We start from the raw sequence: 72089 nt of genomic DNA, 5'->3' as shown, positions 1-72089 counted from the left end.
CAAGTCGGGATGAGTCTCCGGACTTTATGGAAAATAAAAGAGGCCAAAGAAGCCCAAATAAAAAAGAGGCCAAAGAAGCCCACCAAAAAAATGAGAGAAAAAGAGAGAAGGGACAATGTTACTATCCTTTTTCCACACTTGTGCTTCAAAATAGCACCATGATCTTCATGATAGAGAGTTTATTATTTTGTCACTTTCATATACTAGTGGGAATTTTTCATTATAGAACTTGGCTTGTATATTCCAATGATGGGCTTCCTCAAAATGCCCTAGGTCTTCGTGAGCAGGCGAGTTGGATGCACACCCACTTAGTTTCTTTTTGATGAGCTTTCATACATTAATAGCTCTATTGCATCTGTTGCATGGCAATCCCTACTCCTCGTATTGACATCAATTGATGGGCATCTCCATAGCCCATTGATTAGCTGCGTCAATGTGAGACTTTCTCCTTTTTGTTTTCTCACATAATCCCTATCATCATACTCTACTCCACCCACAGTGCTATGTCCATGGCTTACGCTCATGTATTGCGTGAGGGTTGATAAGGCTGAAGCGTGTTAAAAAGTATGAACCAATTGCTTGGACAAAACCGATGTTGTGCATGATGGGAGCATTTTGTGTGACGAAAATGAAGCATGGACAAACTATATGATTTTGTAGGGATAAGCTTTCTTTGGCTATGTTATTTTGATAAGACATAAACTGCTTGGTTAGCATGCTTGAAGTATTACTATTTTTATGTCAATATAAACTTTTGTCTTGAATCTTTTGAATTTGAACATTTATGCCACAATAAAGAAAATTACATTGATAATTATGTTAGGTAGCATTCCACATTAAAAATTCTGTTTTTATCATTTACCTACTCGAGGACGAGCAGGAACTAAGCTTGGGGATGCTTGATACGTCTCCAATGTATCTATAATTTTTGATGTATTCATGCCATGTTTATAATATTTCTACATGCTTTTGGTATGATTTTGTTAGAACTAACCCAGACTGACGCTGTTTTCAGCAGAACTACCGTGGTGTTGTTTTTGTGCAGAAATAAAAGTTCCCGGAATGCGCTGAAAATCAACGTAGATTTTTTCTAGAAAATATAAAAAATACTAGAATGAAGAGTTACCAGAGAGGAGGCTCGTGAGGCCCACGAGGGTGGAGGGCACGCCCACCCCTGGGGCGTGCCCCCTGCCTCGTGGACACCCCGTGGGTCCTCCTGACTTGTTCTCAATGCCAAACCCTCCTATAAATACCCAAATCTCCAGAAGAAACCTAGATTGGGAGTTCGGCCGCCGCAAGACTCTGTAGCCACCAAAAACCAATCGGGACCCTGTTTCGGCACCCTGCCGGAGGGGGATCCCTCACCGGTGTCCATCTTCATCATCCCGGCGCTCTCCATGATGAGGAGGGAGTAGTTCACCCTTGGGGCTGAGGGTATGTACCAGTAGCTATGTGTTTGATCTCTCTCTCTCTCTCTCTCTCTCATGTTCTTGATTTGGCACGATCTTGATGTATCGCAAGCTTTGCTATTATAGTTGGATCTTATGATGTTCCTCCCCCACTACTCTCTTGTAATGGATTGAGTTTTCCCTTTGATGTTATCTTATCGGATTGAGTCTTTAAGGATTTGAGAACACTTGATGTATGTCTTGCATGTGATTATTTGTGGTGACAATGGGATATTCACGTGATCTACTTGATGTATGTTGTGGTGATCAACTTGCGGGTTCAGTGACCTTGTGAACTTATGCATAGGGGTTGGCACACGTTTTCGTCTTGACTCTCCGGTAGAAACTTTGGGGCACTCTTTGAAGTTCTTTGTGTTGGTTGAATAGATGAATTTGAGATTGTGTGATGCATATCGTATAATCATACCCACGGATACTTGAGGTGACATAGGAGTATCTAGGTGACATTAGGGTTTTAGTTGATTTGTGCTTTAAGTTGTTATTCTAGTACGAACTCTAGGATAGATCGAACGGAAATAATAGCTTCATGTTATTTTACTACGGACTCTTGAATAGATCGATCAAAAAGGATAACTTTGAGGTGGTTTCGTACCCTACAATAATCTCTTTGTTTGTTCTCCGCTATTAGTGACTTTGGAGTGACTCTTTGTTGCATGTTGAGGGATAGTTATATGATCCAGTTATGTTATTATTGTTGAGAGAACTTGCACTAGTGAAAGTATGAACCCTAGGCCTTGTTTCCTACCATTGCAATACCGTTTACGCTCACTTTTACCACTTGTTACCTTACTGTTTTTATATTTTCAGATTACAAATACTCATATCTACCATCCATATTGCACTTGTATCACCATCTCTTCGCTGAACTAGTGCACCTATACAATTTACCATTGTATTGGGTGTGTTGGGGACACAAGAGACTCTTTGTTGTTTGGTTGTAGGGTTGTTTGACAGAGACCATCTTCATCCTACACCTCCTACTGATTGATAAACCTTAGGTCGTCCACTTGAGGGAAATTTGCTACTGTCCTACAAACCTCTGCACTTGGAGGCCCAACAACGTCTACAAGGAGAAGGTTGTGTAGTAGACATCACCCCTTAATCCAGGACTCCCTCAGTAGCCCCCGAACCAGTCTTTTAATGATGATATGTCTGGCGCGCAAATTGTCTTTGGCATTGCAAGGCGGGTTCCTCCTCCGATCACTTCAAAGTACCTAACTTAAAGAGCGCTATTCGACTTTTCATTTAATGTCGCGCTCATCGGCTTCTGCACCTTCATGATTTCAGCTTCCGCGTGTCGAGCGAATACGAGAGATCGGGGCATTTTTGCACATACCACCCTAACCATGTAAGGAAGTTGTCTATTTAAAGAGAGAAGGATCCTCAGATCCAGTCCACACCAAGCGAGGAATCCTCGGAGCTTGCCAGCAGAAACCACTCCAACATGGCTAGTGCTCCTAGCTCTTCCTCCCGCCCCCATGGCCCTAAAAAAGGAGATTGGGAAAAGTGTTTCGTATCCCACAATCAGCTAGTGAAGCTGCAGCCACAGGGATTTCTTTCCCCCGCAGATCTAGTCCCCGTTTGAGTCGGATTGGCTTCCTACGACGGTCGGGCACAGGCGGAGAATTTCCCCAACCCATCCAGGGGGAACGAGTATGCTTTGTTCCCGACTTGTTGAGAGGTGTCGGATTTCCAATCCATCCATTCCTCCGAGGGCTTCTGGAGTATTGCGGCCTTCAACTGCACAATTTCACTCCTGCCTCCATCCTGCACATTGCGGGTTATGTTGCTCTTTGTGAGCTATTCCTGGGTCGCGAGGCCCGTTTTGAATTATGGAAGAAACTCTTTTTCCTCGTCCCCCGTAATCAAGAGGGATCAATATTTCAAGTGGGTGGCGGCGAGGTATGGCGCATAACCGGGATCAGATACCTGTCCGGCACGCCGAAGAAGGCATCCGAAGAGTGGCCTTCCGAATGGTTCTATATTGAGGACGTCTCCCTTCCCGACCCAGTTCGAATGGGTCTTCCGAATTTTCAAGTGCTTCATTGAAGAAACGCTATAGCTGGCGCCCCCGGAGCCTTGGGGAGGAAGATAGCACGGAAGTCCGTCAATTGGTGAGCAAGATAAAGATGCTCGCCTGGTACGAATTGTCAATAGTCGAGGTTATGGCGACATCCATAGTGCGGGGCGTCCAGCCACTCCAATACAAAGGACATCCCATGTGGCACTATAACAGAGAAGATGACGCCACCCGCTGCGGTCGGAAGGGTCCCACCCCTGTCGCTTTGGCCAAAATACTGGCCGGACTATACAAAGGGGATAAAGAGGAGTTCATCTGCATTAAGCGCAGAGATGGATTTTCCATGTACAACCCTCCCAGCTGGGCGAGTTTCCATCCCACCACTCCACTCAATTTACTCCCTGAGTCACTTTTCATAAATATTAATACGTCCATTTGTAACAGGAATGGCGGAAGATCACCAAGGAGCTCCACAGCCCTGCACCACAGCCAGAGGACCACAACTGGGCCCTTGACCACGGATTCAAAGAGGATCCAGATATATTCGTGGAGCTCGAGGATGGAGTGTTCTACCAGGCGAGCCATGACGGCACGAACGTTGCCATCTCTGCTGACTATCCCGGCCTTCTCCCTGCCTCACATGTAAGTAATCAGGAGACTTCTCCTTTGAAAGAACTTTCTCATTATGCCTCACCCACCGCACTATCTCGTGCTCCAAAGGGGAGGCGATCGGCGCGCCATGCTGCAGCTGAGGCGACTCACAAGAAAGCGGTGCCTACACCGGGCAGGCCTTCGAAGAGGAAGGCAAATAAAAACACGGCCGAGCCTTCATCAAAGAGGTATGGTTTTTTAAATATGCTCCTTGGCTGTCACTTTGAAGTGTGATGCTATCCTTTGTGTGTTATCAGGAAAAACATTCGCCGGACTATGTCCGGAGATCCTGCCGGTCATCCCTCCATGATACGTCTCCGACGTATCTATAATTTTTTATTGTTCCATGCTATTATATTACCCGTTTTGGATGTTTATGGGCTTTACTGTACACTTTTATATCATTTTTGGGACTAACCTAGTAACCGGAGGCCCAGCCCAAATTGTTATATTTTTGCCTATTTCATGTTTCGCAGAAAAGGAATATCAAACGGAATGAAACCTTCGCGAGAGATATTTTTGGAACAAACGCAATCCAGGAGACTTGGAGTGGACGTCAAGAAGCAGACAAGGCGGCCACGAGGGTCCAGGGCGCGCCCCCCACCCTCGTGGGCCCCTTGTGGCTCCCCTGACCGACTTCCTTCGCCAATATATACTTGCATACCCTGAAAACATCCAGGAGCACCACAAAACCATATTTCCACAGCCGCAACCTTCTGTACCCGTGAGATCCTATCTTGTGGCCTTTTCCGGCGCTCCGCCGGAGGGGGAATCGATCATGGAGGGCTTCTACATCAACACCATAGCCTCTCCGATGAGTTGTGAGTAGTTTACCACAGACCTTTGGGTCCATAGTTATTAGCTAGATGTCTTCTTCTCTCTCTTTGAATCTCAATACAATATTCTCCTCGATCTTCTTGGAGATCTATTCGATGTAACTCTTTTTGTGGTGTGTTTGTCGAGATCCGATGAATTGTGGGTTTATGATCAAGTTTATCTATGAGAAATATTTGAATCTCCTATGAATACTTTTATGTATGATTGGTTATATTTGCAAGTCTCTTCGAATTATCAGTTTGGTTTGGCCTACTAGATTGATCTTTCTTGCAATGGGAGAAGTGCTTAGCTTTGGGTTCAATCTTGCGGTGTCCTTTCCCAGTGACAGCATGGGCAGCAAGGCACGTATTGTATTGTTGCCATCGAGGATAAAAAGATGGGGTTTATATCATATTGCTTGAGTTTATCCCTCTACATCATGTCATCTTGCCTAATGCGTTACTCTATTCTTATGAACTTAATACTCCAGATGCACGATGGATAGCGGTTGACGTGTGGAGTAATAGTAGTAGATGCAGAATCATTTTGATCTACTTGTCGCGGACGTGATGCCTATATACATGATCATGCCTAGATATTCTCATAACTATGCACTTTTCTATCAATTGCTAGACAGTAATTTGTTCACCCACCGTAATACTTATGCAACAGTGAAATCTATGGCCCCCGGGTCTATTTTCCATGATATAAGTTTTCGATCTACTTTATTTTGCAATCTTTACTTTTCAATCTATATCATAAAAATACCAAAAATATTTATCTTATCTTATTATCTCTATCAGATCTCACTTTTGCAAGTGGCCGTGAAGGCATTGACAACCCCTTTATCGTGTTGGTTGCGAGGTTCTTGTTTGTTTGTGTAGGTATGAGGGACTTGCGTGTAGCCTCCTACTGGATTGATACCTTGGTTCTCAAAAACTGAGGGAAATACTAACGCTACTTTGCTGCATCACCCTTTCCTCTTCAAGGGAAAACCGACGTAGTGCTCAAGAGGTAGCAAGAAGGATTTATGGCGCCGTTGCCGGGGAGGTCTTCGCACAAGTCAAGACATACCAAGTACCCATCACAAACTCTTCTCCCTCGCATTACATTATTTGCCATTTGCCTCTCGTTTTCCTCTCCCCACTTCACCCTTGCCGTTTTATTTGCCCTCTCTTTTCCGTTCACCTCTTTTTCATTTGCTCCTAGTATTTGCTACCACTATGTGTGAAACTGGGGAGGTTATCGTTGATAAGGACAATAGTAATAACATGGGGAATTTTGATGCTTTTGTTGATCCTGTTGAAGAACCCACCATCTTACACACTAAAAAGTTTTGAATCGGTAGTGGTAATATTATTGGAAAAGGGGTTATTCAAGATTTATTTACTTGTGCCAGTGCTTTGCCCGCTATGGGTGGATCTATTATTCATAGTACTAGTAGTCTTGCGGATGCTATATCCTTGCTTATAGCGGAACTTGAAAGACAGTTTATGCATATGCATCCTTGCATACAAAGGATTTTCCTAGAATTTTCCAATATTGAGCATTCTTCTGTTAAGCATGCAGCTACTATATTTTTGGCACATGAGTTTAGATTTATATGAAAGAAGCTAAAGAAATTTTTGCGCATTATAGAGTGGACGGTGGTCGTCCTCCCATAGAGGCGGTCCTATTTAATCAAGAAGACATGATGCTTTTACAATCCTTAGACCCTTAGAAAAAAGGTTCCTACCGATGTTCTAGTTGATAGAATTTTTGAGCTTAATGATGACTTTGCTATTCAAAACATTGGGCTAGGATTTTCTCTTGAGCATAGGCTCGTGACTTTTTGCCAAAAGAATGCTTATAATGATGATTTGGTTGTGCAATATGAGGGGCCAAAGGAGGAACCCATACCTCCCGAGCTTGATCTTGGGGACTTTTGTCCCATTAAATTTAGCCCTTTTGATTACTTTTGCTTGCCACAAAGAAAAATTGCTGCTGAACGTAGGGAATATGAGATGAGTTTTCGTGATTTACCTTATCATTATGGCAATGCGTAGATCTATTCTTGCTTTTATGCCTAGCTAGGGGCGTTAAACGATAGCGCTTGTTGGGAGGCAACCCAATTTTATTTTTGTTCCTTGCTTTTTGCTTCTGTTTAGTAATAAATAATTCATCTAGCCTCTGTTTAGATGTGGTTTTATGTTTTAATTAGTGTTTGTGCCAAGTAGAACATATAGGATCATCTTGGCTGATAGTTAATTTCATCTTGCTTAAAAACAGAAACTTTTGCACGCACGATAATAATTTTAGTAAATCACAGAAACGTGATTTTGAGTTGATTATTTTTGAAGTAGATTAATAGACAAATTTCCTAGGACTTACTATTTTTGTAGGATTTTATAGTTCCAGAAGTATTCGAAAGTTACAGATTGCTACAAACTGTTCTGTTTTTGACAGATTCTGTTTTTCGTGTGTTGTTTGCTTATTTTGATGAATCTATGGCTAGTATCGGGGGGTATGAACCATAGAGAAGTTGGAATACAGTAGGTTTAACACCAATATAAATAAAGAATGAGTTCATTACAGTACCTTAAAGTTGTGGTTTGCTTTCTTGCACTAACGGAGCTTATGAGATTTCCTGTTGAGTTTTGTGTTGTGAAGTTTTCATGTTTTGGGTAAAGATTTGATGGATTATGGAATAAGGAGTGGCAAGAGCCTAAGCTTGGGGATGCCCAAGGCACCCCAAGGTAACTCAAGGACAACCAAAAGCCTAAGCTTGGGGATGCCCCGGAAGGCATCCCCTCTTTCGTCTTCGTCTATCGGTAACTTTACTTGGAGCTATATTTTTATTCACCACATGGTATGTGTTTTGCTTGGATTGTCTTGTATGATATGAGTCTTTGCTTTTTAGTTTACCACAATCATCATTGCTGTACACACCTTTTGGGAGAGACACACATGATTCGGAATTTATTAGAATACTCTATGTGCTTCACTTATATCTTTTGAGTTAGATAATTTTGCTCTAGTGCTTCACTTATATCTTTTTAGAGCATGGCGGTGGTTTTATTTTGTATAAATTATTGATCTATCATGCTTCACTTATATTATTTTAATAGTCTTTTAGAACAGCAAGGTATTTGCTATGGTTATAAAATTAGTCCTAATATGATGGGCATCCCAGTTGGGTATAATAAGAACTATCATAGAAAGTGCATTGAATACTATGATCAATTTGATGATTGATGATCGTTTTGAGATATGAGGATGTTAATATTAGAGTCATGCTAGTTGAGTAGTTGTGAATTTGAGAAATAATTGTGTTAAAAGTTTGTGATTCCCGTAGCATGCACGTATGGTGAACCGTTATGTGATGAAGTCGGAGCATGATTTATTTTTTGATTGTCTTCCTTATGAGTGGCGGTCGGGGACGAGAGATGGTCTTTTCCTACCAATCTATCCCCCTAGGAGCATGCGTGTAGTACTTCGTTTCGATGACTAATAGATTTTTGCAATAAGTACATGAGTTCTTTATGACTAATGTTGAGTCAAGGGATTATACGCACTCTCACCCTTCCACCATTGCTAGCCTCTCTTGTGCCGTGCAACTTTCACCGGTACCGTACACCCACCATATACCTTCCTCAAAACAGCCACCATACCTACCTATTATGGCATTTCCATAGCCATTCCGAGATATATTGCCATGCAACTTCCACCATTCCGTTTATTATGACACGCTCCATCATGGTCATATTGCTTTTGCATGATCATGTAGTTGACATCGTATTTGTGGTAAAGCTACCTTCATAATTCTTTCATACATGTCACTCTTGATTCATTGCATATCCCGGTACACCGCCGGAGCCATCCACATAGAGTCATATTTGTTCTAAGTATTGAGTTGTAAGTAAATAAAAGTGTGATGATCTTCATTATTAGAGCATTGTCCCAAGTGAGGAAAGGATAATGGAGATAATGATACCCCCACAAGTCGGGATGAGACTCCGGACTTTATGAAAATAAAAGAGGCCAAAGAAGCCCAAATAAAAAAAGAGGCCAAAGAAGCCCACCAAAATAAAAAAATGAGAGAAAAAGAGAGAAGGTACAATGTTACTATCCTTTTTCCACACTTGTGCTTCAAAGTAGCACCATGATCTTCATGATAAAGAGTCTCCTATGTTGTCACTTTCATATACTAGTGGGAATTTTTCATTATAGAACTTGGCTTGTATATTCCAATGATGGCCTTCCTCAAAATGCCCTAGGTCTTCGTGAGCAAGAAAGTTGGATGCACACCCACTTAGTTTCTTTTGATGAGCTTTCATACACTTATAGCTCTAGTGCATCCGTTGCATGGCAATCCCTACTCACTCACATTGATATCTATTGGTGGGCATCTACATAGCCCATTGATACGCCTAGTTGATGTGAGACTATCTTCTCCTTTTTTGTCTTCTCCACAACCACCATTCTATTCCACATATAGTGCTATGTCGATGGTTCACGCTCATGTATTGCGTGAAAATTGAAAAAGTTTGAGAACATAAAAAGTATGAAAACAATTGCTTGGCTTGTCATCGAGGTTGTGCATGATTTAAATATTTTTTGTGATGAAGATAGAGCATAGCAAGACTATATGATTTTGTATGGATAACTTTCTTTGGCCATGTTATTTTGAGAAGACATGATTACTTTGTTAGTATGCTTGAAGTATTATTACTCTTATGTCAATACAAACTTTTATCTTGAATCATTTTGATCTGAACATTCATGCCAGAATAAAGAAAGTGACATTGAGAAATATGATAGGTAGCATTCCACATCAAAAATTCTGTTTTTATCATTTACCTACTCGAGGACGAGCAGGAATTAAGCTTGGGGATGCTTGATACGTCTCCAAGGTATCTATAATTTTTGATTGTTCCATGCTATTATATTACCCATTTTGGATGTTTATGGGCTTTACTATACACTTTTATATCATTTTTGGGACTAACCTATTAACGGGAGGGCCAACCCAAATTGCTGTTTTTTGTGTGCCTATTTCAGTTTTTCGCAGAAAAGGAATATCAAACGGAGTCCAAACGGAATGAAACCTTCGCGAGAGATACTTTTGGAACAAACGCAATAAAGGAGACTTGGAGTGGACGTCAAGAAGCAGACGAGGCGGCCACGAGGGTCCAGGGCGCGCCCTAGGGGGGGTGTACGCCCTCCACCCTCGTGGGCCCCTCGTGGCCCCCCTGACCGACTTCCTTCGCCTATATATACTTGCATACCCTGAAAACATCCAGGAGCACCACGAAACCCTATTTCCACTACCGCAACCTTCTGTACCCGTGAGATCCCATCTTGGAGCCTTTTTTGGCATTCCGCCGGAGGGGGAACCGATCATGGAGGGCTTCTACATCAACACCATAGCCTCTCCAATGAGTTGTGAGTAGTTTACCATAGACCTTTGGGTCCATAGTTATTAGCTAGATGGCTTCTTCTCTCTCTTTGAATCTCAACTCAATGTTCTCCTTGATCTTTTAGAGATCTATTCGATGTAACTCTTTTTGCGGTGTGTTTGTCGAGATCCGACGAATTGTGGGTTTATGATCAAGTTTATCTATGAGAAATATTTGAATCTCCTTTGAATTCTTTTATGTATGATTGGTTATCTTTGCAAGTCTCTTTGAATTATCAGTTTGGTTTGGCCTACTAGATTGATCTTTCTTGCAATGGGAGAAATGCTTAGCTTTTGGTTCAATCTTGCGGTGTCCTTTCCCAGTGACGGCAAGGCATGTATTGTATTGTTGCTATCGAGGATAAAAAGATGGGGTTTATATCATATTGCTTGAGTTTATCCCTCTACATCATATCATCTTGCCTAATTCGTTACTCTGTTCTTATGAACTTAATACTCTAGATGCATGCTGGATAGCGGTCGATGTATGGAGTAATAGTAGTAGATGCAGAATCGTTTCGATCTACTTGTCGCGGATGTGATGCCTATATACATGATCATGCCTAGATATTATCATAACTATGCACTTTTCTATCAATTGCTCAACAGTAATTTGTTCACCCACCGTAATACTTATGCTATCTTGAGAGAATCCACTAGTGCAATCTATGTCCCCCGGGTCTATTTTCATCATATAAGTTTCTGATCTACTTTATTTTGCAATCTTTACTTTTCAATCTATATCATAAAAATACCAAAAATATTTATCCTATCTTATTATCTCTATCAGATCTCACTTTTGCAAGTGACCGTGAAGAGATTGACAACCCCTTTATCGCGTTGGTTGCGAGGTTCTTGTTTGTTTGTGTAGGTACGAGGGACTTGCGTGTAGCCTCCTACTGGATTGATACCTTGGTTCTCAAAAACTGAGGGAAATACTTACGCTACTTTGCAGCATCACCCTTTCCTCTTCAAGGGAAAACCAACGCAGTGCTCAAGAGGTAGCACTCCACTAGCCAGATTCTGGACCCTGTCACAAGGACTGAGGCTGATGCGGGAGTGACGCTGGATTGTCCTTCTGCAGAGGATTCAGATGATGTGTCCGTCACAAACTCTGAAGTGGAAAGTGCCATGAATCATTGGCGCCGGCGGGCCGCTCTTTGCGACCTTGGTTTTTCAGAAGAGGCTTTCAACGCCTTTAGCTCGGGTGATGCATACATCCGAGCTGCTCGAGATGGGATTACCAGAGCCACTGAACAATATTTGAAGGATATGCGGGTAAGTACACACTTGTACAATTCTAATAATTATATACAAGCAGCCCCTGAGACTTGAAGCAGTTGATGCAATTGATTTGAGGATCACTTTATATCCAAGTGCTCACAGAGAAGAACAACTTGTTGTCTCAGGAGCTGGAAAAGTGTTGGACCCAGCTAGCCACTGCTACCGCCAAACTGGAGAAATACAAGAAGGCAGCGTCTGGTAATGATACCCTCCATCGAGAAAACATAATCATATAGCAGAATTATTAATACAGGCGCATATCTTATGGTAGAGTCATCAGATCATCCGGGTGAGGTACCGGTAGTCGCACAGGCAGGAGGTCCAGAAGCTCAAAGGCAGCTGGCCGTGGGCGAACGTATACTGAAACGGGTCAGGGAGGAGAAAAACAAACTCCAGGATTTCCACACCAAGCTGGGCGAAGAGTTGAAAGATATGCTGGCCCAGCTGGCTGACTCCATGAAGGAAAATAAGAGGCTACGAGGCGGCATATTTAGTATGTGTTCAAACTTACCTCTGCGTAATTTAGCGAGGGAAGAAACTGACAGAATTATGTCTGTAGGTATGCTGACGGGCCGTCCCGAAGAGGAGGTGTCCGGATCTTCGAGCGATCTGCTACAAGAGCTGTCGCAAATGCACGAGCGAGCTCGGCAGGTGATGTGGAGTGTTGCCAAGGCCTTATGGCCATCCGACTCCCCTCCGGGAAGTATGGAGGAGCTTGTATAGCTATTTAAGGGAGCGCGGCGGTGTTTCCGATTATGGAAGATATCGGCCTACCGGGAAGGTGCACGAGAGGCCTGGGCCATGGTGAAAACATGGTACACCAAGCTTAATCCAAATCATATGGCCCGGGTCGGACCTTTAGGGTCAGATGGAAAAGAAAATCCAGTGAGTTTGGTATATGACCAGGTAGAGGTAGCTGCCAAGTGTTCCCAACAGGATTGTAAGCTAGATAGCCTGTTGGAAGGCATAGAGGAAGAAGTTTTTGAGTCCAAGTGACTATGTACTTCAATTGACAAATTTGTCCCTAGCCGGACTGGAAAAAAATTGTCATGGCAGACCTTTTCGCTTCAACCTCCCGACCCGAAGGTGCGGAGTGTTTCCGAATACCTGAGCGGCACAATAAATCGGGGTATGCGTGGAAACCAGGCGTAGGGGTCATAGTTGCTTGAACAGACAAGTGTCCAGCTAGCTGTGTTATATTGCATTTTGATCGTAAGAAACATCTTCCAGAGAGAATAGTTCCGTTAAGGGTTGCTTTCCCTGGGTCAGCATGCGTTAACGTGCATGTCTGAACTATGATTGAAAAATCACAGCATACATAACATCTGGGGGTTCATAGTGCAACGAGTAAAGAACATCTTTAGTCCACCGACCGAATATTCCCTTAAGAACGCTAGCTTTCGGCTTCACCCAGTCTGAGGTACACATCCGGATGACCCGGCAGTAACAATCACAGAGGTGCTCCCTTTATGCCCTAGCCGAACTAACGGGAATGTAGGGCATAAGCACAGGAGCCAAGCAACCCAGCTTGGGTAAAACTTAAGTCATATCGATGCATATAATGGCGAAGAAAAGGTACATATGCAGAAAAGACACGTATGTGGTGAGCTTGATGCTCGGAAAATAATAATAATGATAAGCTTCTGTACAGGAAGCCCCTAGGTATAATTGACGTACATATTTAAGAATGTATGTGTCGTAGGTGTACGGTTTAGCCACATGAGAGCTTTAAGGCTAAAAGAAAGAAAAAGGTGGAAAGAGAGGAAAAAACAAATAAATAATGAAAACAAAAGGGAGAAAGGAGACGAACGAAGAGTCCGGCGCTAGGCATAGAATCTTCAGGGTCTGGCCGCGTTCCATGGGTTCGGTTCTTGGCGATTGTCTGATGCATCACGCAGGCAGTACGCTCCTCCGGTGAGGACTTCGTCAATAATGAAGGGACCCTCCCACTTGGGCTTGAGTTTTTCCTTTTTCTTCTCTGGCAAGCGTAGAACGAGTTCGCCAACATTATAAGTCTTGGCCCGTACTTCTCTGCTTTGATATCTGCAGGCCTGTTGTTGATAAAATGTGGAACGGGCTTTTGCGACGTCGTGCTCCTCCTCTAGGGCATCTAAGCTGTCCTGCCGATCAAGCTCGGCTTCTCTCTCTTCGTACATGCACACTCGAGGTGAGTCATGAATAATGTCGCAGGGTAACACAGCCTCTGCATCGTACACCATGAAGAAAGGTGTATATTCGGTAGAGCGATTGGGCGTGGTCCGCAGCCCCCAGAGTACGGAGTCGAGCTCCTCGACCCGTGCTTGTCTGATTTTTTCCAAGACCGCACTAGTATGGGTTTAATGCCGCTCATAATAAGACCATTAGCTCATTTTACTTGACCATTTGTTTGTGGGTGATAGATGGAGGCGTAATCGAGCTTAATGCCTAGATTAGCACACCAGGCTTTCACCTCATCGGCTGTGAAATTGGAGCCACTATCGGTGATGATGTTGTGTGGAACACCATAACAGTGCACAACACCGGATATGAAGTCTATCACTGGTCCGGCTTCGGCCGTTTTAACTGGTTTGGCCTCTATCCACTTAGTGAATTTATCCATCATGACCAACAGATATTTTTTTATGGCTTCCTCCTTTAAGGGGTACGACCATATCAAGCCCCCAGACCGCGAAAGGCCAAGCGATGGGGATTGTTTGTAGAGCGGTAGGTGGCATATGGCTTTGGTTGGCGAAAAGCTGGCATCCGGCGCAATGTTGGACAAGGTCATGTGCATCTGCTCGAGCCGTCGGCCAATAGAAACTTGTACGGAAGGCCTTGCTTACAAGGGCCCGAGCCGCAGTGTGGTGACCACCAAGACCAGCATGAATTTCAGCCAAAAGCTGCCGCCCCTCTTCCTCGGAGATACATCTTTGAAGTACTCCGGTAGCGCTTTTCTTGTAGAGTTCTCTGTCGTGAACCTTGTAGGCTTTCAAGCGCCGGACAATGCAGTGTGCCGCATTCTGATCCTCAGGGAGTTCTCGCCTATTAAGGTAGTCCAAGAAGGGTTCGGTCCATGGGGCAATGACTGCCATGATAAGATGGGCCGACGGTGTTATTTCGATGGTTGAGCCCCCGATGATATCGGTGTGTTAGGAATCTAGGGTTATAGTCAGATCTGGACTGGTATTGCCGCTCTCCCCTTGCCACACCAGGGATGGCTTGAGGAGCCTTTCTAGAAAGATATTAGGTGGGACGGGGACGCGCTTAGCGCCGATGCGAGCAAGGGCATCCGTTGCTTGATTACTTTCTTGAGCCACATGATGAAACTCGAGCCCCTTGAACCGAGCAGACATTTTGAGAACGGCATTGTGGTAAGCCACCATCTTCGGATCTTTGGCATTGAAATCTCCATTTATTTGGGAAATTGCGAGGTTTGAGTCTCCGCGCACTTCTAGGCGTTGTATGCCCATGGAGACAGCCATCCGAAGACCATGCAATAAGGCCTCGTATTCGACTGCGTTGTTGGAGTCTGTGTATAATCTTTGGAGTACATACTAAACTATATCTCTAGTGGGGGATGTTAGGACAACACCCGCTCCTAGACCTGCCAGAATTTTGGAACCATTGAAGTGCATGACCCAGTTGGAATATGTGTCGTATTCTTTAGGGAGTTCGGCCTCTGTCCATTCGGCGACGAAGTCGGCTAGTACTTGGGATTTAATTGCCCGGCGCGGCCTGTATGTTATGTCGAACTAGAGGAGCTCAATGGACCACTTGGCAATCTGGCCCGTAGCATCGCGGTTGTTTATTATGTCATTTAGTGGTACTTCGGAGGCTACCGTGATTGAGCACTCTTGAAAGTAGTGTCATAGCTTCCGGGATGCCATGAAGACCGTGTATGCTATTTTTTGGTAATGAGGGTACCGGGATTTGCATGGTGTGAGGACAGGAGATACATAGTATACTGGCTTTTGAAGCGGGAATTTGTGTCCGTCCTCTTCTCGTTCGATGACGAGCACTACACTCACGACTTGGTGTGTTGCTGATATGTATAATATCATCGGTTCATCGATGTTTGGCGCGGCTAGGATTGGGTTGCTTGCTAAAAGAGCCTTTATTTCTTCCAGTCCGGTCATTGCCACATCCGTCCACTCGAAGTGTTCGGTGCGTCGGAGAAGGCGATAAAGCGGCAATGCTTTTTCTCCTAATCTGGAGATAAAGCGGCTTAAAGCTGCCACACATCTGGCTAATTTATGGACTTGTTTAACGTCTATTGGCGTAGCCAACTGTGACAAAGCTCGGATTTTAGCTGGGTTCGCCTCAATTCCTCTATTGGAAACAATGAAGCCCAGCAGTTTTCCAGCAGGAACGCCGAAAACACACTTTTCCAGATTGAGCTTGACGTCATATGTACGGAGGTTGTCGAATGTGAGACGCAGATCGTCTATTAATGACTCGACGTGCCTAGTTTTGATGACGACATCGTCTACGTACGCTTCAACTGTCTTGCCGATTGGTTTTTCCAGGCATGTTTGAATCATGCTTTGATAGGTGGCGCCGGCGTTTTTGAGTTTGAATGGCATAGTGTCGAAGCAGAACGGTCCGTATGGGGTAATGAATGTTGTTGCAGCTTGATCGGACTCCTTCATCTTGATTTGATGGTATCCGGAGTATGTGTCAAGGAAACACAGTGAGTCGTGTCTTGTGGTAGCATCGATAATCTGATCGATGCGGGGGAGGGGGAAGGGATCCTTGGGGCAGGCCTTGTTGAGGTCCTCAAAACCGACACACAGGCACCAGGATTTATCCTTCCTTGGTACCATCACCAGGTTTGCTAGCCAGTCCGGGTGTTTATTTCTTGGATGAATCCGGCTTTGAGTAACTTGGCAAGCTCCTCCCCCATAGCTTGTCGTTTGGGTTCGGAGAAGCGCCACAGTGTTTGCTTAAGTGGTTTGTATCCCTTCAGTATGTTTAGGCTGTGTTCGGCCAGCCTGCATGGGATCCCTAGCATATCAGAAGGGTGCCAGGCGAATATGTCCCAGTTTTCGCGTAGGAACACTCATAGTGCAGCGTCAACCGTTGGATCCAGCTGTGCCCCGATAGATGTTGTCTTCTTGGGGTCCGTCAGGTGGACTTGAAATCTGACTATTTCGTCAGCTGGTTTAAAGGAGGTGGATTTGGGTTGTTTGTCCAGGATCATGTCGTCCCTATCCACCGTGGAGCGTAGTGCGGTTAATTCTACGGTCGCGAGGGCTTCAGACAATGCTTCGAGGGCCAGGGCTGCAGTTTTGTTTTCGGCGTGGAGTGCTATATCCGGATCGCTGGCAAGAGTGATGATACCATTAGGCCCGGGCATCTTGATCTTCATGTACCTGTAATGAGGTATAGCTTGGAAGTGTGCGAATGCATCTCGCCCTAATAAGGCGTGATATCCACTGTTGAAAGGGGCCACTTGGAAGGTTATCTCTTTGGACCGGTAGTTCTCCGGCGTGCCAAATACCACATCGAGTGTGATTTTTCCCGCGCATCGCGCCTCCCCCCTAGGAATGATTCCTCGGAAGGTCGTGTTGCTTTGCTCAAAGCGGCTCCTATCTATTTCCATTTTATTGAGTTTCCTCATAAATGAGGTTTAGTCCGCTGCCGCCGTCCATGAGCACTTTGGTAAGCCGAAAGCCGTCCACGATCGGACTGAGGACCAAGGCGGCAGGTGCCGGGCTGTCTTGAATTTGGTTCGTCACCGGCATTAAAAGTTATGGTCGTGTCGTTCCAGGGGTTTATTGCTACGACTTGGCAGACTTCAGCGAGGCCGCGGAGTGCCCTTTTACGCCTATTGTTTCAGCAATCTTTGATCTTGTCTTTAACAAGGAGGAATCTGGCCCAAAAGTGATGGACTTTCTCCTCGGACTGCTGTCGTATGCACATGAGATCGCATTTTTCTGGGTGGGTGGGTGGAATTGAATCCGAACCCTGATCCAATTCAGGATCCGAGCTTGAGGAATTTCCAAGCTTAACATCCTGGGCTCCGGGATATCAACCGATTTTTCAGGTCTACCGTCCAGCTCTAGGCTCGAAAGACAGGGCCCATCCTTCCGTGGATGGGTATCCGGTTCTTCAAGTTTGGAAATCTGAACACAGTTCGTCCTCAGTATAGAGGACGAGTTGTTGCGTTGCTCCTCTACTACCGCTATCTGATGGGTGATCGGCGGAGATTTGATTTCTCTCTGATCGGGTTTAAGCCCAATCTGATCATTGTCTGTAGCGACCCCCAAGGCAGAGATGCAATCCAGGAGTTCGTTTAAAAACGACAAGTCCGTCGGATCCAAGCGTTTGGAGTATTCGGAGTCGACACGGAGGCAATTTTTGATGACCCGAGAAGTCATCGTCAGCTTAACGGCCGAACGAGCGGTCATGGTAAAGCCGCCCAGCCGGAGGGTTTGGTCTGAGGCCAGGGCTCCTCCCGAGGTGATATTGTCCTTGATAACAAGGCGAGCCATCAATCCTGTCTTCGACGTCACAATAGAACTCTCAATGAAAGCACCAATGTCGGTGTCAAAACTGGCGGATCTCAGGTAGGGGGTCCTGAACTGTGCGTCTAAGGCTGATGGTAACAGGAGGCGGGGGACTCGATGTTTACCCAGGTTCAGGCCCTCTCTATGGAGGTAATACCCTACTTCCTTCTTGATTGATCTTGATGAACATGAGTATTACAAGAGTTGATCTACCATGAGATCGTAATGGCTAAAACCCTAGAAGTCTAGCCTGATTGTGATTGCCTCTACGGAGTAAACCCTCCGGTTTATATAGACACTGGAGGGGGCTAGGGTTATACAAGGTCGGTTACAGAGAAATAGATCTACATATCCGAAATGCTAAGCTTGCCTTCCACGCGAAGGAGAGTCCCATCCGGACACGGGAAGAAGTCTTCTGTCTTGTATCTTCATAGCCCAACAGTCCGGTCCATGTTAATAGTCCGGTCGTCCGAGGACCCCTTAATCCAGGACTCTCTCAAATGTTGCATGATGAATTGCATCCGACATAATTATCCATCATTGATCCATTGCCTATGAGCTTTTCACATATTGATCTTTGCTTAGTTACTTTTCCGTTGCCACTGTTATGATTATTACAAAATTGCTATTGTTACTTTTGCCACAGTTATCGTTACCTCCATACTACTTTGCTACTAAATACTTTGTGCAGATATTAAGTCTTTCAGGTGTGGTTGAATTGACAACTCAGCTGCTAATACTTGAGAATATTCTTTGGCTCCCCTTGTGTCGAATCAATAAATTTGGGTTGAATACTCTACGCTCAAAAACTGTTGCGATCCCCTATACTTATGGGTTATCACTTCATATATTCTATAATGGACTAACCGATGCTTCTAGGGATTTCCTAGATAGTTGTGTTGGTTGTGTTTTCAGGGAACGAACTATTGAACAGGCTGAAGAATTATTGAATAACATATTGAAAAATGATGATGATTGGGCTCTTCCTGAACCACCGCCTAAACCTACTCCGAAGAAGAGGGGTATCTTATATCTCAGTCCCAAAGATATGCAAGAGGCAAAGAAATCTATGAAGGAAAAAGGTATTAAAGCTGAGGATGTCAAAAATTACCTCCTATTGAAGAAATACATGGGCTTGATACACCACCACCACCTAGAGGTAAATTATTTAATGAAATTCAATGACAATGACAATCCTTATAATATGCATCCTAGTCAATGCCTTTACGAGTTTGATAACTACATTAGAAAACAAGATCACTTCAATGCAAATGTTATGAAACAAATGAAATATAATTCTGATATGATTGCTCGCTTGAGTGACTTGTTATTTAGAATTACCAATGATGTTAGAGCTATAGGAAAACGTGCGTCTATGGTTCAAACTCAACTAGAACAAGTTGCTAAATCTCAAAGAGAATTGCTTGATGAAATGATCAATAATATAAATGACTTTGTTGTTAGAGTAGCAACTAGAGGAGGTAAAATGACTTAGGAATCACTTTACCCTGAGGGACACCCAAAAAGAATTGAACAAGATTCTCAAAGACTTAACACAAATGCACCTAGTCCTTCTAAAAAGAAAAAGAAAAGGAAAAATGATAGGACTTTGCATACCTCTAGTGAACCTGAAATAGAAAAACCTCCTGAAGCTAATAATGATGTTTCTATTTCTGATGCTGAAACTCAATCTAGTAATGAACACTCACCTACTGATAATGAAAAAGATAATGATGAGGTTCTTGAAGACACTAAAACAAATAATAAAGAACCAGATAATGATGTTGAAATAGAAACAACTGTTGATCTTGATAACCCACAACCCAAGATTGAAAGAAACGATAAAAGAGACTTTGTTGCTAGAAAACATTGTAAGGAAAGAGAACCATGTGTTCATACACCTATGCCCTTTCCACCTAAATAAACTAAGAAGAAAGAAGATGAAGAATTTGAACACTTTGCTGAAATGATTAGGCCAGTATTTTTGCATACCCGCTTGACTGATATCTTAAAAATTGCCCCTTATGCAAAGTACATGAAAGACATCATCACCAATAAGAGAAAAATACTGGAAGCTGAAATCTCCACCATGCTTGCTAATTATTCTTTTAAGGATGGAGTACCTAAAAACTTGAAGATCCGGGAATACCAACTATACCTTGCTCCATCAAAAGAAATTATGTGAAAACTTCTTTGTGTGATTTAGGAGCTGGTGTTAGTGTTATGCCTTTATCTTTATACAAAAGACTTGATTTGAATAAACTCACACCGACTGAAATATCTTTGCAAATGGCTGACAAATCAACTGCCATACCTATCGGTATTTGCAAGGATGTGCCCGTTGTTGTTGCAAATGTTACTCTCTTAACAGACTTTGTTATACTTGAGATGCCCGAGGATGACAATATGTCGATTATCCTTAGTAAACCCTTTTTGAATACTGCAGGGGCTGTTATTGATTGCAATAAAAGCAAGATCACTTTTCAAATCAATGGTAATGAGCATACGGTGCACTTCCTGAAGAAAGAATTCCAAATGAATGGTATTAATGTTATTGAAAATTCCCCGACAATCACTATTGGAAGTTTTCAAATACCTCTACCTACTGCCAAAAAGAAATATGAAATGCTTATTGTTGGGACATTCATATCCCCGCTGAGGTAACTTAGTGTTTTACGAAAGTTCTTTGGTTTCACGCTCTCCAAGGTGGTTGTTAATAAGACTTCTTGATCAACCTTATTAATGGATCATCTTTGAGAGGTATGAAGTTTATGAATTTAGTAGCCACTACCTTCTGTCCTTACTTTCATTTTCTATTTTTCTTAGTTCAATAAAATAAAATGCCATGTTTTATCTATTTTATGAATTTCTCGTGCAATAAAAAATGACCCAAAATAAAAGCTCTCAAAATGCCCTGAAAATTTAATATGATTTCTTCCAGAATATTTCTGAATTTTTTATGCAAAAAACATCAGAAGGGGGTGCGCCAGGTGGGCACAACCCACCTGGGCACGCCAGCAGCCCCAAGCGCATCCTGATGGGTTGTGGTCCCCACGTGGGCCCCCTCACTTATCTCTTTAGCCCATGTCACCACCTACCTCCAGAAAAAATCACCATTTCTCTCTCTCTCTCTCTCTCTCTCTCTCTATCTATCTATCTATCTATCTATCTATCTCTCATGTTCTTGCTCTCAAACCCGTGGATTTCGATCTCTTTGCTCGGAGCTCCGTTTCCAAAACTGTTTTGGGAGATTGCCACTTGGTATGTGACTCCTCCATTGGTCCAATTAGTTTTTGCTTTAGTGGTTTATATTTTGAATAATTAGCTACTCTTGGTGCTGCTGTAGATGAGCTTGGATGTTCATTTCTTAGAGTTCTAAGTAGTTTTAATGCTTGATATGGCCTCTATGCATCCTATGAGTAGTTGCTATCAATCTTACGAAGTTTTGTTGGAAAAAAATTTGCACTAAAAATTTCAGAATTTTGTTCATAGGAAATAGATGAGTTTCTTTAGGAAGTTTGCTTCCAAGAAGAGCTCCAAGGGAGTTATTGGGGAGTGATCATACAATGATCTCCGCACCCGGAGAATGGCGGAGGTACGGCCATGCGAATGGCCGCAAAACCCATTCATGGAGGGAGCCGGAATTCGTCAAGAGTTTTCACAATTTGCTGCTAATGTCGGCCTCACTGACTTCCTCGCAGCTGAGTGTGAACAGTATCATCTCCTCAAAAATTCCTTTGTGCAAAATTTTCATTTCTTAAGTAGGAATAACCCTCTTGAGGTGCAGTTTAATTTATATGTTGAAACTCGTCAGATACCACTTACTGAATTTTGAGATATATGCTTGATCCCTCGTGACAGGGATTTAAGAGAGCCTAGGCCCGCAGAGTTTGATGGTTTTTACCGCACTCTGTCAGTGGGGGACGAGAGAGGGGTATCGGGTGTCACCGCCACTCGCATGCAGTTTCCTTCAATGCATTATTTTTACTAAGTGTTTACTTGCTAGGAAGAAGGTTGGTGCACTTAGTGTCCCCGACTTTGCTGTCCTTTGCTACGCACTCTACAGCGACAACACTTATAGCTTGGGAGCTATTGTGCCAAGTCGCCTTCACATTAACAGATCCAAGGGTAAAATTCATGTCGGTATTTATGCTACTAGCTTAGCGAGTCACTTTAACATTCAGATACGCCATCATGATTATCGTATGGCCATGGTCTACTTAGATCATCGGGCTATGGTACATCATCACTTTATTGATGGCGAGAACACTACTATGGATGTTCATTATAACCTAGTCTTTAGTGAAATTACTCATGATGTTATTCCATTGCCTGCACCTGCTTTGTTTGACTCTATTGCCAAGGGCGGATACAGGATCAAGCCTGAGGATATTGTCGCCTACCGGAACAACCAGGTTGCGACTGAGGAGGCGCGTCAGGAGTGGGACGCTCAGGTGCCCACTCCACAACACTTCAACGTGGGATCCCAGGGTTACTATGAGTGGTCATTACCAAGTTTGGCCAAAAGCCTAAGCTTGGGGGAATACGTATTTCGATTGACATTACATTCATTGTTCACACATTTCATTCCAGTTGTCAGTGTCCACACTTTTCGATTGTGCTATCCATGCTAGATTTATTTTCTCGCTTTCTTCTTGTGTGTTTAAAAAACTTTGAGAAAATCTGCTTCTTTTCGGTTTTTTCTTTCTAGTTTAATCAGTTGTAATATTAATAGAAAACCCAAAAATATTTCTCGATTCTTCTTCTTGCTGATTTGGAGCTTTCCCGTGGAAATAGTTTTTCTCCTTTTTTTCCTTCTTTAATTTGCTTTCTTCTAGAAAAACTAAAAACTCCAAAAATATTTCAGTGTGTTTCTCTGAATTTCTTTTCTGTTTACTGAGTCATACCAAGGAGAAGACCACGATGAAATTTTTGAGTGGCTCTCATATGCATTATTGTTGATCTAACAAAGAGCCCAAATTACCTTGCTTCTCCTTTGAAAAAAATGTTTGCAGATTCCAGCTTAGTCCATGGCACTCTTGCACTAATATTATTTTCAAATAATTCGGTCGTGCAAGTGAAAGGCAATAATGACAACATTTGATGAACTGGTGGTGGCAGAGAGAAACGGGTATGAACTCAACTTGTTCTTTTTTTATAAATATGTTTAACCTAGTATCCATGGTTCAACCTATTATGATCAAACATGTTTGCAATGACAATTAGATATTATAGTTTCTCATGCCATGCTAAAGTAGCTAGGAGTGGATAATGATTTATCTTGGGTGTCAACATTGCATTAAAATGATTGTGATGTAGTATGATGATATGGTATCCTCCTCTGGATGTTTGAGTGGCTTGACTTGGCACATGTTCATGCATGTAGTTGAATCAAAACCAACATAGCCTCTATGATATTTATGTTCATGGTGTTCATATCCTACTCATGCTAGTATCCAATGTTACTTATGCATAATGCATGCTCATGACCAATTTTGCTCTCTAGCTGGCCGCTTCTCAACCTATTTGCTAGCATTCGCCAATACTAAGTAGGAATACTGCTTGTGCATCAAAATCCAAAAACCCAAGTTATTCCAGATGAGTCCACCATACCTACCTATATGCAGTATTACCCTGCCATTCTAAGTAAATTTGCATGTGCCACCTCTAAAAACTTCAAATAAATATCCTTTTTTGTGTGCCTAGATTGTTCATGGAGCGACAGGAAGTAGTTAGTATATTCCATGCTAAGCGGGTTATTCTCATGATGAGTGTTTATTCACTTGTCCTTGCACGAGAGGGGCGGTAATAGGGATTCCCAGTCCCGAATTCAAATTGCAAATAATTAAACAAAACTCCCCAGGACTGATGTTGGTATGGATGGTACACGTGGATTCGGTTAGCCGTGGAGTGTGTTTGTTGGTGGAGGAGGAGTAAACCTTTACTTTTATCGCTTGGGAACCGCCACTAATGTAAGATATCGATAACTAATGGTCGTGAAGTAAATAAGAAGGGTGCATTTCTCAAAATTTCATTTACCTCTATCTTAAAAATATGAGCTCTGGCACCGCTGCTAATCACTGCTTCCCTCTGCGAAGGGACTATCTATTTACTTTTATGTTGTGTCATCACCTTCTCAAATAAGCGCCAGATCCTGAGAGGACTATTGGCATCCTCATGCATTGTATGTAGCCAATGTTGGGTGCATCATGACTGGATCTTTTCTACCATGATTTACAATGTTTAGTCGTTGCTTGAACTTTGGAGGTGCTCTGCATTTCTGTTTCGCGGTCTCAGAAAGGGCTAGTGAGATACCACTATTGTCATATTATATCATGGTTTTTTGACAGAGTGTTGTCATTTGAGATATTTTATTATTGCTCGCTAGTTGATTATGTCATTGATATGAGTTAATATAATTTTTAAGAGTTATTGTCGACATGGTTAATCATGATCTTGGCTGAAAACCTGGGTGCTACTTAAGCTTATTTATGTAAACAAGAGCAAAAGAGTTTTTTAAAGTTTTTCTTTTTCACTTTCGGTTTATCAACTGAATTGCTTGAGGACAAGCAAAGGTTTAAGATTGGGGGAGTTGATACGTCTCCGTCGTATCTCCTTTTCCTAACGCTTTTCTTCTTGTTTTGGACTCTAATTTGCATGATTTGAATGAAACTAACCCGGACTAACGTTGTTTTCAGTAGAACTACCATGGTGTTGTTTTTGTGCAGAAATAAAAGTTCTCGGATTGGAACGAAACTTTGTGAGGACTTTTTACATAATAAAAGAGAATTACTGGAGCCAAGAACCACCAGAGGGGGGCCCCTGGGTGAGCACATCCCACTAGGGCGCCCCCCTCATGTGCACCCAGGTGGGTTGTGCCCACCTAGTGGCCCTGCTGACCCTGAATCCAACTCCATAAATACCTATTTTTTCTTGAAAAAACAAGGAGAAAGTATTATCGCATTTTGCGAGATGGAGCCACCGCCACCTCCTCTTCTTCATCGGGAGGCCAGATCTGGAGTCCGTTTGGGGCTCCAGAGAGGGGGATCTTCGATCTTCGTCATCACCAACCCTTCTCCATCGCCAATTCCATGATGCTACCCACCGGGAGTGAGTAATTCCTTCGTAGGCTTGCTGGTCGGTGAAGAGTTAGATGAGATTCATCATGTAATCGAGTTAGTTTTGTTAGGGCTTGATGTCTATTATCCACTATGTTCTGAGATTGATGTTGATATGACTTTGCCATGCTTAATGCTTGTCACGTTGGGCCCGGGTGCCATGATTTCAAATCTGAACCGTTTATGTTATCAAAATTATATCTATGTTCTAGATCTGATCTTGCAAGTTATATTCACCTATTATGTGTTGTGATCCATAAACCCCGGAGTGACAGTAGTCGGGATACTTTCCGGTGATGACCGTAGTTTGAGGAATTCATGTATTCACTATGTGTTAATGCTTTGTTCCGGTTCTATATTAAATGGAGGCCTTCATATCCCTTAGATTCCAATAGGACCCCGCTACCATGGGAGGGTAGGACAAAATATGTCATGCAAGTTCTTTCCATAAGCACGAATGACTATTTACGGAATACATGCCTACATTATATTTATGAACTGGAGCTAGTGTCGTATCGCCCTAGGTTATGACTGTTATATGATGAATATAATCCAACGAATACACCAATCCAATGCCTATGAATTTCTCTTATATTGCTCGTGCTAAGATACTACTGCTGCTGTTACTGTTACACTTGCTACAAAATCATTGCTATACTTTTATTGTTACTATTGTTGTTGTTGCTAGTATCAAAACTATCATACTACTTTGCTACTAATCACTTTGCTGCAGATAATTAATCTCCAGGTGTGGTTGGATTGCAACTCAACTGCTAATACTTGCAAATATTCTTTGGCTCCCCTTGTGTCGAATCAATAAATTTTGGGTTGAATACTCTACCCTCGAAAACTGTTACCATCCTCTATAATTGTGGGTTATCAAGACCTTTTTCTGGTACCATTGTCGGGGTGCATCTGGTGCCGTTGCCGGTGCGCGCCGTCATGGGTCGCCCTAGCCTCGGCGGCTTGCTCTCTGCAATGGTGGCCTTGGCCTGGCTCCAGGCCTCTTTGGTCATCGTCTCAACTTGAAGCCACTGTGAGGTGAGCCCCAGGTGCTCCCTCGCGAGGCATCTGTCGGCGTCCTGGAGGTCTGCCCAGAGCCGGCCGAGAGCGGCGTAAGCGTCATCCAGGGCTCTAGACCTGATCATTAGGGCACCACGGTTCACGAGCGCAAGGACCTGGCAAGGAGGTGGTGCTAGCACGCCAGTTGAAACCTCGACCGACGAAGGCTGAGCGCGGTTTGCCTCACAAGCCCGGGGCTCCAGGTCCTTCCCCGTGCTTGGTGATCATGATACATTGGGGATGACCATAGCCTCATCCAGCCGAGCCCCATGGGTTGGCATCATATGAGGCTGAGTCGTGGCATGCCCTGAGCCAAGTCCGCCTAGCGGGGAGTGAGGTGTCGCCTCGATGCCTAGGACCAGGGCCTCAGCGGCCGTGATAGGGGGTGTCGCGTAGCTAGTCGCCGCATCCTGGTTGCCCCCCCCCCCCGCGGGGCTGGTGTTGCGCCATGAGGGGATGGAGCTCCTGCGCGCCCAAGGACGACATCGGATCGGTGCTGCGCGCCCCCGCGTCTGCCAAGATGGCAACCCAGCGTCGAGGCCGTCTTCGGGGCGAGGGGCACCTCCGCGAAGGTGGTCAATTTCTTCTTCTTCCTCTACAAGTTGTCGCCCCTGTTCGGTGCGACGAGGGGGCTGCATGAGCATATGGAGACGCGGTTAGAAGGTAAGGCAGGGATACTTACTCCTTTGGTGCGGCTCGCTTCCTCTTCTTCAGCGTGTCTACGATATCGCCCCAGGGGCTGGCAGAGTGATCCCTGATGGCCCCCGCCGCGGTGCTATTTGTGCAGAGGGGTGAGAGGGCCCCCCTGAGGGGCCTTGGACGGCGAGTACGAGCCCGCCTCCTTGGCCACCACGGCAGGAAGAGGGGGACCTTCGTAGGAGGGCGTTGACGCTTCCGTGCCTGAGATCACCTCCCCAGGCGCCCGCGCGGTCAGAGGAGCATACTTTGCCGACCTGGACGCCCTAACGGGAGCTGGGGAGCCCGTGGTCGGGGCCTGTCAGCCTCATCGTCATCATCGAGACCAACAAGGAGTTGGTGTTGCAACGACGGAGACACCCTCTCAAGGTCGTCGTCTTCTGTTTTCTTCGAATCCTCATCGCCATTTTCGTCACCGAAGGACAGCACCACGGGCGATTCGGGGTGGTCGCGCGGCTCAAGCCCCCACTCGTTGAAGATGGGCATGGCCTCGAGCAGCTCCTCCCTATCATCGCAGATGTATAGCGGGGCAGCGGCCTCGGGGATGTCCCTTGGGATAGCGACAAGCAAGGTGAACAAGGCCACATCCAGCTCCGCGCCTGTCAGGTCAGGGACACGCAGCCTCACCGCGTCTTCCGCGCCTGCGTACTCCCACAAGGGCTTTGTGTGCACCTGGAGCGACACGATGCGGTGCACCAGGAACTCCTTCACCTTCATCACCCCCGTTAGTAGCTAGCTTCGCCTTTATATCTGAGGCTATCTTCTTCAGGACGGGTCTCGCCCGGGAATCGGTGAGCTTCGCAGAGCCCCACTCAAGGAACTGCTTGGACTGCACCATTGGGAGCGCCAAGTGAGCATCCAGGAATACATAGCGCTGCTGGAAGTTCTCTGCCTTCTTCCCGGCCTTCAGGAATGAGTTTCCATTGAGTACGTAGACAAAGGAGATGCACGCAGACAGTTGGGCCCGAGCGGTGAACCGCAGACTGAAGAACTGGCAGAAGAGCGCCATCGAGGGCTTCACGCCCACAAAGGCCTCGCAATAGAAGGCGAAGACTGACAAGGGCAGAATGGAGTTGGGCTGGAGGTGAAGGACATGGATCTGGTAGTGCTCAAGGATGGCGAGGAAGAACTCAGAGAAAGGCGGGACCATCCTAGCAAAGATGATGTGGAGGAAGAAGGGGAAAACGGACCCCGCCAGGCTGCTCCACGCCACGGAGCTGGGCCAGATCTGGGTCTCGCCCCGCTCGTTCGTGTCGCTCGCCGTCAGCGGAGTCGCCATGCAGGCTGGCTCGTAGCCCAGAATTTGAGACGCCGGTTCTCAAAAGACGTTGAAGGAAAGTCACGGGTTATACTACGACCTGGACTCTGTTGTAAACCTAGGGCAAGGGGAGCCCCTAACGTAGAGAGGACATGTTACGAGCTTTCGAGTACTAGGATAGCCGAGTTACGCCCTTGTAATCGAGATCACGAGCAATAAGCAATCAAGCAAGAAGTAGGCTATTACCTCCACCATGAGGGGCCGAACCTAGGTAAACCCTTGTCTCTCGATTCCAATCAACCCCGTTCAAGCTACCACTTAGCTGTGATGGCCTCATGACTAAGTCCTTTCATGAGGACATCGGGCGCGACAAAACCACAACACCTTCCCCCTCCCATAGATTGAGCAGATCGGGGACACCACTGCTAGGTGTGACTTTCTATGCTTCCTGGACTCCTTCTCAGGCTATCACCAGATCAAGATGGCAGAGGGAGATGAGGAGAAGAGCGCCTTCATCACCCCCTGCAGAGTGTTCTACTACATATGCATGCCCATCGGCCTGAAAATTGCAGGAGCCACCTTCACGAGGCTGATGCACATTAGCCTAGGGCCCCACATGGGGAGGAATGTGGAAGCCTACATCGATGACACTGTCATCAAGACTCGCGAGGCAAGCTATCACCGTAGACCTTGAGGAAACAATCGCCAATCTGCACAACATCAGCCTCAAGCTCAACTCTGCCAAGTGCGTCTTCGAAGTCCCTTCAAGCAAGCTGCTCGGCTTCCTGGTCTCCCACCACAACATTGAAGCCAACCCTGAGAAGATCAAGGCCATTGAGGAGATGTGCCCACCCCGGAACCTCAAAGAAATGCAGTGCCTGATGAGATGCATGGCCTCGCTTGGGCGTTTCATCTCCAAGTTCGACGAGAAGGCCCTGCCCTTCATCAAGCTCGTGAAGAGGACATGCTCCTTCAAGTGGACTCCTAAGGCTGACGCGGCCTTCGAAGGCCTCAGGAAGTACCTCATAAGCCCTCCCGTCTTGGTCGCCCGGTGCTCTCGTGAGCCTCTACTCCTGTACTTGGCGGCCACCCTGCAGACGGTCAGCGCGGCCCTTGTCATGGAACGAGAGGAGAAAGCCCCCATCGCGAAGAAGGTCGCAGTGCCCGTGCCTGCTAAGGGCCCCCTCCAGAGGCCCCTAGAGAATCGCTCGCGAGCCTCCCGAGCTTCACACCAAGGACCCTGCACCAACACGCCCTGTCGAGCACCCCGTCTACTTCGTTAGCACGTTGATGCAAGATGCTCGCAAGCGGTACCCCGTGCAGCAAAAGATCCTCCTCTCACTCCTCCCCACTTCCAGGAAGTTGCACCACTACTTCCTAGGCCACCCCATCACGATGGTCACTTCCTACCCATTGGAACAAGTACTACGCAACCCCAACACCACTGGCCACGTTGCCGAATGGAACGTCGAATTGCAGCCCTTTGAGGTGTAGTTCCTGACTAAAAGGATGATCAAGGGTGTGGTCCTAACTGACTTCACAGTAGAGTGGATGGACCTGCATCAAAAGGAGCCTCATGAGGAAGTATCCACGCTACCTGGAGAAGGCGCTCCCGCAGGCTGGACTTTGCACTTCGACACAACATTCTCATGGCAGGGCACGGGGGCTGGTGTTGTGCTCACTTCGCCAACAAAGGACAAGCTCTACTACGCTATGCAGCTTTGCTTCAAGCCTAGTGACAAGGCCTCCACCAACATCGCCGAGTACGAGGGCCTCATCGCTAGCCTCAAGGCCGCCAACACCTTTGGCACCAAGCGCATCACCATCAAGGGAGACTCTCAGCTCCACGTCAACTTCTCCAACAAGAGCTACAAGCCAAAGGACAAGCACATGGCTGCCTACATCAAGGAGGTGCGCAAGCTCGAGAAGCGCTTCCTGGGCATGGAGCTCCAGCACATCCCTTGCATCGAGAACAGGGAAGCAGACAACATCGCCAAGTGGGCCTCCTGCCACGAGCCTCAGGCTCTAGGCGTCTTCAAGGAGCGGCTCCTGAGGCCATCTGCAGCACCTCCCATAGCTTTTTTCATCAGGCCTCATGAGGATCTCCCACCCTGCGGCCCACCGTCAGGCATTCACCTGCTCCAGACATCAAGGCCTACTTGAAGGAGTGCAACCTCTCATACATCAGTAAAGCTTCGTTTTCGACTACCATATACTTGTTGTGGAGCGCACCTTAGGCGGCGTGTGCGCTCATGATTTTCCTTTTGCATATCACATGAGCGGGGGATGGGCACGGTGCCTATGCTTGGGTCTGACCCAGCAGCGCCATTAAACCCAAGTGATCGAGCTCTGGCTCACAGGCATGCTCCCTTGTATGTCACCTCACCAAGGTCCTTGGCACTTATCTTCTCGCGTGATACCCACAAGCAACCTCACGAGCCCGCGCCGCCCCACTACTTGCAAAAACTTGGTGGTAATCTCACCAATGCATGGCACAAGAAGCTTCATGAGCGTCCTTCCCCAGGAAGTCTTGCAAGCACTGCCTCACAAGGCAGGTGTTGCATTGCTCCACCAAGCGCCTGCGATCAGGCACCTACCGTGAGATGCACCCCCGAGCTATGGCATGCAAAAATGTCACGCCGTGAAAGCTAAGTCTAATGTGCCTCAAGGGCCATGCACGACGCCTCTCAAATTCTTCCCTTGGAATCTCGCTGAGCACCAATTTGTTTCTTTTCACACAAGCCGCTTGCACGTCAAAGGGGGGCTTCCTGAGCATCGCACCTTGGGATCCCCTAGCACCATCCAGAGTCCTACACACTCTGGCCTTGTCTAGGAACGCATCCTAACATACCAACAACGGTCGTAGCTTGCTCAGGGCCTAGGTTCGGATGACGTAGAGTACCAAGGCAAGCAGAAAAGAAAAAAAATGGGCCTCATGAGGAGCATACATGGCAGCAAAGCATTAAGTAGTTAATGTGAGTCTTTTGCCAAAGCGTTATCCTCACGCCCCCACGAGGCTATATTGCTTCTGATACAGGAAAAAAAGAGGGGCCTAGGTGGAGCTTGGTTCATTTTTGGGGTCTGACTCAGATGGCTCCTCCGCTTAGTAGGAATCTTCGCCCTCGCTCGTGATGCTCTGGGAGCTCTCATCACTTTCGCTCCCACTGGCGCAGTCGGTGCCGCTGCTGCACTAGCTCGCTCTCCGCACAACACTCCATGTGGCCGCCAAAGACCCCGAAGAACTTCTCGAAGAGTGTGGTGGCTCCATCGTACCTGAACTAAAGGACCTGCCCGTGCCTTAGGCCGCTGGAGCAGGCGAACGAATTCCATCACCGCTTTAGGAACATGAAGCCGGCGAGGGAGAACTCGGTCGCCACCCAGGAGGGGCCGTTGCAGTATCCATCCGCCTGGAGCCACAAGCCTAAGGGCCCATTGTCCTCCATCACCCTCGCAAAGGAGTCCGGAAGCTGGAGCCAACTACGGGGCCTATGGTGCAGTCCCACTATAAACTCATGTGCCGCCACTGCGGTGTGGGCCTCCCCTTTGGGAGGAAGGGCGGGTGCTCCGTCGCGCCCACCTAGGGCACGAGCGTCGCGCCCTCCACGACCGCGGGGTGTGATCCTTCCACCGGTGTCAGGGCCTGCCTTCGCAGTGGCGGTCGAGGAACGCCTCTGACCCAAGGGGAGAGCCCTTCTTGCAGCGGCGGAAGCACGGGCTCGACCTCCACCCATCATCAGTGCTGGCTTCGCCGGCCCTTTCCCCTTCATAGCGGCGCAGATCTTCCTCTTGGGTGCCATGACGTCGGAGGAAGATTGGGCGCAGGAGGAAGTATGAGCAGAGGAGCAGTGCGCAAGAAGACGAGGCGAGGAAGGAGACAGTGATGACCCCGCGCCACGCGCAGGAGGTTTTATGGAAGACCCCACAATTACCAAGCCGTTGTGGTGAAGTGGGGGCGTCCCCGTCCCATCATGCTATAACACATCCCTTCTCGGGCCCGACAGTCTTTGGCCCCACGTCATTTCGTCCTCAATGGGCGGAACGTGCGTGTTGCGGGCCCGGGGGATACTATCGACCCAATGGGAACCAGGGTACCACGAGCCATCTACCCACGGCCCGGGAAGGGCCTCTTGGCCCAGCTCATGAGGTGGCCCATCAGCGGAAGCCGCGAAGCCAGCAGTCTCGCGAGGGCCTCGCCCCACGAGGGGCTTCCCCTATGAAGAACTTCATCGAGACCACCACCACTACAAGCATCTCTACGAGGTTCCCCCTCATGAAGCGCCCTCCGACAAGGCCTCCCGAGGAGCCCACGCGGCACGGATCATGTCGGTGACATCACCAAAGCAGGTGCCAGCCTGTGCGGCCGGAGCAGTTTCCCCTTCAGTACTAAGGGAGCAGCTGCGCCTACCCGCCCCCAAAGCAAGTCCCAAAGGTTTCCTCTTCGGTGCAAGAAGACCAAGACGGTGGATCGGCAGGACGGAGGTCAGTGTGGAGCTCTCCACGCGTCATGGATAACACCTTTGGCAAGCGAAGACCACCTTTTGTCAGGATAAGCACCGGCGCATGTCCCCTTTCAAATTGTCACCCTGTGGTAGCCCTTTCCCGCTCATGTTTTCGTGGAGGAGGCCAAGGCACCTATATAAGGGGCAGTGCGGCCACTGTAGCAAGGATCCGAAGATCGACCCCTGATCAGCCTCTTGCGCCATTGTTGACACCCAAGAGCTTCGACTCATCTTGTAGCTCCAAGAGCGTTGTCCACAGGCAATACAACCAAGCAGGAGTAGGGTTTTACACCACACGGTGGCCCGAACCTGGGTTGCTCACTGTGTCTTTGTCGTGCCCAGCTCATAGTCGCATAGCCGCAAGCCAAGTACCGGGAGTTTGAACTGTGGTTTTGGAACATTTCCCATGGCTCAGAATCAATCCCGCAACAATTAGATCACAGGTCAACAGATCTTGCAGAAACTCTCGGTGAATGCTCTCAATACTTGGCGTAAGTTTGTGACTTTGTGGATGGAAACGATGAAGATACTTTTTAGGAGGAGCCTTACAAACATTTTGGGGCTTGGTGGTGCAAGGGAAAATGGGTGTCCAATGCAACAATGATCTTTAGTGTTTAAATAAAAAATAAAAGGCAAATTAGGGTTTTCGAGGTAAAACCCCAAGTCAAAGCAACCAAAACAAGTCACATATCAAGAGTGCAAATAAAATCCAAAAACACTAAAAGAAAAAGACAGAAGCCAATCTAAAAAAGAATTTTCCAGGAGTGTAAATCCAAGGTGGTCCACGACCGGACCGCCGAGCGTTGGATACAGGTGTGCCTTGGATGGAAAAGCACGTCCAGACCATACGGTCTGGTCGGTTTGAGGTTCCGCGTTGAAGATGCCCTAATACCGTACGTCGTGCTTGTGTTTTATTGCATTGGAGTGTACAAAGTATAGGTAAAGTACAAAGGGATTAGATATATCTACGACGAGCTCAACCTCTAGCTTATATAACATATCGGCGGTCCTAGAGTTTACACAACTAGGTCGGCTACATCGGTGAAGGCAGAGTCCTCCACAACTCCAGTATCGTCAGATTGTACTCCAAGTCTTTGAGAGTCTTCTTGTGACAGAACCAACCTAGGGGTTATAGCCAGGCCCACCAGGCTAGGAACCAACGTGGCGAGGACCCCTCGGCCAGGACACCGACACTCTATATGTTGGTCAATTCATTATTTCACTCAATGCGACAACTTGAAAATCACCATGTTGTATAGCCCGGACGCGCCACCGTGTTGTACCATAGGACCAAGACATGCTATTTACGTTCATACACTGTTAGGTGAAAGCTCAAAGGGCATAGTGCGTGAGACAACATGTGCAGATTCTAACTCGAGTAAAAAAACTTGTCAAACATCCGATTGTCTTTGGATGTAATATTTATATTTGAACTATTGTTGTATTAGGGATATATGCATGTTATTTATGGATGAATTGCATTATTTCTATAACTATTGTGTCCGGCGGACTAATAGGGTACATGGTTGGATGGCTGAATCCGGTAACCGTGTCCGCATACGAGTCCAAACCAGTCTTTGGATGTAATTGTGTCTATTTCAGGGTAATAGACATGTTTGGATGGCGGCTACCGTATCCGTGTCCACGGTGAAGTCCGGACTAGTCCATGGATAAACATTCCGTCTATTTTAAGGGTGGGCGCCGAAAAGAATTGATTTGCAATCGTTTTTCCGCTCAAATTGTACCTTAGTTCTCGCATATTATAAGATGACACGTCTGCTAAAAAGGAAAAATTAAAGGGAAAAGGAGTTCTGCTAGCTATGCATCTCCGGGGCCACCATACTGGAATTCTGAATCTGAAGTGACCATCACGTCGTATATGTTGGAGTTCTCGACGTCCTTGGTCGCCCTAACTTTGACTTTCGTGCAGCCGCGCGTCTCTACCGACTTGAACTTGGCGGCGCCATTGTTACTGCGGGGCCCCGGTGCTATGCCGCTGCCCATGGGAGGCCTCTTACTCCCCGGTGGCGCATACACGATCCCTCCCAGCTGGACCTGAGTGCTGCCGTCCATGCCATTGACTATGGCGGGTGGGAAGTACCCGACCACCATTCCGTTGACATAAACAAACCAGTTCCCGGTCTGGTCATACTGTAAACAACATAATAATAATTGTATTTCAGGAAGACTTGTCAAGACTTAGTTGTTCAGGAATGTGTGATGAATGAAGGTGATCTCACCCTGCTGATGGCTAAAGCAATTGATGATCCAATTGGAAGGACCATCCCAGGGGCGATATATGGGTTTACCGCCACAAATCCGGGGCACTGCATGTTCAAGCAGCCCGTCTCTTTGTAGTCATCAGCCTGTATCAAAAGATATATATTTCAGTGTAAATGTACTGTACAACATAAACAAAGTTTAGCCCATTGCATACAAATCTGTTAAAATACGCACCGTCCAGAATACCAGGAAACGACTCTGTCCGTCGCCTTCACGGCGAGGATCGATCTGGTAGTGCAACAGGTGCTAGTGTCAGAAGAGACGACAACAACAGTGTATTCACCTCAGCTTGTCAAATGTCAAAACTTACATGCCATCCAGCTTGCACGACGGTCACATTGCTTGACCTGTCGTCCACAACTAGCATCTGAGCTGTGGAAGCAGCATCTGACGGCATAGGGAGATAATACACCTCGATCGAAGCACTCGCGCTCTGGAATGTCTTGCCTTTCTCGCAGTCTAACAACACCTGGGCGAACTAGGGGAAAGCCATGGCATGAATGGTGAGAATGTCAATCCCGTTGCTCAGATAATGAGTAGTACAGTAGTATTCTGAACCCAAACAATTCAATGATGAAGGAATAATGCAATAAAGATTCAACACAAATCTATCTTAAAAACAATCGGGAGAAACGTTGACGATGGCAACTCACATGCTGCCCGTCAATTCCACTCGTGTCTTGCGTTGACGTTGGTTTGTACACCGGACGAAGTGCACGTCCCCTTACAAGATCTTCCTTGAGAGTTCTCCGTATCGGGACAGTTCCGTAAGGACAACTTACCCCTGTTGTCGGTAGACCAGTGCCGGAACTTGAATTTGGAGGCATCTAATTTCAGATAGAGGTTTCTCAAAAAAATCTCTCAACAATTTGAGCATACCAAAGCAAATAGTAAGAATTGATGATACACAGGGTGATTTTTTTTTTTTGAATTACCACAAACCGATGGGTTCCACAATAAAATAATGATTAGTGTGCAAAAAAAAACTTTTTACTTTATAGTGCAAATACAATCAGAATGCACTTTTGCGGGGACGAACATGTACTAATCGTTATTTCAAGAGCCATGCATGAGCCATATGCATGGCATGCATATCTCCAACAAAACCGGATGGCCAAGGCATGCAACATGGGAAAAATCAATCGGTAAGATAGTTTTAAACCCAATATATTCAAGTAATTAACTACCAAGAGGAAGCGGAACGGGAGTAACTACTCCATGTAATTACCCTAACGTGCTGCAGTTGGAACTTGGAAGGAAGGGGCAGAAACGAAAATCCTAGTGGGAAATAGAACTATAGTGCCGTTGTTTTTTCGAGAGCCATTTGCTATGGTATGTGCCGTATCAACTACAGTGCTCGGGAATACTACAAGGACATGTCAGAGTCTAATACAAGGGCGGATAGATCTGTAAATCTGACATCGATGACTAAAAAAACTGATTACATCAAGAATTCGTACCATGTTTCAAAAAGCAACAAAAATTCCTACAATTGTTTGACAGTAAAGATAGAAAGTATAGAATGGTGACCTGTAGTATGTGGTTCTTCAGGAGAGGGTGATCGAATGCGGGCTGCTTGTAAATGTCAACGCAGTCAAAAACTACCCCATAATTATCCTGTCATTTCATCAAATACAGAATAAGTACGTCGGATTTGGATTCTCGAAACATCTTGAGAACTTACAAGGAAGTGTTTGTTCCCATGGCAAGGTACGTTACCTTGAAGGATTTGACATAGGGCTTGTTAAGCATCTTGAGCTCTCTCTCCAGTTCGAAGTCGCTTTCCGAGAGCGTTGAACTTCTTCCCCGGCCACAGCTAAAGAACAGAAAAGAGAGGAATAGCATCACAATGATCAACGGGTGCCTCTTCATCTTAACTTCTTCTTGATTGAAAATCGCCTACGACATTGGGCCGTCCTTCGTAATTCTAACGCACATATATAAGTGCCAAAGTATTGGGTTGCATTGAAAGTGTAAGGATTATATGGGAACCAGTAATTACGGAGAGACAACAAGATAATTCGGTGATTTCCTATTCTTATTGCGTTGATTCTGTTGTTGATAAAAAGAATTCATTCCTTTAATGGAGGAATTAGACACCTGATTCCGGGAAGGAATTGGCCATATACTAGCATTAGATGGCAATACAGAATCATACTATCTCGCGCGCGAGCGTTGGCACGCTCGTTTTCCGACAGGATGTGTTCTCCAAAAAGGGAAAGTGTACAACGCCTTCTTAATTGCCTTAGGATTAGTTGCAGGATCAAATTAGAGCGGCCCCCACCCCCCTGAAAATCAGGGCGGGGGTGGAGGGGCAATTAAATGTTGATTGGGTTGTGTTCTTACCATATTAATCGCTCCATGCATGGAGTGCTTGCTTTCAAGTCGCACTTCCTCCGTTTTTATTTACTCTGCATATTAGAGTTGACTGGAGCCAAATTTTATAAAGTTTGATCAAGTTTGTATAAAACAATATAGACATTTATTATAATAAATCTATACGATGTGAAAGTACATTCGATAATAAATCTAATGTTATTGATTTGTTATTGTATATCTTAATATTTTTGTTTATAAACTTAGTCAAAGTTTGTAAAGCTTGACTTTGACCAAAACTAATATGCGAACTAAATAAAAATGAAGGGAGTACTTCGCGTCCATCTGCTCCCCATGCAAAAGAAAGTAATCCTACGCAATTAATGCTACTACTTGTGAGGATGCTACTCTGTTGAGTACTAGTCTGTGAATTGATTCGATCCTTGGTACGCGCGGCCGTGAACGAGTCAATTCGTTGATTTTGTTACTACACTTTCTCAATGACCTCATGTTTAATTTGGCAATATGGATATGACTAGGCGACTGCTGCAACACATCTAAGTACTAGCTATATTTCGCGTCAAAAAGGAAACGTAAGTACCTAATCATGCGCGTGCATAATTTGATGGAATCGAGCGGCCGCCGCTACGTGACAAAACAAATGACTGGGACAAGCCGGCCAGACTGCATGAGCAAGAGCTTAGTGGTTGTTTTATTTTTTGATTAGGTAGAGACACACGAGGTGCATGCAACACTTAATGTGCATTTAATTTTGTTTCAAGAAAATTCAAAAAACCAGAACATTTGAACTGCACGTCGGAATTAAGATCTGTTTTCACCATTGGAATCCCCGCGACAAGATCTTTGAAACTAGATCACGGATGGGTATGTTTTGACAAAAAAAATTTCATGTCAACTTTCGTGCTATATGGTGCAACTCTATTAGTACATGGTGCAACTTTGGTACTGCATCGTGCAACTTTTTTCAAAACTAATTTACTTCATGATCCAACTTTTTATAAGTTGCAACCTAACCCATGATAACCTGATGTGGAACTAGTCTACTATCCCAACCAACTACCTAGTTATTGATGTGCAATCCTCCTTCCCATTCGTGGATGTGTAGTTTTTCACTGCTAGCACACCCTACCTCACCTACCTTATCAACGATATGTTCAACTTGGTTTGTTGTTTCAGCAAGCCGCCTAGTAGTCGGTGTGCAACTTCTCCTCCTTACTTTATCGATGAGTAATTTTAGTTGGCTGAGCAAAAGATGGAGTTGCACATTGTCTACTAGGCAGTTGGTCGGCGCAACATATGAAGTTGCACATCTCACAGACAAGGATAGTTGCATGGTGAAAATCGCACATTCATGAGGGTATTGAAAATTTGCATATTGACTAGGCGCTAAAGTTGCACATCTCACCAGCTGTGTAGTTTGGACGTCGTGCTAGTAGCGAAAACTACACATCCACAGGGGGTATGATGGGAAGTTGCACATCACCGTTAGACAGTTGGCCATGGCTACATTCGAAGTTGCACATTCACTGCTAGGCAGTTGACCGAGGTCGCGAACAGAAAACTTGCAAATCAACATGCAGCGGGAAAGTTGCACATCAACTATTAGCCAGTTGGCATGGGCAACAGATGAAGTTGCACATCTCATTGGCAGGGGTAGTTTGGAATGAAGGTGCTATCACTAAAAACTGCACGTCCTCGCGGAGGGAAAAATTGCACATCAGCTGTCAAGTAGTTGCACATCGACTACTAAATAGTTGCATCATACGGGGACTAAATTTCACACAAAAAGTTAGTCAAAACATACTCATCGGCATCTAGTTTCGAAGAGCATGTCTTGAGGATTCCAATGATGGAAGCGAATCTTAATTCTGATGTTCGGTTCAAAAGTAATGATTTTTTTAGAAAAATTAACCCCGCATTAATGTGTTCATAGTTGTTCGCATCTATGAAAACAACATGTCCGTGAGTAGGGGGAAAATTGCAACCGACGATGAGATAGTTGCACATCGACTACTGAACAGTTGCACCAAACGGGGAGTCAGTTGCACACAAAAATTTCATCGCAACACACCCATGCGGAATCTAGTTTTGAAGACCACGTCGTCATGGTTCCAACGGTGAAAATGGAACTTAATTCCCACGCGTAGTTTATAAGTTATGACTTTTTGAAAATTTTGAAATACATATTAAATGCGTTTGCACCTGTTCATATATGCTTTTGTATTTTCTTGCCCATTGCACGCTACTTTGACACTATAATATGAATTAGTTTTCCTTGCATGTGAATTAGGGAGACAAATTATTTCCATTTATGGATTAGAGAGAAAATACTTCCTTTTTGGTCGGCCGCTCCGGGCCGCTAGGGAGCAGCCGGATGGTCCCTGGACGCGTCCGAAAGGAAATACTAGCTAAATTTAATAACAAAGAATCAGGTGAAAACCAACAACCAAAGAAAATATGAAGGACGTCGCTACATGTTGTCCGGCTGAAAACTGGACAAGATGAGCCGCCTCGTCCACCGTTTAGTCAATGCATCGTCAGTGGGAGGATTCCCTCAGCACCACAACGCCCACCTCGTCTTCTTCTCGAGTGCTTCCCAACACGAGTCATGCTGCGCGCGGGGGCTTTGCAACATGACTCATGTAGCAAACCGGTGGGTCAGTTCATAACATGAGTCATGTTGCGCTCGACAGTTTGCAACATGACGCATGTTGCAAGACGGTTCACTAAGGTTCCAGCCATCACAACAACCTCTTTGCAACAAGGCACATGTTGTGAAGCCCCCTTTTCAACACGACACATGTTGTGAAGCCCGCCAACTTAAAGGACGCTACCTCAGTGACCTTCCCTTGTCGCAACACTAGCCAGGCATGACACCAAACCATGGTGGCTGCAGTCCTCGCAATAGCCTCAACTGCCTCTGATCTGTACATCGCTCGCAACAACCGCCGGCCTAGTAGGGACATCCGACTTGGTGTTGGGATGGTTGCCAGATGCAAGATTGACGGATTCGGGGGATGACACGTACACGATAAAGACGATGTGTGCCAGAGGATAGGGTTGTTTGTAGATGGTTGGGGGGACACGTGCCTACGCGTAGGGGATGTTGTTCAAGCCAGTGCAATGCATGTGCGTCGCACATCATAACAAATTGGAGAGATTTGGAGGCGGTCGATGGGGCACCACGTTCGGTCGTTTGATTACAATAATTTCCCAAACATGAAAGAGAAAGATTAAGATGGCCCCAACTATTTTTTTACCCTAAAACCGTAGAACAATTTTTCTATGGTAATTTTCATTTATATATTAAAATATTTACAAAGGGTACAAATAAACACCTCTCAACCCATGCCAGTTCTAGGAATCATCATCTAGTGAATGTTACAAGTGTTGCTCAACCCGGCTACTAATTTGGAGTGCTTTAGCTTGCCTAGCTCTAATTTGTGTGGACCAAAGGCCCTCTTTTAAGTAGTACATCCAGCCCTGGAGGTGAGGGGCAGCTCATATAAAAAATTTATCATTATGAATGGACCATAAACTCTAGCGGCCCATTAGCACAGATGCAGTGCCCTAGGCAATCAAAGCAGCACTCCTCTCATGAGTACCATATTTTCTCCAGAAGCAGTTATTTAGATAAATGTTTAGTTGCTTTACCACAGATGCAGGTAACATGAGGGTGTGCATGAAGAAAATTGGTAGGCTCGAGAAAACAGATTTAATTAAAGTGAGTTTGTCTCTAGTGGATAGCAAAATGCAGCAGCCCAGAAGTCTGTGTTCAACTCTTCTACGTAAAGGGACAAAATCTTCAACTCTGGGCTTTGTGATACTCAGGGGGAGGCCAAGGTTGGTATGTGGGAGGGTACCAATCTGACAACCAAAGAGTGGAGATAGCTCCTGCATCTTGTGATCTAAAGTATTGACTGCAATCATAGTGGATTTGGCATAGTTTACTTTCAGTATAGTATATGCAACATAATGAAGGAGCAGATTCTTAATGTTGTTCAATTGTGTAGCCTCAGCTTGAACTACCAATGTAGTGTCATCTGCATATTGAATAATGGGAATGTCTGGAGTGGTATTTGAAGGAAATATGCCCTAAACGCAATAATAAAGTTATTATTTTATATTTCCTTATTCATGATAAATGTTTATTATTCATGCTAGAATTGTATTGATCGGAAACCTTAATGCATGTGTGAATACATAGACAAACACTGTGTCGCTAGTGAGCCTCTACTTGACTAGCTCATTGATCAAAGATGGTTAAGGTTTCCTAACCATGGGCATGAGTTGTCATTTGATAACGGGATCACATCATTAGGAGAATGATGTGATGGACAAGACCCAACCGTTAGCATAGCATATGATCATTCGGTTTATTGCTACTACTTTCTTAATGTCAAATGCATGTTCCTTCGACCATGAGATCATGCAACTCCCAGATACTGGAGGAATACCTTGTGTGCTATCAAACATCACAACGTAACTGGGTGATCATAAAGATGCTCTACAGGTATCTCCGAAGGTGTCTATTGAGTTGGTGTGAATCGAGATTGGGATTTATCACTCCGTGTATCGGAGAGGTATCTCCGGGCCCGCTCGGTAATACACATCACAAGAAGCTTGCAAGCAAAGTGACTAAGGAGTTAGTTGCAAGATGATGTATTACGGAACGAGTAACTTGCCGGTAACGAGATTGAACTAGGTATAGAGATACTGACGATCAAATCTCGGGCAAGTAACATACCGATAGACAAAGGGAATTACATATGTTGTCATAAAGTTTCAACTAATGAAAGGTCTTCGTGAAATATGTAGCAATCAATATGGGCATCCAGGTCCCGCTATTGGTTATTGACCGTAGAGGTGTCTCGGTCATGACTACATAATTCCCGAACCCATAGGGTCGCACGCTTAACGTTCATTGATGCTAGAGTAGTATTGGCATATTTGATGAGTGGTAGCCAAATGTTGTTAGGAGTCCCGGATGAGATCCCGGACGTCACAAGGAATCTCGGAATGGTTGAGAGGTAAAGATTTATATATGGGAAGTCATATTTTGGGTTCCGGAAAAAGGTGTTGTTTTTTCGGTATTGTACCGGGAAGCTTCCAGAAGGTTTCGGAGGATTCTGGAGGGGTCCGGAAGTCCCCAAGTGTGTTAACCACGACCCAAGGGCTAGCATGGTCTGCGGGGAGGTGCCCTGGCCTTATTGGGCTAGGCGCACCAAGTCCTCCAAAGCCCATATGGCTAGGGAAGGCAAAAAAGGAAGGAGTCCTAGTAGGAATAGGATTGGACTTGGAGTCCAAGTCCTGTACCCCTTAGCTGCACCCTAGGGCTCGGAGGGGCTGTTTCCCACGCCCCTCCACCTATATAGAGTGGGGAGGGGCACCCCAAGAGGATACACCAAGCCCTTGGCGCCCCTCTCTCTCCCGTTACTCCGTAGTTCCACCGCCTCGTCCCGGCGACGCTTAGCGAAGTGCTGTCGGTGCTCCACCACCACCATCACCACCACGCCGCCGTGTTGGTTGTGATCTGATCTACTTCTCCTCTCCCTCTTGCTGTATCAAGAAGGAGGATACGTCATCGAGCCGCACGTGTGCTAAACTCGAAGGTGCCATCCGTTCGGCACTAGATCGGTTGGATCGTGATCGGATCGCGAAGAGTACGACTACATCAACTGCATGATAAACACTTCCGCTTAGCGATCTACAAGGGTATGTAGATTCTCTCCCCCTCTCGTGGCTATGCATCTCCATGGATAGATCTTGCGTGTGTGTACAATATTTTTGTTTTCCATGCAACATTCCCCAACAGTGGCATCAGAGCCAGGTCTATGCGTAGATGATATGCACGAGTAAAACACAAAGAGTTGGGGGCGGTGATAGTCATACTGCTTACCACCAACGTCTTATTTTGGTTCGGCGGTATTGTTGGATGAAGCGGCCCGGACCAACCTTACATGACCGCGTTTATGAGACCGGTTCCACTGACAGACATGCAACTAGTTTTGCATAAAGGTTGCTGGCGGGTGTCTGTTTCTCCAACTTTAGTTGAATCAAATTTGACTGTGGCTGGTCCTTGTTGAAGGTTAAAACAACAAACTTGACGAAACACCGTTGTGGTTTTGATGCGTAGGTAAGAACGGTTCTTGCTAGAAGCCCGTAGCAGCCACGTAAAACTTGCAACAACAAAGTAGAGGATGTCTAACTTGTTTTTGCAGGGCATGTTGTGATGTGATATGGTCAAGACATGACGCGATATACGTTGTTGTATGAGATGATGATACGTCTCCGTCGTATCTATAATTTTTTATTATTCCATGCCAATATTCTACAACTTTTACATACTTTTGGCAACTTTTTATACTATTTTTTGGACTAACATAATGATCCAGAGTTCCTGTTTGTTGCATGTTTTTTGTTTCACAGAAAATCCATATCAAACAGAGTCCAAACGGGATAAAAACTTGCGGAGATTTTTTTGGAATGTATGTGAATTTTGGGAAGTGGAATCAACGCGAGGCGATGCCCAAGGGGCACACGAGGGTGAAAGGGTGCGCCCTGTGCCCTCGTGGCCACTCCGTAAGGCGGTTGGTGCCCTTCTTTCGCCGCAAGAAAGCTAATATCCGGATAGAAATCGTGTTAAAATTTCAGCCCAATCGGAGTTACGGATCTCCGGGATTTAAGAAACGGTGAAAGGGCAGAATCAGGGAGCGCAGAAACAGAAGGAAACAGAGAGAGAGATCCAATCTCGGAGGGGCTCTCGCCCCTCCGCCGCCATGGAGGCCATGGACCAGAGGGGAAACCCTTCTCCCATCTAGGGGGAAGGTCAAGGAAGAAGAAGAAGAAGGGGGGGTCTCTCCCCCTCTCTCCCGGTGGCGCCAGAACGCCGTCGGGGCCATCATCGCGACAACGATCTACACCAACAACTTCATCGCCATCATCACCAACTCTTCCCCCCTCTATGCAGCGATGTAACCCCTCTTTTACTCTCTGTAATCGCTACTTAAAGATGGTGCTCAACGTTATATATTATTTCCCAATGATGTATGGCTATCCTATGATGCTTGAGTAGATCTGTTTTGTCCTATGGGTTAATTGATGATCGTGATTGGTTTGAGTTGCATGTTTTATTATTGGTGCTGTCCTATGGTGCTCTCCGTGTCGCGCAAGCATGAGGGGTCCCCACTGTTGGGTTTGCAATATGTTCATGATTTGCTTATGGTGGGTGGCGTGAGTGACAGAAGCACAGACCCGAGTAAATATGTTGTTTGCGTATGGGAGTAAAGAGGACTTGATGCCTTATAATGCTATGGTTGGGTTTTACCTTAATGATCTTTAGTAGTTGCGAATCTATACTATTAAAGGAGGATCGAACGTCATGATGGTTCGACCGATGCCACCTCGCCGACCATCGCCATAGAAAACGGAATCGAGCGATGGTACCCCTGCCTCCTAGCACCGTAGAAAATAGAAACAAAGAAAAGGAAAAAAGGGAAAAGTCTGAATAAAACCTTGAACTCGTACTTCCCGTCGAAATCGGACCCTTACCTTCTAATCCCTAAAATCAGTACCCCGTACTTATCAATCTTGGTCAATCCTAACCTTGCAAAATTCTATACTAGTTTGGTGCACTAGGAAAACGCAATCCCCATCGGGATCATCCTCTTCTCTCACTAACTTGGTGGACCTACAGTCTTATCCATCAATCTGCATCTGCATGACGCGCACACACAATGAAACGACGTGGCAGCCCGGCGATGTTGGTGCCGTGTGCAGCTCCAGGAGTGGTTGTGCGATGGCAGACTAGGGGCTTGCCGGCCAGTGGTGTGCAGCCCTGGGAAAAATCTTTACCTAGCTGATTGAGCGCACGAGAGCTTGCAGAGCGCAGCTTCATGGAGAGGAAATGAGGAAGACAACAACAATGGCGACGGTGCTTGATCGAGCGAGTGGCTGGTGTCGTCGCAGTAGCTAGCCCTACATGCTAACGACGATGGTGGATGGAGCACGGGAAACACGAGATCCACATGGACATCACCGTCCGTAGCGTACGCACGCGTCCAGGCTAGGCAGTGTCCCCGCGGGGCGTGAGTGTTCCACCGAGTTGTGTTACTCCAGAAGCCCAGATCGACCAAGCATCCAGTGAATAGTAGTTTGCTGCACGTGGAAAGCTAGCTAGCCTCAAGGATCCATCAGGTGCTCTCTCTACACTTGCATACGTGCATCTTCAAGTTCGACCAATCGATCAACCATGCTTCAGTTTAGTAGTTAGGATCTTGGGGCAGGCCATGACAAAGCCTAGGAAGTTGAGCGCGGGCCGGCGGCCTAGGCGCCCCACAGCGCCGATGAGGCGACGCCACACACGGCGGCAACCATCTCCGGCGTCTAGTACGATCAAAGCTCCCAGACCTCTCCCTGCCCCTTCAATTCTGGCTGGCCATCTCGCATCTTTTTCTTATCGCAGACGTTTCAACAAAGGAGAGAACGACAGGGAGGAAGAGGTTGATGAGAGGGATGGATATGACATGCGGACCCGTATTGTCGGTGAGAGTAGCAGGTGAACCCAGTTGGGATTGCCTTTTTTCCGGTGTGCCAAACAGGTTGAAGGTCGATATTAACCGGGATCAACAAGTATGGGGTGCCGATTTCAGGGATTAAAAGGTGAGGGTTCAATTTCGATAGGGCGTACGAGTTTAAGGTTTTTTTCGGACTTTAGTCAGAAAAAAATAAACCAACCACGTCGCATGAACGCACGTCCCACGCCTTCTCCCCCAACCACCCCTCGCTCCCAAATCTGGATGCACCTCCCGCACCTCGCCACCTCCTTTCCTCGCCTCCCCGCCCAGACCTGGTATCCCATCGGAGGCCGGCGTCCCCAACTCTCTGCCTCTCTACATCAGTCGCTCGCCGAGGGGCCGTACAAACGACCCCCATGTCAGCGCCACATGAGGCCGCTGCCCCCAGCTCTCTGTCTCTTTCCATCTGTTGCTCATCGAGGGGTCGTACAAACGACCCGCAGGTCACCGGTGACTAGCTCTTCCTCCATCCGCCGCTCGATGCCTGCCCAAACGCTAGCCAGAAAAATCAGTTGCTGCTACCTCCCAGCGGCGTCCCACCCCATCCGGAGCGCCGCCTGTCCCCTGGTCCTGCCGCCCCGCACGCTCCTAGCCCATCAAGGTAATTTTCCCTCTCCTTTTACTTTAGACGGTGCATAGCAGTCAGAAGTTGTATGTGTGGCGATGACAAATTGATATGGGGAGTTGAAGGGGATCATGTACACCTTGCTCATGGTGCGGTCGTGATGACATGTACTGCTGGCGATGACGAATGAGTACAACCTTCTGTTCGTCAAGTGTACGGAAACAGAAGGGGATCATGTACTGTTGGGAACAGAAGGTTGTACTCACGATCTTGATAACCATTTAATTTTTTTCTGTGTTAACAAAATCAGCTAATCATATTCTCTAATAGAAGTGAAGTGTACGGAAAGCTACATATGTAATCGCAATACTAACTGTTGCATGAATTGGCTTAATTATGAGTTATCTAACGTTTTTTGTGCCTACAGATTGTTCCTTGTTGGGTTGCAACCTTCATGACAGATGATACGAGGTACATGTTATTCTTTTTCTCTCCGTTTTGAACAGTGGGTAGGTTTGAAAATAATGTTTTGTCAATCAAATTTATTGGTGCAGTATCAACATGAGGTACATCCATAGCAATGAACTGGATTTTTCATTGGTCGACAATTGAAATAGTCACTAGGCTCCCTTGCGTAGTTTCAAATAGTCAGAGGCCCTTGGGTACTCAATAATGTTTACGTTGCAATAATTGGTCAAAAACTGGACCTGGATGTTACACACATTAGGAATATGTTTTCCTCAAATATGATCTCAGCTTGTAAGAAATTGAAAAGGGAGCAGTGTCATCTTCTAATATTTCGTTTCCTCCCTTGAGCTTGATACACTGTTAGTATACATACTCATGTGTGTTTTCTCCTGCAGATTGGTACACTAATATATGTCCAACTGTTGAAAGAAAATAGCATGAATGAATTTAGAGCTTTCTTGCAATGTTCGCTTGCTTGCCGTTGTCTCGTATATGTACATATAAATCAGGTTTGCCCAAGACTTAACCTTTTCTCTAAACATAATTGGTCGGAGCATTTGTCTTTGTTTTAGGATATTTATCCAGACATGAATGCTATTTGTAGGTGTTACAAAGATGGTTGGTGAAGATTATGTTATCAAATCAACAACTGATCTGGTAAAATAAAGAAGCAGCAAATGAGCTAGAAAAAAAAATCAGACTGGAGATGGATAAAACTGGCATCCTAATGTTTCATGCATATTGGTTGCTTGTTTGGCAAAGCATGTTGGTAGATGTGAGAGGTAAACTTGTCTCCAGACCTGCTTGTTGTCCATCCACATAAAGACTTGAACATGTATCTTGTGCAATGCGTGATTCAACTACTAACAACATGGACATTATTGATCATAAATAAATGAGATAGTATATTCTTTAGTTATTTTGGTGGTCTTAGTTCTATTGCGAATAATAGCCCCTTCCAATCAGTTTACCATCTCGAAATATAGAAGTAGCTAGCTTGCTATAGGTTGAACGAGGCATTGCTGCGGCACAAACATTCTGTGGGTCACCAGAATTGGTAACTGTGGTCAAGAAAAAGAAGCTCACTCACAACTACTCAAAGATGGGTTGAAGCCTCAACAAGTATGTTTGCTTGCATGTTACAATGATGATATGACAAAGAGCTTTGCCATGGTATGTTTCCTTATGCCCTGCACCTTTTTAGTTAAGCTGAGATGTGAAATTTTTCATCAATCTAGGAGATCAAGTTTATCAATTTGTATACCTTATCCATCTTTATTAAGTGCTGAAGATGCCAGAATTATTTAGTTTATTTGTAACTGTTGTCACTTCTATCGAGCATCGTGCCCTTGTTGATACTTCAGATCAAACAAGCAGAAGAGAAGCCGAGTCCAAGTACTTGGTTGGCATTCGCATTGCAAGGGAGTGTTAAAGACAGCGACCTTGCCTTCTCCAAGAAAGTCCAAGTACTTGGTTGGCATTTGCATTGCTAGGGAGTGTTAGATACAACGACCTCGCCTTCCCCAAGAAAGTCCAAGTACTTGGTTGGTGTTTGCATTGCAAGGGAGTGTTAGAGACAACGACCTCACCTTCTCCAAGAATGTCCCTGGTGCCAGTGTGAATTATATTATGGACATGGTTTTGGTCACCCAATACTTCGATATCATGAAAGGGATTGGGCATCGTCCAATTCATCTTCATTGTTCATCCCATATGGTCCTGGAGTCGTCAAAGATGTTGTGTCACAGATAAGAGGTGGTCTCCTCCAAGCCAATACCGAAAATGTTGGGTTCTCCCAAGAGTTGTGAAGTTCTTCATCATTAGCCTAGAAATATTACATGATAAATGTTAGCCAATATCATTAGAAATTTATGTACATGCATGAACTACTATATTGAGTTGTGAATTTCAAGTTTTGAACGGTGCTGCTGAGCTGTTGCTGCCTAGATAAAGCTTGCATTGCGTGTGTTCTATAAAAAAACATTTAGCCAGATTCCTGAGTGGTACTTTTTTTGCAACTTGCAACCAAGTCTTGTCATAAATCATCTGGCGATCCTCTACTATGTTTTTGTTGATGTGTTAAGCTCTTCTCGATTAGATTGAGCTTAATGCTCTTTGAGCAGTTTGTTGTTGTGCACAAGCTCAAGTCTTATTTGGAGTCGTTTCTTTTAGTCATCATTATGATGTCCATCCCAGAAAGTGGCATGACAGATTTTGATAGTTTAGTCATTGTAACAAGATAATGAGATGGCTAGAGTAGAAGACTTAAGTTAGCTTTATCCAGTATGATTGTTCACACAAATTATGGGTTTTAAAGGTTCCTTGCTTTTCAACACCTATTCAGATTATGATATCAGTAGTTTGTTTTCATGGTCAGCGATGGACTTGGTTGAGGGCCATGAGGATAATGGTACACGTAGCGTGTGAGAGGGTGCAACCATGTGAGATGGTAGGTTTGCACCAACAATTTGCAAAAGTTAAATTTTCTTACGGTGAAGTTTAAAAAATAGGGGCAAAGGGACATTTAAGTTAATCAAGTCTTATTTTTGCCATGGTCCTAAAATGACGTGGGATAAGCATTATTTGCACTGTGTACATCCTTCCTTGCTCAAAAATCAGAAATAGAAATCAAAATAATATTTTCAATCGATAAATATTATGTACTCATAGAAGTATAAGATAAAAAGTGAAGATGGAGCAAAAGGAGAGATTAGGAGAAGATTAGATATCGTTTTGTCTTCTTAAGTTGGTTGCAATGAGATGAGATTGACCCCGTGGTGCGTGTGTGGGGTGGGGGGCACGAGAAAATCTGTTTATTGATGACAAGTACATGTCATCATGTTCAACAAATTTTTTCAACCGAGACAATTATTTGATCACTATGTTTTTTATCCCGTGGCAACGCACGAGCATTAAACTAGTGCTTGCTAAAGTTCCAATCATAAGTGCATATGATCCAAGTAGAGAAAGTATGTTAGCTTATGCCTCTCCCTCAAATAAAATTGCAATAATGATTACCGGTCTAGTTATCGGTTGACTAGGGACAAATAACTTTCTCGTGACAAAAAGCTCTCTACTAAAACTAACTTAGTTGTGTCTTTATCTAAACAACCCCTAGAATTTATTTGCGTGCTCTTTATTATCTTGCAAACCTATCCAACAACACCTACAAAGTACTTCTAGTTTCATACTTGTTCTAGGTAAAGCGAACGTTAAGCATGCGTAGCGTTGTATTGGTGGTCGATAGAACTTGAGGGAATATTTGTTCTACCTTTAGCTCCTCATTGGGTTTGACACTCTTACTTATCGAAAGAGGCTACAATTGATCCCCTATACTTGTGGGTTATCAAGACCTTTTTCTGGCACCGTTGCCAGGGAGTTATAGCGTGGGGTGAATATTCTCGTGTGTGCTTGTTTGCTTTATCACTAAGTAGTTTTTATTTCTTGTTCTAAGTTGTCCTCTATCTTTAGTTATGGATATGGAACATGAAATATCAAAAAATTAGTGGTACTTGATACTCATGGAGATGGGGAACCTCCTAAAACCCTCAATGCTTGTTATGTGAAAGATATTATGCACTACTTCGATAATCCTGAGAAAACCCCATTCAACTATATAATGGGAGTAACGTTGGATCAACGTGAATACTTTAGGGATTATTGCTTGACTCATAAAGGTAAATTGTTATGGGATCAAATTCATATATTGAAGTGGTATTCTTTGGATCTATGCTCTAGATATGATTATACTTGTTGCTCGAGGATGAATGCTCCACATCTTCCCTTTTCATGGAAATTTAATGATAATGAAACCTTAGCTTCTTATGCTAATGGTATATATGATTATTATGATGTGTAACGAATAGAAGAATTTGTTTCTTTTAAGGGTGCTTATGAAATTGAATGTCTGTTTCTAGAGTATGAAGATTGTGATGATGCTGTTTATAGATCTCAAATTTTTGCTATATTTGAATATTGCTATGAGAACTATGAAAATAATGCTAATATTGATATATTTCTTGAGAAAGTCTCCGCTGTCCAAGAAGAGACTAATATTTTGCAGGAGTCTATGGAAGAAGAAATTAATGACATTGTGAGCTCATTGGATGAAAGAGATGAGGAGGAGAGCGAACAACAAAAGGAGGAAGAGCAGATTAGCTACCCGTGCCCACCTTCTAATGAGAGTAACTCTTCAACTCATACATTGTTTAATTTCCCTTCGTGCTTACCGAAGGATGAATGCTATGATGATTGATATGATCCCTTTGATTTTTTTGAAATACCCCTTTTTTGATGAACTTGATGCTTGCTATGCTTGTGGCCATGATGCCAATATGAATTATGCTTATGGAGATGAACTTGCTATTGTTCCTTATGTTAAGAATGAAATTGTTTCTATTGCACCCACACATGATAGTCCTATTATCTTTTTGAATTCTCCAAACTACACTCTATCGGAGAAGTTTGCACTTATTAAGGATTATATTGATGGGTTGCCTTTTACCGTTGCACATGATAATTTTGATGAATATAATATGCATGTGCTTGCTGCTCCTACTTGCAATTATTATGAGAGAGGAACTACACCTCCGCCTCTCTATGTTTCCAACACAATAAAATTGCAAGAAACTTCTTAAGCTATGCATTGGCCTTTACTTGATGTGCATGAATTGTTCTTGTATGACATGCCGACGCATAGGAAGAGAGTTAGACTTTGTCATTGCTTGATATATGTTGCTTTGTGCTCACTACTAAATGCCAAATCATTGCTAATTCAAATTGGCTTTGATATACCTTGGGACCCGGTGGATTCATTACTTGAGCACCTTATGCCTAGCTTAATGGCTTTAAAGAAAGCGCTACCAGGAAGACAACCCGGATGTTTCAGAGAGTCATTTATTTCTCTTGAGTGATTTTATAGAGTTCAAAAACAAAAAATAAAGAGGGGAACCCAAAACTTTTCAAAAAGGAAAGTGAAAGTGAGAGAGACAAGCATTGTTGAAATGGGGGAGCTCCTTGAACTTTGTTCATGCTCACAGAAACTTTTTGAATCTTAATTACAGAAACTTTTCAACAAAAATAATTATCCCCTTGTACAATTCCATTGTATTATAAAAATAATGTGCCAAGGTTTGCCTTTAGTATGTTTAGATTGCTTGTTGGTTTCTGCAGTGCAGAAACAGAAACTTTGACTGTAGCACGTGAATTTTCATTTTTTACTAGAATGTCAAATGTTTCTGGAACTTTTTGCACAGTCTTTCCATAAAAAATTTATACGTTGTCCTAATTTTTTAGAATTTTTGGAGTACCAGAAGTATGGTAGTGTTCAGATTACTACAGACTGTCCCGTTTAAGACAGATTCTGTTTTTGATGCATTATGTTGCTTGTTTTGATGAAACTATCGATCCTATCGGTGGTATAAGCCATGAAAAATTATATTACTGTAGCTACAATGTAAAAACAAAATATGAATTGGTTTGCAACAGTACTTATAGTAGTGATTTGCTTTATTATACTAATGGATCTTACCGAGCTTTCTGTTGAGTTTTGTGTGGATGAAGTGATCAAACATCGAGGAGGTCTCGATATGAGGAGAAGGAGGATAGGCAAGAGCTCAAGCTTGGGGATTCTCAAGGCACCCCAAGTAAATATTCAAGGAGACTCAAGCGTCTAAGCTTGGGGATGCCCCGGAAGGCATCCCATCTTTCTTCAACAAGTATCGGTATGTTTTCGTCTTCATTTCGTTCATGTGATATGTGCAAATCTTGGAGCGTCTTTTGTGTTTGTTTTTCACTTTTCTTTGATGCACCATGCTGGTATGAGATATTTCATGGTTGATTTATAGAATGCTCATTGCACTTCACTTATATCTTTTGAGTATGGCTTTATAGAATGCTTCATGTGCTTCACTTATATCATTTGAAGTTTGCATTGCCTGTTTCCCTACACATAGAAAACCGCCATTTGTAGAATGCTCTTTTGCTTCACTTATATTTGTTAAAGTATGGGCATATCTTTTGTAGAAAGAATTAAACTCTCTTGCTTCACTTATATCTATTTAGAGAGATGACAGGAATTGGTCATTCACATGGTTAGTCATAAAATCCTACATAAAACTTGTAGATCACTGAATATGATATGTTTGATTCCTTGCAATAGTTTTGCGATAAAAAGATGGTGATATTAGAGTCATGCTAGTGAGTAATTGTGAATTAGTAGAAATACTTGTGTTGAGGTTTGTGATTCCCGAAGCATGCACGTATGGTGAACCGTTATGTGATGAAGTCGGAGCATGATTTATTTTTTGATTCCCATCCTTTGTGTTGAGGTCGGGATCGCGCGATGGTTAACTCCTACCAACCCTTCCCCTAGGGGCATGCGTGTAGTACTTTGTTTCAATAGCTTCTAGACTTTTGCAATAAGTATGTGAGTTCTTTATGACTAATGTTGAGTCCATGGATTATACGCACTCTCACCCTTCCACCATTGCTAGCCTCTCTAGTACCGCGCAACTTCCGCCGGTGCATTACACCCACCATATACCTTCCTCAAAATAGCCACCATACCTACCAATTATGGCATTTCCATAGCCATTCCGAGATATATTGCCATGCAACTTCCATCATCATCATATACATGACTTGAGCATTCATTGTCGTATTGCTTTGCATGATCGTAAGACAGCTAGCATGATATTTTCATGGCTTGTACCTTTTTTGATGTCATTGCTATGCTAGATCATTGCACATCTCGGTATACCACCGGAGGCACTCATATAGAGTCATATCTTTGTTCTAGATATCGAGTTGTACTATTGAGTTGTAAGTAAATAAAGTGTGATGATCATCATTATTAGAGCATTGTCCCATGTGAGGAAAGGATGATGGAATCAATGATTCCCTCACAAGTTGGGATGAGTCTCCGGACTTTATGAAAAATAAAAGAGGCCAAAGAAGCCCAAATAAAAAAGGGAGGCCAAAGAAGCCCACCAAAGAAAAGAGAGAAAATAAAAAAAATCAGAGAAAAAGAGAGAAGGGGCAATGCTACTATCCTTTTACCACACTTGTGCTTCAAAGTAGCACCATGTTCTTCATAGAGAGAGTCTCCTATGCTTTCCCTTTCATATACTAGTGGGAATTTTTCATTATAGAACTTGGCTTGTATATTCCGATGATGGGCTTCCTCAAATGCCCGAGGTCTTCATGAGCAAGCAAGTTGGATGTACACCCACTTAGTTTTCAGTTTGAGCTTTCATACACTTTTAGCTCTAGTGCATCCGTTGCATGGCAATCCCTACTCACTCACATTGATATCTATTGATAGGCATCTCCATAGCCCATCAATACGCCTAGTTGATGTGAGACTATCTCCTTCTTTTTGTCTTCTCCACACAACCTCCACCATCATATTCTATTCCACCTATAGTGATATATCCATGGCTCAAGCTCATGTATTGTGTGAAAATTGAAAAAGTTTGAGAATACTAAAGTATGAAACAATTTCTTGTCTAAAACAGGGGTTGTGCATGATTTAAATACTTTGTGTGGTGAAGATGGAGCATAGCCAGACCATATGATTTTGTACGGATAACTTTCTTTGGCCATGTTATTTTGAAAAGACATGATTGCTTTATTAGTATGCTTGAAGTATTATTGTCTTAATGTCAAATGATAGACTATTGCTTTGAATAACTCGTGTCTTAATATTCATGCCATGATTAGATTACATGATCAAGATTATGCTAGGTAGAATTCCACATCAAAAATTCTCTTTTTTATCATTTACCTACTCGAGGACGAGCAGGAATTAAGCTTGGGGATGCTGATATATCTCCGTTGTATCTATAATTTTTGATTGTTCCATGCCAATATTCTACAACTTTTACATACTTTTGGCAACTTTTTATACTATTTCTGGAACTAACATATTGATCCTGTGCCTAGTACCAGTTCCTGTTTGTTGCATGTTTTTTGTTTCGCAGAAAATCCATATCAAACGGAGTCCAAATGGGATAAAAACTTACGGAGATTTTTTTGGAATATATGTGAATTTTGGGAAGTGGAATCAACGCGAGGCGATGCCCGAGGGGACCACGAGCGTGAGGGGCGCGCCCCAGGGGTAGGGCGCGCCCTGGGCCCTCGTGGCCACTTCGTAAGGCGGTTGGTGCCCTTATTTCGCCGCAACAAAGCTAATATCTGGATAGAAATCATGTTAAAATTTCAGCCCAATCGGAGTTGCGGATCTCCGAGAATTTAAAAAACGGTGAAAGAGCAGAAACAGGGAGCGCGGAAACAGAGAGAGAGATCCAATCTCGGAGGGGATATCACCCCTCCGCCACCATGGAGGCCATGGACCAGAGGGGAAACCCTTCTCCCATCTAGGGGGGAAGGTCAAGGAAGAAGAAGAAGAAGGGGGGCTCTCTCCCGATCCCTCCCGGTGACGCCGGAATGCCACCGGGGCCATCATCACGACAACGATCTACACCAACAACTTCACCGCCGTCATCACCAACTCTTCCCCCCTCTATGCAGCGGTGTAACCCCTCTTTTACTCTATGTAATATCTACTTAAATATGGTGCTCAACGTTATATATTATTTCCCAATGATGTATGGCTATCCTATGATGCTTGAGTAGATCCGTTTTGTCCTATGGGTTAATTGATGATCGTGATTGGTTTGAGTTGCATGTTTTATTATTGGTGTTGTCCTATGGTGCTCTCCGTGTCGCGCAAGCGTGAGGGATCACCATTGTAGGGTTTGCAATATGTTCATGATTTGCTTATGGTGGGTGGCATGAGTGACAGAAGCACAGACCTGAGTAAATATGTTGTTTGCGTATGGGAGTAAAGAGGACTTGATGCCTTATAATGCTATGGTTGGGTTTTACCTTAATGATCTTTAGTAGTTGCAGATTCTTGCTAGAGTTCCAACCATAGGTGCCTATGATCCAAGTAGAGAAAGTATGTTAGCTTATGCCTCTCCCTCAAATAAAATTGCAATAATGATTACCGGTCTAGTTATCGATTGCCTAGTGTCAAATGACTTTCTAGTGACAAAAAGCTCTCTACTAAAACTAACTTAGTTGTGTCTTTATCTAAACAACCCCTAGAATTATTTATGTGCTCTTTATTATCTTGCAAACCTATCGTGGAATTGTCACGGCAGATGTCCTAGTGTGAGGACTTAGTCATGAGGCCAACGCATCTACGGGGTAGCTTGAAGGGTTTGGTCAGAATCGAGATACGTGAGGCGGATCAACACACAAGACAAGGATTTTAGATAGCTTCGGGCCCCTGGAAACATCATCCAGTAACAACCCTACATGCTGTTTGTGGCTAGGTCTCATTATCATCACGAGGGAGTCACCGTAAACCGGCTCTCCTAGTTGTGTCTAGCCTTAGCAATTATTTTCCCCTCTCTCTTGGGGTGCCCTGCCCTTCCTTATATAAGTTAGAGGGGCGGGTTACATGTGGAGTCCTATTAGGATTAGGACTAGTCTACCTTCTAATACAAACCGGATACAAGTCCGGGTCTTAACTCCTTGTAAGGTAAATATTCCTCACGCCTTTCCTCTTAAACCGGCCCACTATTAACATAAACCGGCCTTCTGGGCCTTGAGCCTTCTCATCCATCTGTCCCGTCGCCGGATTACCAGTGAGTCATAATGTTCAGGCAGATTGCTTGTAAACCGTCCGGTCAGGGCGGGTCCCCAGTGAATCGCCAAGTGTTAAGCGGGTCTCAAGTAAACCGCCAAGCCCGGCCGGGTCATATTTCCGGCCGGTTCGTACCGTGGGGTATATCCCCGACATTAGCCCCTAGTTTAATTTGGATTTATCCATGTTAAACTGATCCTGTAAAACAAACACAAGAACAAAATTGACAGGCTGTGCTCCGGGTTAAAAATTCTTGAAAACCGGCACCTGATCATCCTTAAATCCTTGTCATTTCCTCCTTCTAGAAAATCCGGGTCAGTAGACCAGCTTCATAATCAATTTGCTTGTAGGAAAAATGTTGTAAATAAAGAATCCATTTGACTCGGCCTTCAATGCTCCGACTTGACAAAAATATTGGTCTTCAGATATTCAACTGATATTCAGTCGGCTTGAAAATATAAAACTTGCCGATCTATGATTTCCAAAATCGCCGGGTTATAAAAACCGATAATTCCGGGTCATGATTGTTTCCAACGCCGGTTCATGATTATTGCCAACGACGGTTCATGATTATTGATGATGCCAGGTTATGATTGTTGCAGACACCGGGTCATAATGATTGGTGATGCGGGGTAAATCTGGTTTGCTCAAAAATGAAAATTGGAAGATATTTCTTCCTTATATCCATGTTACCTGTAGCCCCCAAGTCTTGAACAGAACAAAGTGATGATTTGAGACTTGTTTCATATAATTACTGCCACTTTGAATAAATCCATGTTGTTCATCTCAGTCACTAGTAAAAACTAAATACTCCATATAAGTATCCCCAAGTGCCGGGTTGTCATGCTTGCAGCAACCTGGGACTTGAAATTGCCTTATGCTCATAAAGACTTCAACCAGTGTTGCCCCCAAGGTTCGGGTCATTATGCAATAATGAGCAGGAACTTTATAACTATGATCATGTAGACTTGAACAACAACGTGTAAACCCCAAGGTCCGGCTTAGTAAGATAATACTGAGCTGGGACTTTATGTATACTTCATTGAAAATAACATCATGTGATGTAACCCCACCATGGGGCTTGAACCCATGTCCACAAGGTTAACAGTCTTGTCCTCTACCAACTGAGCAATAAACCCTTCAATATAATGGATTAAGGCTTGTGTACCTTGAATTTTTGACAGGAGCAATTGGTAGTCCCCAAGGGCCGGCTCATTACAATGTGATGAGTCAGGTCTTCAATAAGGTGATGAAAAATTGACTTTGCATTAGCCCCCAAGTGCCATGGTGCATGCTAGCAGTGACATGGGACTTGCATATTTGATGTAATCTCAATTTGAATAATGTAGCCCCCAAGTGCCGAGTCGTAAGCCTGCAGCGACTCGGGACTATTCCTTCCATTGTAGAATAAATCATATCCATCAATAGTAATAATATCCGTTGTGCTAAAGCGACTTTGAAAACCTCAATCATAATGCTGGTTATTGATAACCATAATAAAAATCCAGCCATGTTGCCTATTTAAAGATTTGCATAATATAATAAGCGCATGATTCCAATGGTGCAATCCAAATATATACTAGCGACTTTATAGTTGAAAGCCAGGCCGGGTTAATAAACGCCGGTGATTTATAGTTATGCTTTATTCAACCTGTTTCTGCATATAACAAGTTTAAAGTGTCCTGGCGGTTTACCGCCGGACGGGTCATAATGCCCAACATATAACCTGGGTTTATAACCAAGGCTGCACTTAAGAATAATCAAATATGAAATATATCATACCCGTGACATTGAATCACATCATTGGTTTACCAACTTTTTGTAGTAAGGGTGATAACCCATAATCATGAGTACTGATAACTCTTTCCATATTATCCTGGTTTATAATAAACCGTACCGTGTTGTGATAAACACCGGATTATCCATATATAACACTGGCGACTTATAGTCGAAACCAGACCGGGTTATTAAGCGCCGGATTGATCATGTACTAACAACTTGTAGTTGAAAACCGAACCGGGTTAATGAACGCCGGTTTATGAAAAACATTATAAATCTCATTAAAAGAGAAAGAACTTGACAAATAAAAGCATATGAAAACTTGTAGTCGAGGCTTTTCACGGGCTGCTAGGCCCCAAATCGAGGCTTTTCATGGGCTTCCAGGCCACTGAGTTAAACCATTTTACAAAGCCTTTTAAGATGGACCTCAATCTTTAACCAATCGTCATTTTAACTTTGACAAGTTCAGGGTCCATGAGATTGACTTGTCAAAAGTTTGGCGGGTCATACCAGGTTTACCCAGACGGAGTGTCTTACTTGATGAAGGCAGGTTAACCCGGGGTTTTAGGTGAATACACCTGTCTTCCAAGCCTGGCTTGATAGCCTATTACAAGGGTCCTCTAAAACTCTTTGTTGCTGTGCACAAAGAGCCCCAAAGTAACATTTTGAGCTGTGCTCAGTGGGTGCCTATGTTTGAGCTGTGCTTGGCAGCAGACTCTCTTTGGCCCCTTGGGTGTGAAGCCCCCAAGCTTTGTTGTGGCTTTATAAGTCGGTTTAATGGATAATCGGAACTCCGCTTATAAGCAGAAGCCCCCATGTGATATATTTCTGAGCTGTGCTCGTTGGGTGCCTATGTTTGAGTTGTGATGTACAACAAACTCTCTTTGGCCCCTTATGATAATATTGGCTTGATAGCCGGATTACCGATGTAACCAGAGTTGTGCTCTTATGATAACATTGGCTTGATAGCCGTATCAAGAGGGTAGTAACGCTATGTTATCTTTGGTGAGTATACCTATGTTTGAACAGGAAGCCCCCAAGTGATCATATGAAGATGAGCCCATAAGGCAGGATACCCATGTTTGAACCGCGCGTCAGGGCAGCAAGTCCTCTTCAGCAACCTTTAACTTATTGCATGAGATAAATTCTTCTTGAACCGGTATTTTGAACCGGATATCGAGAGCTTCAAAGCTTTGTGGGAGATAGCTTTCCCTTGATCCGAATTTTAAACCGGAATCCTTCTTTTTTATGCCGGAAATTGTTCTGACGGCCTCTAAACTGGCGACATTTACTGAGCCATGTCCATGGAGCCCCCGAGTTTTGAGACAACTCAAGGAGTTTGTCTTGAGATTCTCCATATTTGACTGTCATATAAACCAGTTTGAGTCCTGCATGGGACATCTTGCAAGCAAAAGTAATTGCTCTTTTAAAGAAAATAATATGTAATATAAAATATGCTGGATGGATTTCACCTGATATGTCAGGCCAGTAGTTATCCACCGCAGAGTTGATGATCACCGTGAAACTGAAATCAATCACGGATGAGTCGGCCGGGGCATTGTGAGACAGCACGGACGGGCGAGTTAATCGCAGGCACGATAAGCCGTTCACACGGGCGAGTCAGCCGTGTTGTGTTGATGTAACGAGGGCGGTGACTTGCACATGTATCCGTCGAGCAGCACGGTACGGACTAGTGCAAAAATATTTTGCGCACGCCCCTTACGACACCTTTGTAATTAATAATGATCCTGCGAAAAAATACCGCAGACCAAAGTAATTGTTCGCAGATAAATTACTGTACATAGATGAAATAGATAGGATGGGTATCACCTGATGTATCTTTCGGACGAGGCGGCTGCACAGCAATTTGCCAAAACGATGGCCTTCACATCCAAGCAAAAATAACCATGCACCCATCCAGCTTTTAAATGAATCGTGCCCCTTGAGCAAGCACACCAGAGCTACGTCCGTTGTAACACTAATAATAGTATAATGAAATAAGATGGTTCCACCGCTCAGCTGAATTGCAGTTCATGTTCGTCACATCCATGGAATATATAGCAAAATTGATCCATCCAACCACACCTATGACCCGATGTGTTGATAGTAGTATTTTGTTTTGCCCCTCCATGTAGTCCCCGCAAAGGAACAAAAAATTCTCTTGTATGAACCTTCGACGGAACCTTCATATGCTTTCTCAAAACAAGCAGCGACCAAAATTGACTTAACAGTAGGATATACGATGCATGTAAACTGTCTTAACAATTTAGACCGACGAAACAGCTATCTGCTTGGAGGCCGTGGCATGGGCGGAAGCAAATCGCTCATGGCAGCAGCCAGCGGTTTAACACATGCCACAGACGGAGCAGAGTTGGATCACGGTGACAGGGTCGGTTTGAGGACATGGCTGGACCTGGCGATTTAGTGAATGTTGATCGAGCGGCTCAGGTGGCCTAGCGAGATTACACCTGTCAGAAACGGCTTCGCGTGGTGGCGGTTTGGCGCGGTTGCCGGTCGACTTGCTACAGCGGGTCAACCAGCGCGAAGCAGCTCGAGGGCGAGGTTACAGGGTAGATGAGGTGGCTCACCGAGGGCCATGGCAGTTCCGAAATGGCGATGGCGACTCGACGCGGCCCATGGCAGCAAAGCAAGTCGACGGGGCGGCAAGCCGGATCAAGCACGGCTGTATCCTTGCGACGGCGGCTCAGGCGGATCTTGTTCTGGGTCGTGGTTTGACTTTGGTCTCGGCGGTTTACTGCAGCACGTAACCGATGCAGCGACTCCCTGGCGTGGTGGTCGGCCGGCCGGCTTGATGCGTCAGTCGCTATGAGGCGGATGGACGGGACGTGGCGACGGCTCACGGAATTGCCACAGCGGCGAAGGTTTGAGGAGGCCCCGGGCAATGCGGTTATTCGAGGTTGAGGTCAGAAAGTGGTGGAGGCGGGAGACCCGAGGTTGTACCCGCGGCCGTGGGCTGACGGAGGTAGAGGTGGCGGCTCTCGGACAGGCCTTAGCGGAGGTCGGCAGAGTCAGGCCACGAAAAGTCGCAGAGGTGATGGCTCAGAGTGGCCTCGGCGGAAACAGGGCTGGTGACTCCGCGGGCCGCGGGGGCAGCGAGGTGACCCAGCGGAGATGTGTTGCGGCAGCAAGGTAAACCGGCAGTGGCCGGCTCGAGGGACGGCAATGGTACAGGCGAGCTGGGCGGATGAGGAAGTGCGCCGGCGGCTCACAGCAGAGACGAGGCAGTAGGAACGGCGGCTCGGCAGCAGCCGGCGGATCGTAGGCGCGAACCAGCAATGACGGAGATGCGGTGGTTAAACAAAGCGAGTCACAGCAGTAGAAGCGCGCCGGTGAGGCGCAACCGCAACGGAGGCGGCTCATAGGCGAGGGCGCAGGCGAGCTATGGTAGCGGGCACGCTGGCGGAGGCGGCTTGTTGCCGAGAAGAGTGAAGGCAGGCTCGAGGCCACAATGGCGGCCACTCGAGGCCACGGAAACCCGCGACTTAGCACGGGGCGGTTCAGCGCAGGACGAGCAACCGGAAACTCTGGCGGTTCAGTGGCGGCTTACAAGTGGCAGGAACGGCAGTACGCAGAGGTGACTCGGGCAGGAGGCGAGGCTTGATGGCGACTCGGCCAGCGGCTCGACAGTGTGGCCGGCTCAAAGCATGGTGAAGGTGAGACGATGCGAGGTCTGCATCGAGTCCCACTTGTCCTCCTCTTTCCATATTTCTTTGAATAACCTCTTCAATCCGTGTGCGACTCCATTTAGCTCATGTCTAGGTTATCTCCCACTCAATAATAATTTTTGTTGATATAGTCGCTAGGTGAACCAAGCACTCAAATGAAAGAATAAATCTGATCCATTAGTATTCAATCCTACTAGCCTTTCGTCTCGTGCTAGTGGAGTTACTTCAGTGTTGCCTTGTCTTTCAAACCGAAAGTAGCCATCGGATGGCAGGAGCATCAATTAATTCTCTCGGGACTTGCAGCCTGGAACTTTCCTATGCAACAACAGTTTGACGGATTGGACCATCGATTGTGAATGTAATAGTAGCAATCAGATCCAAACGCTGAATCTATAGCAGAAATCACCGACAATATCGGTAGACTGATGCAGTAAGGCTGCTTGTAATGGGTAGTATCATAAGTTAGTATCATGCATATGATACTAGTGTGTGATACTACCTCCCTAATGTATAGTATCATGTAGTAGTATCATAGATGACTTTATTTATTGCCATGCATGACACATAGTAGCATTGCATTTATTATGATACAGTATCATTGTATGATACTCAACCATTTCTTTCTTCATTTAATTCTATGCCACATCATCAAAATTGCCTACTTGGCATGTATGATACTAGCTATGATACTACCATTACGATCAGCCTAAGCTAGCTTTGGTGAAAACATATCCTCTCGAAGGAAACCAGCAATTAATAAACACTCCTTGCATGCACCGGCTCTCGCGGTACAAAACAACAATTAAATAATGGAATATTTTGAAACGGTCTCGATCTCATCAGATCGCTCCGGCTACTCCGACAGAAAAACGACCCCACTCGGACGGGCGGATCAACAGGCCAAGAAACTTTCTCGACTGCGAGGGCCGTGCAGCCAGTTCATTATGCAAATTTCAACGGGGTTTGTTGCCTTGCCTCATACTTCAAAAGCAGCCGTAACTCAGACTCAACAACTACTGCCTTTTTAATCTTGATCGACGAACTTGGAGTTGATGTAAATTTTGACCAGCTCTTCTTCATGGGAAAATTATGAACTTCTCGATCCCTGAGGAAAATCCCTCCAAGAACTCAACACCACAGTGCGCAGGCCCCACGGTGGGCGCCAAGTGTCATGGAATTGTCACGGCAGATGTCCTAGTGTGAGGACTTAGTCGTGAGGCCAACGCATCTACGCGGTAACTTGAAGGGGTTGGTCGGAATCGAGATACGCGAGGCGGATCAACACACAAGACAAGGATTTTAGACAGCTTCGGGCCCTGGGAAACATCATCCAATAACAACCCAACATGTTGTTCGTGGCTAGGTCTCATTATCATCACGAGGGAGTCACCGTAAACCGGCTCTCCTAGTTGTGTCTAGCCTTAGCAATTATTTTCCCCTCTCTCTTGGGGTGCCCTACCCCTCCTTATATAAGTAAGAGGGGCGGGTTACATGTGGAGTCCTATTAGGATTAGGACTAGTCTACCTTCTAATACAAACCGGATACAAGTACGGGTCTTAACTCCTTGTAAGGTAAATATTTCTCATGCCTTTCCTCTTAAATCAGCCCACTATTAACATAAACCGGCCTTCTGGGCCTTGGGCCTTGTCATCTGTCTGTCCCTTTGCCGGGTTACTAGTGAGTCATAATGTTCAGGCATATTTCTTGTAAACCGTCTGGTCAGGGCGGGTCCCCAGTAAATCGCCAAGTGTTAACCGGGTCTCAAGTAAACCGCCAAGCCCGGCCGGGTCATATTTTCGGCCGGTTCGTACCGCGGGTTATATCCCCGACAAAACCTATCCAACAACACCTACAAAGTACTTCTAGTTTCATACTTGTTCTAGGTAAAGCGAACGTTAAGCGTGCGTAGAGTTGTATCGGTGGTCGATAGAACTTGAGGGAATATTTGTTCTACCTTGAGCTCCTCGTTGGGTTCGACACTCTTACTTATCGAAAGAGGCTACAATTGATCCCCTATACTTGTAGGTTATCATATGATCATGTTTTGTAAAAGTTATCGGCAACTGGCAGGAGCCTTATGGTCGTCGCTTTATTTTATGAAATGCAAACGCCATGTGATTGTCTTACGTTATCACTATGCGTTAGCGATAGTTATAGAAGCAATAGTTAGGGAGACGACCACGACGCTACGATGGAGATCAAGGTGTCAAGCCGGTGACGATGGAGATCATGACGGTGCTTTGGAGATGGAGATCAAAAGCACGAGATGATGATGGCCATATCATATCATATATTTTGATTCCATGTGATGTTTATCTATTATGCATCTTATTTTGCTTAGTACGGCGGTAGCATTATAAAATGATCCCTTAACCAAATTTCAAGGTATAAGTGTTCTCCCTGAGTATGCACCGTTGCGACAGTTCTTCGTGCTGAGACACCACGTGATGATCGGGTGTGATAGGCTCTACTTTCACATACAACGGATGCAAGACAGTTTTGCACATGCAGAATACTCGGGTTAAAATTGACGAGCCTAGCATGTACAAACATGGCCTCGGAACACTGGAGACTGAAAGGTCGAACGTGAATCATATAGTAGATATGATCAACATAGAGATGTTCACCATTGATGACTACTCCATCTCACGTGATGATCGGACATGGGTTAGTTGATTTGTATCATGTATCACTTAGATGACTTGAGGGATGTCTATTTAAGTGGGAGTTCTTAAGTAATTTGATTAACTGAACTTAATTTATCATGAACTTAGTCCTGATAGTATTTGCAAATTATGTTGTAGATCAATAGCTCGCGTTGTAGCTCCCCTAAGTTTTGGTATGTTCCTAGAGAAAACTAAGTTGAAAGACGAAAGTAGCAATGATGTGGACTGGGTCCATGATCTGAGGATTATCCTCATTGCTGCACAGAAGAATTATGTCCTTAATGCACCGCTAGGTGACAGACCTATTGCAGGAGCAGATGTAGACGTTATGAACGTTTGACAAGCTCGATATGATGGCTACTTGATAGTTTAGTGCACGATGCTCTACGGCTTAGAACCGGGACTTCAAAACATTTTGAATGCCACAGAGCATATGAGATGTTCCAAGAGCTGAAATTGGAATTTCATACTCATGCCTGTGTTGAGAGGTAGGAGACCTCTAACAAGTACTTTGCCTACAAGATGGAGGAGAATAGCTCAGCTAGTGGGCATGTACTCAGAATGTCTGGCACTACAATCGCTTGAATCAAGTGGGAGTTAATATTTCAGATAAGATAGTGATTGACAAATTTATCTAGTCACTATCACCAAGCTACTAGAACTTCGTGATAAACTATAATGTGCAAGGGATAACGAAAAAGGTCCCGAGATCTTCACGATGTTAAAATCAGCGAAGGTAGAAATCAAGAAAGAACATCAAGTGTTGATGGTTAACAATACCACTAGTTTCAAGAAAAAGGGCAAAGGAAAAGAAAGGGAACTTCAAGAAGAATGGAAAGAAGAATAATACATAGCGATGTATGCGGTCCGATGAGTGTTGAGGCTCGCGGCGAGTATCGTTATTTTCTAACCTTCACAGATGATTTGAGCAGATATGGGTATATCTACTTAATGAAACACAAGTCTGAAACATTTGAAAAGTTCAAAGAATTTCAGAGTGAAGTGGAGAATCATTGTAACAAGAAAATAAAGTTTCTACGATCTGATCGCGGAGGTGAATATTTGAGTTACGAGTTTGGCCTTCATCTAAAACAATGTGGAATAGTTTCACAACTCACGTCACCTGGAACACCATAGCGTAATGGTGTGTCCGAACGTCGTAACCGCACTTTATTAGATATGGTGCGGCTATGATGTCTCTTACCGATTTACCACTATCATTTTGGGGTTATGCATTAGAGAGAGCTGCATTCACGTTAAATAGGGCACCGTCCAAATCCGTTGAGACGACACCATACGAACTGTAGTTTGGCAAGAAACCTAAGCTGTCGTTTCTTAAAAGTTTGGGGATGCGACGCTTATGTCAAAAGGCTTCAGCCTAATCAGCTCGAACCCAAATCGGAGAAGTGCATCTTCATAGGATACCCTAAGGAAACAATTGGGTACACCTTCTACCACAGATCCGAAGGCAAGATCTTTGTTGCCGAGAATGGAACCTTTCTGGAGAAGGAGTCTTCTCTCGAAAGAAGTGAGTGGGAGGAAATTAGAACTTGATGAGGTAATTGTGCCTTCTCTCGAATTGGCAAGTAGCACATCAGTGAAATCCGTTCCCGTGATGCCTACACAAACTAGAGAGGAAGCTAATGATGATGATCATGAAACTTCGGATCAAGTTATTACTAGACCTCGTAGGTCGAACAGAGAACGTTCCGCACGAGAGTGGTACAGTAATCCTGTCCTGGAAGTCATGTTATTAGACCATGGTGAACCTACGAACTATGAAGAAGCTATGATGAGCCCAGATTCCGATAAATGGCTTGAGGCCATGAAATCTGAGATAGGATCCATGTATGAGAACAAAGTGTGGACTTTTGTGGATTTGCCCGATGATCAGCGAGCCATGGAGAATAAATGGATCTTCAAGAAGAAGACTGATGCTGATGGTAATGTTACTGTCTACAAAGCTCAACTTGTCACAAAAGGTTTTCGACAAGTTCAAAGAGTTGACTATGATGAGACTTTCTCACCCGTAGCGATGCTTAAGTCTGTCCGAATCATGTTAGCAATTGTCGCATTTTATGATTATGAAATCTGGCAAGTGGACGTCAAAACTGCATTCCTTAACGGATTTCTCAAAGAAGAGCTGTATATGATGCAACCAGAAGGTTTTGTCGATCCTAAAGGTGCTAACAAAGTGTGCAAGCTCCAGCGATCCATCTATGGACTGGTGCAAGCATCTCGGAGTGGCAATATACGCTTTGATGAGGTGATCAAAGCATGTGGTTTTATACAGACTTTCGGTAAAACCTGTATTTACAAGAAAGTGAGTGGGAGCTCTGTAGCATGTCTAATATTATATGTAGGTGACATATTATTGATTGGAAATGATATAGAATTTCTGGATAGCATAAAAGGATACTTGAATATGAGTTTTCTCAATGAAAGACCTCGATGAAGCTTCTTACGTATTGGGCATCAAGATCTATAGAGATAGATTAAGACGCTTGATAAGACTTTCAACAAAATACATACCTTGACAAGTTTTTTGAAGGAGTTCAAAATGGATCAGTCAAAGAAGGAGTTCTTGCCTGTATTGTAAGGTGTGAAGTTGAGTAAGACTCAAAGCCCGACCATGACAGAAGATAGAGAGAGAATGAAAGTCATTCCCTATGCCTCAGCCATAGGTTCTATAAAGTATGCCATGATGTGTACCAGACCTATTGTGTGCCTAGCCATGAGTTTAGCAAGGGGGTACAAGAGTGATCCAGGACTAGATCACTCGAAAGCGGTCCAAATTATCCTTAGAGGACTAAGGTAATATTTCTCGATTCTGGAGGTGATAAAGAGTTCGTCGTAAAGAGTTACGTCGATGCAAGCTTTGACACTGATCTAGATGACTCTAAGTCTCAATCTAGATATGTACTAAAGGTGGGAGAAATTAGCTAGAGTAGCTCCATGCAGAGCATTTTAGACATAGAAATTTGCAAAATACTTACGGATCTAAATGTGGCAGACCCGTTGACTAAAACTTCTCTCATAAGCAAAACATGATCACACCGTAGTACTCTTTGGGTGTTAATCACATAGCAATGTGAACTAGATTATTGGCTCTAGTAAACCCTTTGGGTTTTGGTCACATGGCGATGTGAACTATTGTTGTTAATCACATAAAGATGTGAACTATTGGTGTTAAATCACAAGGCGATGTGAACTAGATTATTTACTCTAGTGCAAGTGGGAGACTGAAGGAAATATGCCCTAAAGGCAAAAATAAAGTTATGATTTTATATTTCCTTATTCATGATCAATGTTTATTATTCATGCTAAAATTTTATTGATCGGAAACCTTAATACATGTGTGAATACATAGACAAACACTGTGTCCCTAGTGAGCCTCTATGAGGGAGTCCTAGATTAAGGGGTCCTCGGACAGCCGAACTATATACTTTGGCCGGACTGTTGGACTATGAAGATACAAGATTGAAGACTTCGTCCCGTGTCCGGATGGTGATGAAGCCATGTATCTCGGGTAGGGTCATGGACCTGTCCAAGATACCCTCCCCAAGGACATCCCTAGAAGAAACTACCTTTCAGTCGATCTGGAAGGATTCCACTCGACGGACTCGAAGACACTCGACCATGAAGCCTCACTCGACCACCAGGAGATCAAGAATCACTCTGCACCCAAACGGTCTGTTATTAAGTAGTCTTTATGGTCATGATAGCACTTTATGTAGGGCGTTACCAGTAACGCCAGGCCTTAATGTACTTTAAACCCTGCATAACTGAGGGCCGGAGGGGTCTGGCAGACTCTATAGAAGCCACCCCCCTCCTGAGTGTAAAGGGTTCGCACCCCTGTAACTCATACGCATATAATCCAGTCGACCACCTCTGGGATCCGAGACGTAGGGTTGTTACATCCTCTAAGAAGGGCCTGAACTCGTAAATCCCTTGCGTACACAACTACTCCATAGCTAGGATCTTCCCTCTCCATACCTACCCCCCTATTCTACTGTCAGGCTTAGAACCAGGACAGTTGGCGCCCACCATGGGGCAGGTGTCTTAGTGACTTATTGGAGAAGTTGCAGTTGTTCCGAACGCCTTCACCATGGTTTCTGGCGGAGTTTTAGTTGAGGGCCGCGAGGTCCGTCTCGGCGCGCTCACGTTCATCGCCGACGACTCCGCTTGGCTCCAGGAGGCTCCACTCGACATCGACGCGCTCCCAGTCTGCGGGGCGACACACTTTCGTGCATGTGTCCGCGGCGTCCTGCTGCGGCAACCGTCGGCCCTGTATTGGTCGACCCCTGCATCATCCTCCCTCCCTGTCTCCCGCCAGCACAAGCGCTCTGGTCGGTCGAGGCTTCAGCGGTGGGTGAGGCTTGCAGCGGCTCGCTAGTCGGCCACCACTCAAGTCGCGGCGATCGAGCCTGACGAATCTCTCTACGACATGTTCGATCTGTCGACTCGCTCCGTAGAGACTGCATCCGAGTGCGACAACAGTGATCCAGCGGAGGAGGTCCTAATGGTCAATGGACCGCGTAGTCCTCCCGGCTTCCCCCACACCAACGGAGGGGACGGCGAAGGCGACCCAGCGCAGGTCCACGAGGAGTATCAGCCTGAACCACTCACTTTGCTGCAAAGGGAAGATCTTCGCCGCCGGAACATGGATGCTCTGCACACTCCTATCATAGGAGAAACCCCTGAGGCTCGCGCCCTGGAGGACGTGCGTTTGGCCAACTTGGCTGAACACACTCGAATGGAGAACCTCCAATGAGCACTCGACGAACGTGCACGGCAACGAGTACCGGACTCTAGTCAACGTCAGCTCTTTCCACCACCGACTCAGGTATATCGAACTCCAATTCAGAATCTAGCAGCTGCAGCCCGTATAGCAGAGTCGATTCAGCCCTCGCAGTCAGAGGCTGGCAGAGGCTTGATGCAGATCAGAGATTTACTCCGGGCAGCGGGGGATCAAAATTCAGCTGTATTGCAGTCGCATAATAGGATTCACAGTCGATCCGTCGCTGCGAATACAGTCCAGTCGGCCCATAGCCCAAGATCGCCCCCGCAGCGTGAGGGACGTGGAGGTCGACGTGATCAGTATGATGGCCGATTCGATCGCAATAATCGGCGTCGAGTGCCCACTCCTCCCCCAAGGGGTGGGTCGTACGCCCCTTGACAGCAAGATGACAGACGCCAGCACAGTGTTGGGCGAAGGGTTCTAGTCGACCCCAGAGAACCAGGCTTTGACGCGAGATCCATTATCGTGCAAGGTCTGGTCGACCGGAACAGAGCTCACCGAGAAGGCCATGACAGAGATGTGTCCACCAGCAGCCGAGTTCATGTCTCAGGACCAGAGTGTTTTAGCAGAGCCATCAGAGCCACGGTGATTCCTCCCAACTTCAGGTTGGCGACTGGGGTGAGTAAGTTCACTGGTGAGTCCAAGCCCGACACTTGGCTTGAGGACTACCGAGTGGCTGTTCAGATTGGCGGTGGCAATGATGAGGTGCCCATGAAACACCTACCTCTTATGTTGGAGGGCTCGGCCAGAGCCTAGCTGAATCAGTTGGCGCCTAACAGCATTTACACTTGGGAAGATCTTGCCCGAGTGTTTGTCAGGACATTTGAAGGGACTTGCAAGCGACCAGCAGGTTTGATAGAGCTGCAGGTTTGCGTGCAAAAGTCGAATGAGACCCTGAGAGATTACATCCAGAGGTGGATCACATTGCATCACACGGTGGAGAATGTATCTGATCACCAAGCAGTCTGTGCCTTCAAGGAAGGCGTTAAGAACAGGGAGTTAAGTTTGAAGTTCGGTCGGACCGGAGACATGACTCTGAGTCGAATGATGGAGATTGCCACCAAATATGCCAATGGTGAAGAAGAGGATCAGCTCCAGAGTGGCAAGTACAAGCCGACTGCTCATGAAACCGGAGGAGGGAACTCCAGTCGGAAGCAGAAGCGGAAAGCCGAGCCAGCTGTTCCTGGAGAAGCCTTGGCCGTGACTCAGGGCAAGTTTAAAGGGAAGCCCAAAGGATCTTGGAACCCCAAGAAGGTGAAGGACAAGGAAAGAAACGACGTGATGGATTTGCCATGCCACATCCACACGAAGAAAGACGAGGAAGGCAACTTCATCTACCCAAAACATACCACTCGCCAGTGCCGACTCTTAATCCAGCAGTTTTAGGGGAAACAACCCAAGGATAAGGAAAAGGAGTCGGAAAAGGTTGGGGACAAAGAGGACAGTGATGGAGGATACCCCCATGTCAATTCCACCTTGATAATTTTTGCTGATGTTGAGAGCAAAAGTCGATTGAAAGTTATCAACCATGAGGTGAATATGGTTGCTCCGGCGACACCCAGTTATCTGAAATGGTCCCAGACCGCCATCACATTCGACCAGTCTAATCATCCGACACACATAGCCACCCCTGGGAGGCAAGCTTTGGTGGTCGACCCAGTCGTCGAAGGAACACGACTGACTAAGGTTCTGATGGATGGTGGCAGCGGCCTGAATATATTGTATGCGGAGACACTGATAGGAATGGGCATTCCGATGTCCAGACTCAGTTCCAGCAACATGAGTTTCCATGGAGTCATTCCTGGAAAGAAGGCTAAGTCACTCGGCCAAATTGCTCTTGATGTGGTTTTCAGCGATTCGAAGCATTTCCGCAAAGAAAAGTTAACATTTGAAGTTGTGGATTTCCAGAGTGCTTATCACGCTATTTTGGGCAGGCCAGCTTATGCATGATTCATGGCTCGACCATGTTACGTGTACCTCAAATTGAAGATGCCTGGTCCCAAGGGTGTGATCACCATCACTGGCAATCGGAAAAAGGCAGAAGAGTGCTTTCAGAAGGCTCAAAGATTGCCGATGCTCAGATAACAGTGGTGGAGCTGCAAGAATACCAGAAAAATGCAGATCCGAGTGATTTATTGTGGGCGAAGAAGCCCGCCACAGAGTCAGCATTCCAGTCGTCTGGAGAGACGAAGCCCGTTCACATTCACCCGACCGACCCGAGTGCTGCTCCGACTCATATCTCCACAACACTCGACTCTAAATAGGAAGAAGCGCTCATCCAGTTCCTTCGAGAGAACTGGGACATCTTCGCATGGAAGCCTGCTGACATGCCGGGTGTTCCCAGGGGGCTAGCTGAGCATCGTCTACGAGTCGACTCAAAAGTGAAACCTATCAAAGAACACCTTCGACGGTCCGCCGTCCAGAAGAGAAAGGCCATTGGCGAGGATGTGGCTTGGCTCCTGGCAGCAGAGTTT

General features: G+C 45.1%; 2 protein-coding genes and 1 long non-coding RNA gene across 3 annotated transcripts; 1 reads left to right on the top strand and 2 right to left on the bottom strand.

The window, feature by feature from the left end:
- Nucleotides 1–34511: 34511 nt before the first annotated feature.
- LOC123041100 (uncharacterized) lies at nucleotides 34512–35117 on the bottom strand. Its single transcript, XM_044463807.1, has 2 exons — nucleotides 35039–35117; nucleotides 34512–34949 (listed from the first exon to the last, which is right to left on the bottom strand). Exons 1-2 carry the CDS (start codon nucleotides 35081–35083, stop codon nucleotides 34617–34619), a joined length of 378 nt encoding a protein of 125 aa, XP_044319742.1. The 5' UTR covers nucleotides 35084–35117; the 3' UTR covers nucleotides 34512–34616.
- Nucleotides 35118–35219: 102 nt separating this feature from the next.
- Nucleotides 35220–36975, bottom strand: LOC123039173 (uncharacterized). The gene is made up of 5 exons (XM_044462444.1): nucleotides 36801–36975; nucleotides 36612–36698; nucleotides 35735–35908; nucleotides 35392–35559; nucleotides 35220–35309 (listed from the first exon to the last, which is right to left on the bottom strand). Exons 1-5 carry the CDS (start codon nucleotides 36951–36953, stop codon nucleotides 35220–35222), a joined length of 672 nt encoding a protein of 223 aa, XP_044318379.1. The 5' UTR covers nucleotides 36954–36975.
- A 9256-nt stretch (nucleotides 36976–46231) lies between these two features.
- On the top strand, nucleotides 46232–49044 carry LOC123041099 (uncharacterized). Its single transcript, XR_006418367.1, has 4 exons — nucleotides 46232–46595; nucleotides 46987–47030; nucleotides 47423–47536; nucleotides 47632–49044. It is a non-coding gene; the product is annotated as an uncharacterized lncRNA (long non-coding RNA).
- The last annotated feature ends 23045 nt before the right edge of the window (nucleotides 49045–72089 follow it).

The sequence above is a fragment of the Triticum aestivum genome, chromosome 2B, assembly GCF_018294505.1.
Source record: "Triticum aestivum cultivar Chinese Spring chromosome 2B, IWGSC CS RefSeq v2.1, whole genome shotgun sequence".
Taxonomy (NCBI): domain Eukaryota; kingdom Viridiplantae; phylum Streptophyta; class Magnoliopsida; order Poales; family Poaceae; genus Triticum; species Triticum aestivum.
Note: the sequence above shows the minus strand (reverse complement) of the source record. Positions and strands in the feature narration are given on the sequence as shown.

What these genes read in the sequence shown, in the direction of transcription:
- LOC123041100 (XM_044463807.1), bottom strand. Translation starts at nt 35,083, where the DNA reads ATGGTCCTTCCAATTGGATCATCAATTGCTTTAGCCATCAGCAGG. An exon ending in TTGCTTTAGCCATCAGCAGG is followed by an intron (nt 34,950 to 35,038) that starts GTGAGATCACCT and finishes TGTTGTTTACAG; the next exon opens with TATGACCAGACCGGGAACTG.
- LOC123039173 (XM_044462444.1), bottom strand. Translation starts at nt 36,953, where the DNA reads ATGAAGAGGCACCCGTTGATCATTGTGATGCTATTCCTCTCTTTTCTG. An exon ending in TGAAGAACCACATACTACAG is followed by an intron (nt 35,909 to 36,611) that starts GTCACCATTCTA and finishes ATCTGAAATTAG; the next exon opens with ATGCCTCCAAATTCAAGTTC. An exon ending in GTGGAATTGACGGGCAGCAT is followed by an intron (nt 35,560 to 35,734) that starts GTGAGTTGCCAT and finishes GCTTTCCCCTAG; the next exon opens with TTCGCCCAGGTGTTGTTAGA.